Raw genomic sequence first — 72,089 nt, 5'->3', positions numbered from 1 at the left:
CATCTCTGGAGGAGAATAAACAGTCGAAGTTTTGGGCCAAGTTACTTCTTCAGGACTGGAAGGGAAGCGGGCAGAAATCTGAATATGAAGGCGGAGAGTGTACAAGCTGGCAGGTGATTGGTGAAGCCAGGCTGTGAGAAGATGTCTGGGAATGTGAGCAGGATGATGCGAGAAGCTGGGAGGTGATATGTGGAAGAGGTAAAGGAATGAAGAAGGAGAAATCCAACGAGACAGGACAGTGGACGATAGATTAAATAGATGGAGGAGGGGGACCAGATGGAGGAGATGGGCAGATGAGGAGAGGGGAAGGGCTGAGAGGAGAGCCAGAATGGGAGTGGAAAAAGAGGGAAGTGGGAGGGAGAAGAATTCACTGGATGTAAGAGAAATCGATATTCGTGCCATCAGGTTGGTGGAGACCCTGACAGACTATGAGGTGTTGCTCTTCAAGCCTGGGGGTGATCTCATCAAGTCAGAAGAGGCCGTGGACAGTCATATCAGAAGGGAATGGTAAGTAGAATTAAATTGGGTAGCCAACGGAACAAGAATTTGACAAAGAGATCTCTGATTTGAAAATAAACCAAAACCATCTAGTCACCATTCACCACCTCCCCCTCCCAAAATGTCTGTGACTGGACACGTCTCTCCGACAAAGTCCAGATGAATATCGAGGACTAAAGGAGGGAAAGATCGTTCTATTCATTGACCCTCACAAACCCCATCACGAATACCTGAGCTCAGAGACCCTGCTGGGCTGGTGGTCAACCCTGGACCAGGCTCTCCAGTCACCGATCCCTGGCGTTCCCGAGTTGTATCCGACAGAGGTTCTGCAATAAGAAAATATACAAAGGAAGGGTAAAGTAGTAAACAAGTTTTACATTCAATCAGGAAGGAACTCAATGGCAGGAACAGGAGGCTCAAGTCCAGGTCAAATCTGTCCTCTGAAATACACACACTCCCCTCTCCTTTGCTTTTTAATCCCTCTACCCTTGTCTCTCAAATCCCTCTCCTCACATCTCACTCTGGCTGCATCACTCTCTTTTCAATCTCTCCTTCCTTCCCTCCAGTTGGAGCGTCACTCTCATTGCCCGACTCTCCTGACACACTCATCACTCGCCTCATTCCTCCCACTCCAGCATCCCACGTCTCTCCATCCCTCTCTCCTGTGTGTTTTCACCCATTTCCTTCTGTCCATGTACTGAATTACTCAAATCCCTCTCTGGTCGTTTCTATGTCTCATCAGTCACCGTGTAACTCCTCACTGTCATTCCTCCCTTCCTCTCTGTGACCATCCTCCCCTCCCACCTCCATCACTCCTCCCCTCCCTCCTGTGTCACTCAGTCACTCCACTCCTCTCTGTTCATTCCTCCCACCCCACTCTCTCCAACCTCCAGTGGAGTCCACCATTAAAGGCTGTCACCATCCTTTCATTACCAACATCAGAGAGGAGGTACAAGACCCTGAAGGAACAATTTCTTCCGCTCCACCGTCAGATTTCTGAACGATCCATGAACTCATGAACATGACCTCACTATTCCACTTTCTGCACGATTCATTTATTTTATTTTTGATTGGAATGTACAGGAATATTTTTATGTCTTGTTCTGTACTTTTGCCAAAGAAGCAACAAATTTCACAAGGGACGTTAGTGATAATAAACCTGATTCTGATCCTGAATCTCTGACCACTGACCATAAATCTATGTCTTCTAGTTATATTCACCCTGATCAGTGGTAATTTTCCCAGCAGGACATCCCACAACACCAGCTTCAGGAACATTTATCACCCCACAACCATCAGACTCCTGACCGGCGTGAGGTGAGTGAAGTTATCCGCGCCTCCACCACCATCTCTGGCAAGTCATTCCAGGCACTCACAACTCTTTGTGTAAAAAAACTTACCCCTGATGTCTCCCCTAAACTTCCCTCCCTTAATTTTGTACCTATGCCCTCTAGTGTTTGCTATTGGTGCCCTGGGAAACAGGGACTGACTATCCACCCTATCTATGCCTCTCATAATCTTGTAGACCTCTATCAAGTCCCCTCTCATTCTTCTACATTCCAAAGAGAAAAGTCCCAGCTCTGCTAACCTTGCTTCATACGACTTGTTCTCCAAACCAGACAACATCCTGGTAAATCTCCTCTGTACCCTTTCCATAGCTTTCACATCCTTCCTATAATGAGGTGACCAGATTTGAACACAAAACTCTAAGTGCGGTCTCACCAGAGATTTGTAGATTTGCAACATGAGCTCTTCTACTCTTGAACTCAATCCACCTGTTAATGAAGCCTAGCATCCCATAGGCCTTCTAAACTACCCTATCAACCTGTGCAGCGACCTTGAGGGGTGTATGGATTTGAACCCCAACGTCCCTTTGTTCATCCACACTCTTAAGTAACTGACCATTAATCCTGTACTCAGTCTTCTGGTTTGTCCTTCCAAAATGCATCACCTCACACTTGTCCAGATTGAACTCCATCTGCCATTTCTCTGCCCAACTCTGCAGCCTGTCTATATCCTCTTGTAACCTTCAACAACCTACAGCTGCATCCACAACTCCTCCAATCTTCGTGTCGTCCACAAACTTACTCACCTATCCTTCCGCCTCTACGTCCAGGTCATTTATAGAAATCACAAATAGCAGGGGTCCCAGGACAGATCCCTGCCGCACTCCACTAGTCACCGACCTCCAGGCAGAATTCTTTCCTTCCACAACTACCCTCTGCTTTCTTCCTTTAAGCCAATTTTTTATCCAAATAGCCAAGGTTCCACTTATCCCATGCCTCATGACTTTCTGGATGAGCCTCTCATGAGGGACCTTGTCAAATGCTTTGCTAAAGTCCATGTAGACCACATCTACTGCCCTACCCTCATCAATTTCTTTTGCTACCTCTTCAAAAACTCAATCAGGCTCGTGAGGCACGATCTTCCCTTCACAACGCCATGTTGACTATCCATGAGTAGACTGTACTTCTCTAAATGCTCGTAGATCCTATCCTTAAGAATCCTTTCCAATAATTTGCAGACCACCGACGTAAAACTCACCGGTCTATCGTTCCCAGGTTTCTCCCTATTACCTTTTTTAAACAAGGGAACTACATTTGTCATTCTCCAGTCCTCTGACACTTTCCCTGTAGCCAAAGAGGATTCAAAGATCATAGCTAATGCTCCTGTGATCTCTTCTCTCAATTCCCACAACACCTTGGGGTGTATCATATCCGGCCCTGGGGATTTATCAATCTTAATGCTTTTAAGGAGATCCAGCACGTCTTCTTCCTTAATCTCCACATTGTCCAGCACACAGGCCTGCTCTACTTTGACCTCATCCTGATCGAGATCATTTTCATTTGTGAATACTGAAGCAAAGTATTCATTTAGGACCTCCCCAACCTCCTCCGCCTCCAGGCACATGTTGCCCTCTTTATCCTTTAGCAGTCTCACCTTCATTCTCGTCATCCTCCTATTCTTCACATACACATAGAATGCCTTGGGGTTCTCCTTAATCCTACATGCCAAGGCCTTCTCATGCCCCGTTCGAGCTCTCCTAAGTCCTTTCTTTAGCTCCTTCCTGGCTACACTATATTTCACATGAGCCCCTCCTACTTCCTGCTTCTTATATCTAACATATGCTTCCTTTTTCCTCTTGACGAGTTGCCTCACATGTTTCGTCAGCCACGGTTCCCTTTTCCTACCATTTTTTCCTTGCCTCAGTGGGACAAACCTATCCTGAACTCAGCTCAAGTGGTGCCTAAACTTCTCCCACATTACTTCTGTGCTTTCCCCTTTGAACATCTGTTTCCAATTTACTCTTGCTAGTTCCTGCCTCATCCCTTCAATGTTAGCCCTTCCCCAGTCAAGCACTTTAACATTTTGTCTGATTTTATCCCTTTCCATAGCTTTGCTGAATCTAAGGGAGTTGTGGTCACTCTCACCAACATGCTCCCCCACCAAGAGGTCTGTCACCTGACCAGGTTCATTACCCAGAACTAGATCCAGTATAGCCTCTCCTCTCGTTGGCCGGTCCACATACTGTGTCAGGAATCCTTCTTGAACACACCTGACAAATTCAGCCCCATCTATCCCCCTTGCACTCAGGAGGTGCCAGTCAATATGAGGGAAGTTGAAATCACCCATAACTACTACCCTGTATTTCCTGCACCATTATAAAATCTGCCTGCTTATCTGCTCCTCGGTGTCCCGAGGGCTATTTGGGGGCCTATAGACTACTCCCAGCACAGTAATTGATCCCTTCCTATTTCTGACTTCCACTAGACTGACTCCGTGCACGCTCCGTCTGCAGCATCCTCCCTTCCTATAGCTGTGATACTATCCCTGACCAGCAAAGCCACTCCCCCACCTTTTCTACCCCCCCCCCATCCTATTCTTTTTAAAACACCTGAACCCCGAGCCCTTCATCATCCAATCCTGCCCTTCCTCCAACCAAGTTTCAGTAATGGCCACAACATTGTAATTCCACGTACTATATCCATGCTCTAAGTTCATCCTCCTTGTTCCTAATACTCCTAGCATTGCAATAGACACATTTCAACCCCTTTAACTGGCTACAATTATGTTCTGTCCCCTGTCTATCCTTCCTCATCAACTTAGAACTCTCAGCATCATGCCCATGTCCTTCTACCTTAATCCCTGCGCTCACATTCTGATTCCCACCCCCCGCCAAACTAGTTTAAACCCTCCCCAACAGCTCTAACAAACCTGCCCACCTGGATATTGGTCCCCCTGGGATTCAAGTGCAACCCGTCCTTTTTGTACAGGTCACACCTTCCCCAAAAGAGGTCCCAATGATCCAGAAATCCGAATCCCCGCCCCCTGCTCCATTCCCTCAGCCACGCATTTATCCTCCACCTCATTCTATTCCTATTCTCACTGTCGCGTGGCACAGGCAGTAATCCGGAGATTACCACCTTTGAGGTCCTGCTTTTCAACTTCCTTCCTAACTCCCTGTAGCCTTCTTTCAGGACCTCTTCCCTTTTCCTACCTATGTCATTGGTACTATATGTACCACGACCTCTGGCTGTTCTCCCTCCCACCGCAGGATATCTTGGACACGATCAGAAACATCCCGGACCCTGGCACCTGGGAGGCAAACTACCATCCGAGTTTCTTTCCTGTGTCCACAGAATCGCCTGTCAGACCCCCTGACTATAGAGTCCCCTATCACTACTGCCTTCCTCTTCCTTTCCCTACCCTTCTGAGCCAGAGGGCCAGACTCTGTGCCAGAGGCACGGCCACTGTTGCTTCCCCCAGGTAGGCTGTCCCCCCACAACAGTACTCAAACAGGAGTACTTATTGTCAAGTGGTACAGCCACAGGGGTACTCTCTAGTACCTGACTCTTCCCCTTCCCTCTCCTGACTGTGACCCATTTCTCTGTTCCCCGTGGCCCTGGAGTGACCACCTGTCTGTAACTCCTCCCTATCACCTCCTCACTCTCCCTGACAGACGAAGGTCATCGAGCTGCAGCTCCAGTTCCCTAACACAGTCCCTTTGGAGTTGCATCTCGATGTACCAGGTGCAAATGTGGCCGTCTGGGACGCCGGGAGTCTCCAGGAACTCCCACATCTGACACCGACCACAGAAAACTGGCCTCACACATACTACCTCCTTTAGCAATTAATAACTGCCTCGTCTCGACACATTACCGCCGAAGCCCGTTGAGCCAAAGCCCTTTCACTCCGCTGCCCGCTGGATATGGCTGCCGTCTTTATAAACTGTTCGCGCTCAACTGGCTGACGTCACCTGCCTGCACAGGCTGGCCTCTCTCTTCCCCCGAGAACTCGATATGTCTTCTCACTGGAAATCCTTAGGTGCTCTCCCGCTGCCTTCTCATTCCGAATCCATGTCGATATGCTCAGTGGTGGGGAGGGCTTTATCCGTGATGGACTGGGCCATCAATTATTTACAGATTCAGCACAGTAACCGGCCCAACGAGCCCCACCACCCATGTGACCAATTAACCTACTAACCCAGACGTCTCTGTAATGTGGGAGGAAACCGACACAGTCACAGGGAGAATGTACAATCTCCTTACAGACAGCGGTGGTAACAATGATACAAATAGTGAAAATATCCTGCCTGAACGTCACTCCAAACTTCACCCAGCCCTCCATTTCCTCCACCCTGAGCAACAGGACTCAGCTCCCCTGCTCTGTTCACTGAGCCATAGAACATTACAGCACAGAAACAGGCCTTTTGGCCCTTCTTGACTTTGCCAAACCATTTTTTTGCCTCGTCCCACTGACCTGCACCCGGACCATATCCCTCCATACACCTCTCATCCATGTACCTGTCCAAGTTTTTCTTAAATGTTAAAAGTGAGCCCGCATTTACCACTTCATTTGGCAGCTCATTCCACACTCCCACCACTCTGTGTGAAGAAACACCCCCCCCCCCCATGTTCTCTTTAAACTTTTCCACCTTCACCCTTAACCCGTGTCCTCTGTTTTTTTCCTCCCCTGGCCTCAGTGGAAAAAGCCTGCTTGCATTCACTCTATCTATACCCATCATAATTTTATATACCTCTATCAAGTCTCCCCTCATCCTTCTACGCTCCAGGGAATAAAATCCTAACCTATTCAACCTTCCTCTGTAACTCAGTTTCTCAAGTCCCGGCAACATCCTTGTAAACCTTCTCTGCACTCTTTCAACCTTATTAATATCCTTCCTGTAATTTGGTGACCAGAACTGCACACAATACTCCAAATTCAGCCTCAACAATGCCTTATACAACCTCACCATGCTGCCTGGCCTGCTGTGTTTCACGAGCATTTTGTGTGCGTTGCTTGAATTTCCAGCATCTGCAGATTTCCTCGTGTTTGTCTTATACTCAATACTTTGATCTATAAAGGCCATTGTACCAAAAGCTCTTGTTACTACCTTATCTATCTGTGACACCACTTTTAGGGAATTTTGTATCTGTATTCCCAGATACCTCTGTTCTACTGCATTCCTCAGTGCCCTACCATTTACCTTGTATGTTCTACCTTGGTTTGTCCTTCCAAACAGTAGTACCTCACATTTGTTTGTATTAAACTCCATCTGTCATTTTTCAGCCCATTTTTCCCGCTGGTCTAAATCCCTCTGCAAGCTTTGAAAACCTTCCTCACTGTCCACTACACCTCCAAACTTTGTATCATCAGCAAATTTGATGATCCAATTTACCACATAATCATCCAGATCATTGATATAGATGACAAATAGCAATGGAGGAAGGCGCTGATCCCTGTGGCACACCACTAGTCACAGGCCTCCACTCATTTCCGCACAGCTGTCTCCACATTTCTTGGGGAATTTTAACTTTAGATTGGGTGAATCAGATTGGTCATGGAAATCTTGAGGAGGGTTTCATAGAATGCATTCATGATGGCTTTCTTGAGAAGCATGTTAGTGAACTACAAGCGAAAATGCTATCTTAGATCTAGTCCTGTGCAATGAGACAGGTAAGATTAACGATCTTGTAGTCAGGGATCCTCTTGGAAAAAGTGATCATAGTATGATTGAATTTCGCATGAAGGATGAAATAGATCTAAAACTGGTGTGTTATGCTTGAACAAGGGAGACTATGATGGGATGAGGGAGGAGTTGGTTAATGCGGATTGGGAGCAAAGGCTATTTGGTAGGACAGTTGAGGAACAGTGGAATACTTTCAAAGAGATTTTTCACAGTGCTCAACAAAAGTATATTCCAATCAAAATTAAGGACAGGAAGTGTGGGGACAGCCAGCCTTGGATAACTAAGGAAATAAAAAATAGTATCAAATTAAAAGCTCATTTGTACGAAGTCACAAAGTGTAGTGGGAGACTGGAGGATTGGAAAACTTTAAAAAGCAACAAAGAACAACTAATCGAGAAATAAGGAAAGGAAAGATAGAGTATCAAAGTGAATTAACATGAAATATAAAAACAGATAGCAAAAGTTTTTATAAATATATAAAATGGATGAGGGTGGCTAAAGTCAACGTAGGTCCCTTGGAAGACGAGAAGGGGAAATTGATATTGGGTGATAAGGAAATGACTGAGGTATTGAACGACAATTTTGTGTTGGTCTTCATGGTGGAGGACACATCTAATATGCCAAAGAATGATGTTATGGACGAAATGGGAGATAATATCACTGTTACTAAAGAGATAGTGATGAGAAAACTAGAGAGCCTGAAGGTTGATAAGTTCCCTGGTTCTAATAGGATGCATCCTAGGGTGCTGAGGGAATTGGCGGAGGTATTAGTAGACGTGTTGGTAATCATTTACCAAAACTGTCTAGACTCTGGGCAGGTCCCGGCGGACTGAAAGACAGCAAATTTCACGCCACTTTTTAAAAAAAGGATGTAGGCAAATGACGGGCAACTATAGGCCAGTTAGCATAACATCTGTAGTCGGGAAAATGCTTGAAGCTGTCATTAAGGAAGAAAGAGCAAAACATTTAGAAAGGAGGGGTTCCATTTGACAGACGCAGCATGAATTCAGAAAGGGCAGGTCCTGTTTGACAAACTTACTGCAATTCTTTGAGGACATAATGAGTGCAGTGGATAGAGGGGAACAGGTGGAAGTTGTGTACTTGGATTTCCAGAAGGTGTTCGATAAGGTGCTGCACAAAAGACTTATCAGATATGGATGCATGGAGTTGGAGGAAGTGTATTGGCATGGATAGTGGATTGGTTAACCAATAGAAGGCAGAGAGTTGGTATAACTGTGTGTTTCTCCAGTTGGCAGTCAGTGGTGAGTGGGGTGCCGCAGTGGTCAGTGCTGGGCCTGCAGCTGTTTACCATTTACATTGATGATTTCGAAGAAGGGACTGAGTGTAGCGTAGCAAAATTTGCTGATGACACTAAACTGAGTGGAAAAGCAAATTGTATAGAGGATGTGGAGAGTCTGCACAGGGATATAGATAGGTTAAGTGAGTGGGCCAAGGTCTGGCAGATAGAATACTACCTTGGTAAATGCGAGATCATCCACTTTGGAAGGAATAATAGAAGAGCAGATTATTATTTAAATGGTGTATGCTGTTGTGCAGAGGGACTTGGGAGTGCTTTTTCATGAACCGCAGGAGGTTGGCTTGCAGGTATAATAGGTTATTAAGAAGGTAAACGGAACGTTGGCCTTCTTTCCTAGAGGGATTGAATTCAAGAGCAGGGAAGTCATGCTGCAACTATACAGGGTACTGGTGAGGCCGCACCCGGAATGCTGTGTGCAGTTCTGGTCTCCATACTTGAGGAAGGATATACTGGCTTTGGAGGCAGTGCAGTGGAGGTTCACCAGGTTGATTCCAGGGATGAAGGGGTTAACCTATGAGGAGAGATTGAGTCACCTGGGATTTTACTCTCTGGAATTCAGAAGAATGAGAGGGGATCTGATAGAAACATACAAAATTTTGAAAGGGATAATTAAGATAGAAGTAGGAAAGTTGTTTCCATTGGTAGGTGAGAATAGAACTAGAGGATATTGCCACAAGATTCAGGGGAGAAGATTTAGGACGGAGATGAGGAGAAACTGTTTTTCCCCAAAGAGTGGTGAATCTGTGGAATTCTCTGCCCAGGGACGCAGTTGAGGCTTCTTCACTAAATATATTTAAGATACAGTTAGATAGATTTTTACATAGTGGGGGAGTTAAGGGTTATGGGAAAAACACAGGTAGATGGAGTTGAGTTTACAGACAGATCAGCCATGATCTTTTTGAATGGTGGGGCAAGCTCGATGGGCCAGATGGCCGACTCCTGCGCCTATTTCTTATGAACTTATCTTCTTCCAGACCGGCCTCCATCCAAGGCAGGTCATTCCGGATGAGTGAATGACCCTTTCCGGAGAGCTCATGTACTCCTGAGATTGTCAGTGGGGATAGAACGGACTCCGTCGTTCACATCCCACTGAGAAACACAGATAACCACTGAATCAGCTCACGAGAGCCAGTAGACCACAGAATTGTGGAATGAACCCCCCACCCACCCACCTCTTCCAGTCACATGCTTTTCGACCTGAGGATGTGTCTCCCGGTGGGACAGAGGGCGGTTCCTGGGTGGCCCCTCCATTCAATGACCCTTTGACCTGTTCCCTACGAGAAGTCTCCAAGTCTCCGATAAAGGAACAGAGATGTGGGAGAAAGAAAATCACTAAAACATTGTCCCTCTCTCCTACCACTGATTCTCCTCCAAAACCTTCATCACTACGGGTGACTCACGTCATTCGGAGTTGGGATGAAATTCTGGGACTGACCACTGGGATCAGCGTTCCCTTCGATGATCCCCCCACCAATTCCTGAGCTGTGGACAGTCCAGCATCCATTGTCTCTCCCTCCACCACTCCCACAACTGTCTACAGCCCCCTCTCAGCACCCCTCTTCCCTCCAGTCCCCATCTCGTACCCCACCTACAAACTTCCTCTATTGTCCTCATTCCTCCTCCCTCCTCCTCCCTTTCCTTTTTTCTCCCCACCACTCGCCTTCCTTGCCACTTCACACTTCACCCCAGTCATTCCCATCCTACACCTCCCTTCTCCCCCTTACAATCTTCGTATGGTCCCTATGTGTGACTGGACAGCGCGGTGGGGGGGGGTGTGGACCTCAGGTTACCTCATTGTAGGAATGATGTGGAAGCTTTAGAGGCAGTGCAGAATAGATTTACCAGGATGATGTCTGGATTACAGAGCAGGTCTTGTGGGGAGAGGTTGAGTGAGTGAGGGCTTTTGCCTTCGGAGTGAAGGAGGATGAGAGGTGATTGATGGAGGTGTACAAGATGTTAAGAGGCATAGATCAAGTGGACAGCCAGACTTTTTCCCAGGGAGGAAGTGGCTAATACCAGGGGGTGGAATTTTAAAGTGACTGGAGGAAAGTATAGGGTGGATGTCAGAGGTAGAGTTATTTACACAGAGAGCGGTGGGTGTGTGGACAGACAGATACATTAGGGGCATTTAACAAACTCATAGACACATGGATGACAGAAACATGGAGGGTTATGTAGGAGGGAAGGGTTAGATTGATCTCAGAGTAGGTCTGCACAGCACTGTGGGCCGAAGGGCCTGTGCTGTGCTGCACTGTTCTGTGTTCTATGATCTCTGTCACAGGTCAGACTGGGCAGTTTCATTCTGATCCTGGTGTGAAGGGGGATATGGGAAAGGTGATCACAGACCACGGGCAGGGCAGCCGACTGGAAAACTCAGCCCGTGGTGTGTGTTGGTGACTCAGGACGTCCCAGAATTTCCCCACAACTACCACACTGCTGTGTCCCTGGGGAACGGTGACCTACCTGTACAGTACACAGCGTAACTCGAGGGTGTTGGACACAGCCAATACACAAAGTAACCGGAGCAGTTTTTCACCCTGATCTCCCGTCTCTGGTAACAGGTGTTTTTCTCCCAGGTGAAACAGACGGTCCTGGTCACCTCCCCCTCTCCCACGTTGGGATGGGAACCTGGAATGAGATTTATAAACACTGTAAAATGTACCCGGTCTCACAGAACAGCGGGGAATGTGAATCAGGACCCACTGTAAATCAGTGGTTCACAACCCACGGTCCGGTCCAGCCTCAGTCAGCACTGAGCTGCTGCCCTCTCCCTCTCCACCCCACCCTCCCCGCAGCAGCACCTTCATCTTCTGAATGAGCCTCCAATGAGGGACTTTGTCAAACGTCTGGGGGATCTCACTGAGACCTATCGAATATTGAAAGGCCTGGATAGAGTGGACATGGAGAGGATGTTTCCTATAGTGGGGGAGTCTGGGACCAGAGGGCACAGCCTCAGAACACAAGAACCTCCACTTAGAACAGAGATGAGGATGAAATTCTTCAGCCAGAGGATGGCGTCACCTGTGCAATTCATTGCCAGAAATGGCTGTGGAGGTCACGTCTTTAATAAATGTAAAGCGGAGGTTGAGGGGTATTTTGACGTGATGGTGTCAAAGGTTAGGCATGAGAATAGAACTGGAGGGATAGTAAATCAGCCATGATGGAATGGTGTTGCAGACTCAATGGGCTGAATGGTCTAATTCTGCTAACATCTGGTCTAAAATCCATGAAGACAACATCCACAGCTCTACCTTCATCAACCACCTCCGTCAACTCCTCAACAAACTCAAAACGAGTCCAGAAGTCATGACCTGCCCTGCAGAAAGAGATGCTGACCATCCCTCATTCACCCACGGTCTTCCCAATGCTCATAAGTCCCATCCATAAGAATCCTCTCCACTGCCTTCCCTACCACTGACGTGAGACTGACTGGTCAGAGAGTCACAGAAAGCTACAGCACAGAAACAGGCCCTTCAGCCCATCTAGTCCATGCTAACCATTTAAACTGCCTTGTCCCATCAACCTGCACCCGGACCACAGCCGTCCATCTCTCCCATCCATGTACCAACCAAACTTCACCTAAACATTGAAATCAAAATGGCATTCACCACTTGCTCAGGCAGCTCGTTCCACACTGAAGTTTCCAGGATTATTCCTGTTTCCGTACATTTTCTCCACATTTGAACTGTATGGAGTTGGGGCTTCTGGCCTTTCAGGCACACCAACTCAGCAATCCTCAATAACCCCATTTAGCCCTAACCTAACTATGGGGCAATTAACAATGACCCATTTACCTACCCAGTACATTTTTGGACAGTGGGAGGAAACCGGAGAACCCGGGAAAACCCATGCATTCCATGGGGAGGACGGACAGAGACTCCTTACAGATGACACTGGAATTGAACTCTGAACTCTGATGCCCCGAGCTGTAACAGTGACGCGCTAACCACTATGTTACCATAGCAACCATTAATTTATCCCACTAATTGGAGAACGATGATGTCTGCAGACTTCTCCAACTCCCTGGAGATTGCCCCAACACTGAAATGAGTCTGGGGTTGTTGAAACTCCTCCGGGTCATATCCAGAATGGGGTCAGTGGGCAGATCAGTTCTGTAACCCAACTCCAGGAATTTGTCACTCCTCCACCGGACTCCATGACGATACAGGACCGTAGAGCGGTCTGAGTGACTGTGGGGAGACCTCTCAGTGAGATGGGGTTCAGTGTCCATCCTAGGATCCTGTGCAGAGATCCTGTGTCAATGTTCACAGACCTCTGAAGAGATCTGTGTTGTAAATTTGACTCTCATCAAAAATGACCGATGACTGATGTAAACTCTGTCCTTACCATTTAACCAGCCTGGGGTCTCCCCGGAACAGCCACCCTGTGGAACGACCGTCTCGGGAATCTTCCATCCTCCAGAACTGAAACAACAATCAGAGAGTGAGTCTCTGATCTGAGGGAGTTTATTCACTCAGAGAGACATGGGAAATTACACTCACCCTGTCCGTACCCTGTCTCTGGTCAACAGAAAACTCCGAATCCTGGGAATTCCTTCTCTGTGGTACCTCCCCCTTGTCTCTACCCTGACAATGTGGGATCTCCCCCCTCCCTGTATTTACTTCCCATCTCAGTGTAGTCACTGATGATCCCGGCGTCCCTGCATTTCCCATTCACACACCCCTTGTTCCCCTGTTTACATTCCCCTGCTGTGTCCAGTTTCTCAGTGATTATCTCCTCACTTTACCTGTTAAATCTGTACCATCCCACTGTAAGATTCCCATCACTCATCCATTGTCCACCAGTGCACTCAGTGTGGGAACAATCCGTGCTCCTCCAGGGCTGATCCAGGACGGTGTGGGTTACACACGGATCACCGAGTGCGGAGTCTGTGACTGAGGGACAGAACGATGTTCAGTGTTAATGTACAGCTCACGTTCTCCATCCTCTTCCTCTGCCAACCACAACCCCCATCTACATTTCCACCCTCAGAAAGCCCTGGGTAACAATACATTTATTATTTACTGTTTAACTGCCCCACTAGAGTTGCTCTTGAGAAAGTGGTGGTGGTGGTACTGTGATCCTTAATGTGTGGGGGCACCCACAATGATGTTCCTGAGTTCTGGGGTTTTGACCCAGTGACACTGAAGGAGCAGCAATGTATTTCCATGGCATGGGAGTGTGTGGCTTCGAGGGAAACTTCTAGAAATGTCCCTATCACCGCCACCCTCTTCATGGCTCTGTCTCAGCATCCCTCCCCCCACCTCCAGTCATCTCGCTTCACCACACACCCCAGACCTTGATCCCATCCCCACCTCCAGTCTCCCTGCAATTTCCCTTCCCCTGATGCCTTCTCCCCACCCTCCTTCCTCGCCCCATGATCTTCACTCCACCTCAGTCTTTCCCCTCCTACTCCTCCATTCTCCTTCACTCTTCCCCGTTCCCTTCCTCCCCACCATGGCCTTTACAATGTTTCCCTGCTCCCCATGTGTGTCAGGGCAGACTGGGTTGGGTGGTTCTGCTCACCTCATTATAAGAAGGATGTGGAAGCTTTCGAGAATGTGCTCAGGCTTTTATCACTGGAGTGAAGGAGGATGAGAGGGGACTTGATAAAGGTGTAAAGGATGGGAAGAGGAATGGATCGAATGGACAGCCAGCTATTTATTTCCCAGGATGGATGTGGCTAATATCAGGGGCCATAATTTTCGAAGCTAACGTTTTTCTCCTTTTTTTCTTACACACAGAGAGTGGTGGGTGCATGGAACAACGAGTTTTTTTTCCTTGGATGGAAGTGGCTAATATTTCCAGGATGAAAGGGACCACCTATTGTATAACACTCCCCAGACACCATCTTGACCATCTATTGTACAACACTCTCCAGACTCCATCTTGACCATCTATTGTACAACACTCCCCAGGCGTCATCTTGACCGTTGATTATACAACACTCCACAGACACCATCTTGACCATCAACTGTACAACACTCCCCAGACACAATCTTGACCATCTATTGTACAACACTCCCCAGGCGCCATCTTGACCATCTTTTGTACAACACTCCCCAGACACCATCTTGACCATCTATTGTACAACAATCCCCAGGCACCATCTTGATCATCGATTGTACAACACTCCCCAGACACCATCTTGACCATCTATTGTACAACACTCCCCAGGCACCATCTTGACCATCTATTGTACAACACTCCAGAGACACCATCTTGATCATCGATTGTACAACACTCCCCAGACACCATCTTGACCATCTATTGTACAACACTCCCCAGGCACCATCTTGACCATCGATTGTACAACACTCCCCAGGCACCATCTTGACCATCTATTGTACAACACTCCTGAGACATCATTTTGACCATCTATTGTACAATGCTCCGGAAAATAAGGAATCTGATACAAGATGGACGATGCAGAATATTAGTTCAGCATGGACTAGATGGGCCAAAGAACCTGTTTCTATGCTGTAGTGTTCTATGACTCCAAAAGGAGAGTGAACCATGGGCGAAACTGTAGGAGGTGAGGCAGCAGGGGTGGTGAGAGGCAGATGAGGCAATGTGGTAAGAGACCAGATTGGGGAATAGTAGAAGAGTGAAGTGGAAGGGAAATAAAATTACTGGAAGGAGAAATCGATGCCCAACTGTGATGCTCACCTCTGTACTGTCACCCAGCTCCACCCCGTCACAGTCCATATCTCTTTTAATCTTTTTATTAGTATTAAAAATATTATGAACAAAATACAATTAAAATATTAATAATGGATTACAAACATATAAACTCCCATTACACATGAAGGAATACATAAACAATGAATACAGTATAAGTAAGCTTTCCCAAAACATAAACCATATAGTATATATATGAACAAGGTAAGTCTAGATATTCCATAATATATAATATAAAAAAGAGAGAAAAAAAATAAATCTATATATGAAAGTTAACTAATCTACTAATCTAATATCTAAGAAAAAAAACAAAAAAGGAAGAAAAAACTTTGAAAAAAAACTAAAAAAAAAGAAGAAAAAAAAAGGGCTGTTCATAGTATCTCACAAGCATACATAAACATCAATGTCGTCAACTCCGATCCTCTCAACATACATACGATTAAGGCTGAAAAAACCAATAAGCCTGGCACAGGGCCATTACATCATATGAAAATATTGAATAAATGGTCTCCATATCTTTTCAAATTTAATAGGTATCAAATACAGCACTTCTAATTTTTTCTAAATTTAGACATAACATAGTTTGAGAAAGCCAATGAAATACCGTGGGAGGATTAATTTCCTTCCAATTCAACAAAATAGATCTTCTAGCCATCAAAGTGAGAAAAGCAATCATTCGACAGGCGGAAGGAGATAAGTGAAGTGAGCCCATCATCGGTAAACCAAAAATTGCGGTAATAGGATGGGGTTGTAAATCAATGTTCAGTACCGCCGAAATAATATCAAAAATATCTTTCCAATATTTTTCCAAAATCGGACATGACCAAAACATATGAGTTAAAGACGCGATTTCTGATTGACATCTGTCACAAATAGGGTTTATATGAGAATAAAAATGAGCTAATTTATTCTTGGACATATGGGCCCTATGCACAACCTTAAATTGTATTAATGAATGTTTGGCACATATAGATGATGTATTAACTAATTGAAGAATTCTATCCCAATTCTCAATAGAAATAATAAGATTAAGCTCTCTTTCCCAATCATTTTTGGTCTTATCTAAGGGCACTGAACGTATCTTCATAATTATATTATAAAGTTTTGATATAAGCCCTTTTTGAAAAGGGTTTAATTCAAACAAACTCTCCAAAATATCTGAAGACACAAAATTTGGGAATGAAGGAAGTACCGTACTTAAAAAATGCCTAACCTGTAAGTATCTAAAAAAATGAAATCTAGGTAAATTATATTTATTTGCTAATTGCTCAAAAGACATAAAACAGTTGTCCAAAAATAAGTCAGAAAATCTTAATAATCCCTTAGTTTTCCAAGCCAAAAAAGCTTGATCTATAATTGAGGGGTGGAAAAAACAATTAGATACAATAGGACTATTTAACACGAATTGAGTCAACCCGAAAAATTTCCGAAATTGAAACCTTATACGTAAGGTATATTTAACTATCGGGTTGTCGATTCGTTTCGGCAATTTAGAAAGAGCAAAAGGGAGAGATGTCCCTAAAATAGAACCCAGAGCATAAGCAGATACCGATTTAGTTTCCAAACTCACCCAATGAGGGCCAAAAGGACCATCCCATTCTTTCAACCAACATATCAAATATCTAATATTAACTGCCCAATAGTAAAATCTGAAATTGGGTAATGCCAACCCACCATCCTTCCTTGTCTTCTGTAAGTATATTTTACCTAACCTGGGATTTTTATTCTGCCATATATATGAGGAAATTTTTGAATCAACATTAGTAAAAAAGGATTTCGGAATAAAAATTGGTACCGCTTGAAAAATATATAAAAATTTAGGTAAAATAACCATCTTAATAGCATTAATCCTACCTATCAGAGACAAAGATAATGGTGACCACTTAGTAAACAAGCCTTTAATCTGATCAATTAAGGGTAGAAAATTAAACCTAAATAATTCTTTATGGTTTTTTGTAATTTTAATCCCTAAGTAAGTAAAAGAGTCTTTAACTAATTTAAACGGTAAAACACCATAGTTTGGGACCTGTCTATTCAAAGGAAACAATTCACTCTTATTAAGATTTAACTTACACCCAGAAAACTCACTAAATTGAGCCAACAATGATAAGACTGCTGGAATAGATTTCTCAGGGTTAGAGATGAATAATAATAAATCATCTGCGTATAAAGATACCTTATGAATATCTGTTCCACGATTAATACCCAAAATATCCTGTGATTCTCTGATGGCAATTGCCAAAGGTTCTAAAGCGATGTTAAATAGTAATGGACTAAGAGGACAACCTTGTCTAGTGCCCCGAAATAAACGAAAAAATGGAGATCTTTGATTATTAGTAAACACCGAGGCTACTGGAGTTTGATATATCAGTTTAATCCAAGAAATAAAGGTCGGACTGAAATTGAACTTCTCCAGCACATAAAATAAGTAAGGCCATTCACCTCTATCAAATGCTTTCTCCGCATCTAATGAAATAACACATTCTGAAGTATTGTGTGAAGGAGTATAAACAATATTCAATAATCTCCTAACATTGAAAAAAGAATAGCGATTTTTAATAAAACCGGTTTGGTCTTCCGAAATAATTTGGGGTAGTACCTTCTCCAGCCTGGAAGCCAGTAACTTGGAAAAAATCTTAGAATCCACATTCAATAAAGATATTGGTCTATAAGATGCACAATCAGTAGGGTCCTTATCTTTCTTCAGTATTAAGGAAATGGAAGCTCTATAAAAAGATTGAGGCAAATTCCCCAATCTAATTGCTTCTTCAAAAACCTTGCATAGCCAAGGAGATAGAGTAGCAGAAAAACATTTAAAAAATTCTACTGTGTACCCATCTGGACCTGGTGATTTCCCAGAATTCATTGAGGAAATGACCCCTTTAATTTCCGCATCCGTAAACGGAGTATCTATTACTGAAAGATCATCAGATGATAGTTTTGGAAAATTCAATTTCCCGAGAAAATCACACATGGTATTATGATCCTGAGGGAATTCAGATTGATACAGGGAGGTATAAAAGTCTTGAAAAGACTTATTTATCTCATCATGGTTAACTGTCAAATCCCCATTCTGCTGACGAACCATAGTGATTTGACGTTTAACTGAAACATTCTTCAGCTGACTAGCTAACAGTTTTCCCGATTTATCACTATGTATATAAAAATCAGATCTGGTTTTCATTAATTGATTTTCAATCGGAGATGTGAGTAATAAACTATGTTCCATTTGAAGTTCAACCCTTTGTTTGTAAAGCTCCTTGCTAGGAGTAGTCGAATATTTCTTGTCAATCTCTTTAATTTTATCAACCAATAAAAGAGTTTCCTTCTTAATGCATTTTCTCAGACCAGCAGAATAAGAGATAATCTGTCCACGTATATACGCTTTAAAAGTGTCCCAAAGTATTCCGAAAGAGATATCCTCCGTGGAATTAGTTGAAAAGAAGAAATCGATCTGTTTCTTCATAAATTTAATAAAGTCCGGCTCTTGCAATAAGGTAGAGTCAAATCGCCATTGTCTAGCACTTAAAGCTGTGTCCGTAAAATTAATAGAAAGTTTTAATGGAGCATGGTCGGAAATAGCTATAATATCATAATTACAACCAATTACCGATGGAATAAAACAAGAGTCAATAAAAAAAATATTCAATTCTCGAATAGGAGTGATAAACGTGTGAGAAAAAAGAAAACTCTTTGTCATTAGGATGACGAAATCTCCAAATATCAAAAACTCCATTATCAGTCAAAAAGGAATTAATACAAGTGGCCGACTTATTGGGTAGAGTCTGAATAGGTGTAGATTTGTCCATCAAAGGAATTAGACAACAATTAAAGTCACCACCCATTATTAACTTATATTCATTTAAATTAGGTAAAGAAGTAATAAGAACTTAAAGAAATCAGGACAATCCACATTTGGGGCATAAACATTAACCATAGCAACCTTTTTATTACCGAGTAAACCCGTAATTAACAAAAATCTACCATTCGGATCCGAAAGGATATCATGTTGAACAAATGTAATAGAGGAGTCAATAAAAATTGAAACTCCCTTAACTTTGGCATTCGAATTTGAATGATACTGTTGACCCCGCCAAGACCTAAAAAAGCGATCTTTATCCTCCTTCCTCACATGAGTTTCTTGTACAAAAATGATATGAGCATTAAGTCTTTGGAATACTTTGAAAATCTTCTTTCGTTTAATCGGATGGTTTAATCCATTAGTATTCCAAGACACAAAGTTAATGGTTTGAGCCATGTTTCTAAAGTCATCCCTTTGGTATATAAAGGGTTAACCATGTTATAAACTCATGCACCCGGAAGAGGAACAAAGATAAAGAGCGAACCCGGAAGTGACGACATCGTAGACATATTTGTAGTTCAAGAACAGCCCAAGTAAAAAAACTAAAACAAATTGATAAGAGAAAAATTAAAAAGGAAAACAGACCAACCCCCACCCCCACATGAAAAAGAAAAAAAGCCAAAATATGGCTAGAAAAAAGAAAAAAATGAGACTAACTCTACCCCCATATCAGCGGCAGACCACTCCGTGTTTAACGGATATATATATAAAAAAACCACCCGAACTTTAAGAATTATGATCGCAGTACTAAAAACTACGCTTCTTAATATGCTGAGTTGTAAAGAAAAAGGGAGTATAATCACTAAAAGTTTATAAATCGGGTTATAACCCAAACAAATCAAGAAGTATTTAAACTATGATAAGCGATGCATTATAGGAAGAAGACGAAAAAAAAGAAACAATAACGCCATCTTAAACAAAACCAATACTTTGCAAAAAACCATTATCTTGATATTAAACAAAAAATTCACTTCGAAAGGTTAAAAATATACCTTCAAGGCAACAAAAATAATAGACAAGAATATAGTATAGTAGTTAAAGTGTATAAGACAAAGCGATTAATATAACGAAAACACACTTTAACTTAAATATGAAGTATAGGATAAACCTACACCAATAACCTGAGACGAACCCTGGTTTAAGGAATCGAAAACCATCTTTCACGATCAGAATCACTCATTTAATGGAGAGTAGTAACTGTATCAGTAGGGAAGTTCTCCTCCAAATACTTTTTCGCTTCAAAGGTAGACAAAAATACTTTACGCGGAGCATTCGGGGGGGAGATCCTGAGCTTCGCCGGGTATAAGAGCGCAGGTTTTAGATTTTTCTCATAACATTCAGACATCAGAGGTTTAAAAAGCAGCCTTTTCTTCATAACTTCTGGGCTAAAATCTTGCACCAAACGAAAACAATACTCATGAAATTTAATCATCCCGGCCCTTCGAGCTTCACGAATGAGTTGTTCTTTGTCGTGTACGTAATGAAATCGGACGATTACCACCGGGGGCTTATCTGAAACCGTCGGTGAACGACTCCAAATTCTATGTGCTCGGTCAAGTACCGGGGGGTTTTCTGGAAAAACCGACGGAAACGCATCTTTTAGAAATTGAGAAAAGTATTTCGAAGGATCGCCTTTTTCTATGCCGTCTGGGAGACCAAGTATGCGTAGGTTCTGTCTTCTGGACCGATTCTCCAAATCGACATTCTTGGCTTTAAGTGTCTCCACCAGTTTAATGGTCGAAATTAAATCCTGTTGCAATTTTTCAATTGTCAAATCTCGTTTCCGCGCTTCATCTTGCAGAGACGCGATAAGCGCTTGCTGCTGGTTAATTACTGAATCCGTCTTAACCATATAATCTTGAAAAGCCTTTATATCTCGTTGAAAAGCCTGATGTGTTTCCTCAAATTTTCTATCCAAAAGCTCCATAAGCAGTTCATAAGTTAACTCAGTGCGTTGCAGTTGAGCTTGCTTCTTTCCATTACCGTTCGGGTTACGCCCCGGTTCTCGTCCTTTGGATCTAAGAGCCATTTCTGTTTGCATATCTTCCAAAATTCACAATAAAATCTTAACGATAAGCCCGAGAAAGTAGCAAAAATCTTTTGGTGTAGGTAACAATAAGTTGAATAAGGGTGATCAAAGGTTAAAAAAAGTAAAGGTTATGGAGCGGATCTGAAACAGTACTCACTCCATGAGCGTCCCCATCTTGACCATCTATTGTACAACACTCCCCAGACTCCATCTTGACCATCTATTGTACAACACTCCCCAGACACCATCTTGACCATCTATTGTACAACACTCCCCAGACTCCATCTTGACCATCTATTGTACAACACTCCCCAGACACCATCTTGACCATCTATTGTACAACACTCCCCAGACTCCATCTTGACCATCTATTGTACAACACTCCCCAGACACCATCCTGACCATCTATTGTACAACACTCCCCAGGCGTCATCTTGACCATTGATTATACAACACTCCACAGACACCATCTTGACCATCTACTGTACAACACTCCCCAGACACAATCTTGACCATCTATTGTACAACACTTCCCAGGCCCCGCAATCTTCTCTGAGAGCCGTGTCCACACAACTTGAGCCATCTCTCCTCGACACCCACAATCCCATTCAGAGATGCAAGTTGGAGGTATTTGTATGGGCTGCTGCTCCACACCCTGCACTTCCTTGCCCTTGTCCACCATCCCGACACGCCATGGCGGTTGGTCTTTCCACGTGGAGGTGAGTAGGGTCCCCACTGGAAGTCCCTTTACAATGGGGTTCTTCCCGTGCACCAGCGGGATCTGGGGTGCAGGGTGCTTAGAGCGGTGCCCTGCAATAAGTTCTTTAGATTATAGACAGATCTCCCACCCGCAGGTCACTTCTGTGGGCTGGAGGAGACCGTGTACTACATGTACCTGGAGTGTGCAAAGCTGCAGCCCATTTTTGCGTATTTGCGTGGGCTGTTTCTTGCCTTCTTTTTGCATTTTAGCCCCACCCTATTTATACATGGTCATCCAGTAAGGAGGGGGGGGGGGCATGGAGCGATGAGGATGTCCTTGTTAACTTGCTCCTGGGGCTGGTGAAATCAGCCATCTGAGGGTGTCTGAAACGGGTGGTGGGAGGATCTCCCCGGGCAGATTGCCTGGCAATGTTTAGTGTTTGGGTGAATAATGAAATGGAACACGCGCAGGCCACAGAGTCCTTACAGGCGTTCCGGGACCGTTGCTCTCCACAGGGTGCAAATGCCATCATTGATAGATATAGCAACATTTTAGTGTAATGTATATTGTCTATTTGTTGTGAAGTAATTGTGTTAGTCACTGTTTTGTAGATATTGTATAGCACTGATATTTGTAATAAAGGAATTTTGTAAAAAAAATAGGAACGATCTTGACCATCTATTGTACAACACTCACCAGACACCATCTTGACCATCGATTGTACAACACTCCCCAGGCACCATCTTGACCATCTATTGTCCAACACTCCCCAGACACCATCTTGACCATCTATTGTACAACACTCCCCAGACACCATCTTGACCATCGATTGTACAACACTCCCCAGGCACCATCTTGACCATCTATTGTCCAACACTCCCCAGACACCATCTTGACCATCTATTGTACAACACTCCCCAGACACCATCTTGACCATCGATTGTACAACACTCCCCAGACACCATCTTGACCATCTATTGCACAACTCTCCCCAGACACCATCTTGACCATCTATTGTACAACACTCCCGAGACATCATTTTGACCATCTATTGTACAATGCTCCGGAAAATAAGGAATCTGATACAAGATGGACGATGCAGAATATTAGTTCAGCATGGACTAGATGGGACAAAGAGCCTGTTTCTATGCTGTAGTGTTCTATGACTCCAAAAGGAGAGTGAACCATGGGCGAAACTGTAAGAGGTGAGGCAGCAGGGGTGGTGATAGGCAGATGAGGCAATGTGGTAAGAGACCAGATTGGGGAATAGTAGAAGAGTGAAGTGGAAGAATAATAAAATTACTGGAAGGAGAAATCGATGCCCAACTGTGATGCTCACCTCTGTACTGTCACCCAGCTCCACCCCGTCGCAGTCCATATCTCATTCACACCTTCAGCCACCTCCCACTCCTGCCCTCTGCTCTCCATAAACTTTGCCAGTTATGCCTGAAATTGTCCTGAGGCCCCTTCACCCACCATCCCTGTGATCACTAATCTCGTTAAGTAACATACAACGCAACTTTGCTTTCACATCCCAACATAGCCTCAACACTTCCTCCCAGTGTAATCTCCTCCAGCCTCTGAACACTCCCTCCAGTCCCAGCCTCTCGGAGTGTAATCACTGCATTTCCAGCCGTGCCTTCTCCTCAGTCTTCAAGCCTGAAATTCTCTGCTGACACCTCTCTGCCTCCCCATCCCCCTCCGCTCCCTACTGTTGGTTTACCAAACCAGGTATCTGGACGTTTCTGATCACCAGCTCTAATGCCGTGTGTCCCGGTGTCAAATTGGATTCATAATGTTCCCGAGGTCCCTTCAGTACTTTTCCCCATTAAATACAGGCTGTCTCTGCTCGTCTACAGAAACAATAAATAACATCTACTTCCTCTTACTGTACACAGCACGCAGTTTGTCCCTACAAGACATTACTCACCCAGAAAACCCAGGATCAGCAGCACAACCCTCAGTTCAGCCGGTGACATTCTGGAAATGAAAGACTGGAATGAACTCAGTGAGAAATGACACACTGGGGCTGAGGACAAGGTGTAAATGGGGATGGGAACTGAGGATCAAAAGGGATATCCATCTATAGTGGGATAGATTCATCACTCCCTCACTGAGACCCCACGGACAGAGGTGGGATCTCTCTCAGTGAGACCTCACTCACTCCCTTACTGAGACAGCAAAGACAGAGATGAAACCTCCCTCAGTGAGAACCCACAGAGACGAGATACCCCAGAGTTCCCATGGAAGGTGAGATCTCTCTTTCTCTCCCTCACTGGGATCACACATACAGTGAGATCTCCCTTTCCCCCTCACTGTCCCCACATGAGATCTCCACGATGAACTCCTAGACAGAGATGGGAAATCCCTTTCTGAAACCACACAGATGGATGAGACAGAGGAGCTCCATCTACCTTCATTTATTTATACACTCCCTCTCTCTCTCTCTCTCTCTCTCTGCAGCAGAGACATAAAAACACAGAGCACAAGACAAATTTCCAGATTCAATCAGTTTTGGTGATGTCTACTCACGTGTGACTCCCGATGAGGTGTTGCTGTGTGATCTGGAGGGAGATGGGACCACCTACAACCTCCTCACTCTCTGCTGTGAGTGGTGTCAGACACAGCAACAGGTCAACGACTACCTTCCGCACCGGCTTCTCGAAGCAATGAAGCCAGAACCGGGCAGTGGATCAGTTGATGTATGTTTTGAAAAAGTATGCAAAGCAAACAAACATCATCTATCCTGAGCCTCTGCAATGAAGAGCCTATTGTTCCCAGTCAGTGAGCTTCCTCTAACAACCACAGTGATGGGTTAGTATTGAGCAGAGGGACAGGAATGGACACAGGTGCTAGAGAGGAAATAGTCACAGGATTACTGTTGCCAGGTTTATAATGGGTCAGTATTGTGGAGTGGAAGGTGTAGATCATCTGTAATGGACAGCAGACATTAGAGGGGGAGTGGACACAGGATAAACCCCGGTCAGGTTGGTTACAGGGAAAGGTTGAACAGGTTATGACTTTATCAAATCTCTGCTCATTCTCCTACGCTCTGGGGAATAAAGGTAAACACAATGATGAGGGGTACAGATAGCATAAGTGTAAACTGGGGGAGACTAGAACAAGAGAGAATTTACAAGGATGTTACCAGGACTTGAGGACCTGAGTTACAGGGAAAGGTTGAACAGGTTATGATTTTATTCGCCAGAGTGTAGGAGAATGAGGGGAGATGTGACAGAGGTTTATTTACCCTATCCATTCCCCTCACAATACAATATTATGGAGAGGGTAAATGTAAACAGAGCCTGAACTGTTTCAGGGGAACACGTGAGGGATCTTCTTCACTGAGAGAGAGGCGAGAGCGTGGAACAAGCTGCCAGCAGAAGAGGTGGATGCACGTTCGATTTCAACATTCAAGAGAAATGTGGATTGTACGAGGGTGGGAGGGGTACAGAGGGTTCTGGTCTGGGTGGAGGTCGATTGGACGAGGCAGGTTAATAGTTCAGCATGGACTAGATGGACAGAAAGTCCTGTTTCTGTGTTGTGGTGTTCTGAGACTCTTCTCTGATTTCTGGGTTTTCTCCCCATTTAGAAATTACTCTACATTTTTATTCTTTCTAACAAAGTCTATGACCATACACTTCCCTACACTATATTCCATCTGACACTTCTTTACCCATTCTCCTAATCTGTCTGAGTCTTTCTGCAGACCCTGCTTCCTCAACACTACCTGCCCCTCTACTTAACTTCGTATCATCCTCAAACTTTGCACAAAGCTATCAATTCTGTCATCAAAATCACTGATGTTTCATGTGAAAAGAAGCAGTCCCAACACCAAACATCACGACTCACCAGGAGCCAATCAGAAAAGGCCCCGTTTATTCCCACTCATTGCCTCCTCCAGTCAGCCAATCCTCCATCATGCTCGTATCTTCCCTGGGCTCTTATCTTGTTCAACAGCCTCATGTGCAGTACTTTGTCAAAGGCCGACTGAAAATCCAAGTAAACAACATCCACTGACTCTCTTTTCTCTCCCCTGCCTGTTATTTTCTCAAAGAATTTCAGAGATTTCTCATGCAAGATTTCCCCTAAGGAAACCATGCAGACTACGGCCTATATTTTCATGTGCCTTCAAGTTCCCCAAAACCTCATCGTTAGTAATGGACTCCAACATCTTACCAACCACTGAAGTCAGATGAACTGGCCTATGAATTACTGTCCGAGTTTGCAACTTTCTGTAGCTTTTTCTGATCCTGTACAGTATCCCCTCCATTCCAGACAGTGATGAACCAGTTTGAATGCTCTCTGCGGTACCTCTGTAGAAATTTGTGAGTCTTTGGTGACAAATCAAGTCTCCTCAAACTCTTAAATACAGCCAGTGTCGTGCCTTCTTTGTAATTCCATTAATGTTGGGCCCAGGAGAGATCTTCAGAGATGTTGACACCCAGGTACTTGAAACTGCTCACCCTTTCCACTGCTGATCCCTCATTGAAGACTGGTGTGTGTTCCCTTGACTTCCCCTTGCTGAAGTCCACAGTCAATTCCCTGGTCTTACTGACATTAAGTGCAAGGTTGTTGTTTTGACAGCACACAACCAGCTGATCTATCCCACTCCTGTACACCTCCTCATCACCATCTGAACCGCTGCCAACAATAGTTGTGGAATCGGCAAATTTATGAATGGCGTCTGAGGCACCCACACTCACTTCTGCACACTGACACTCTTGAATTTCTGGCATCCTGTCTTCCACAGTGAAGACTGACACAAATACTTGTAAATTCATCCACTATTTTTGTCCCCCATTATAACCTCTCCAGCGGTTTTCCACTGGTCCAATATCCACTCTCCCGTCTCTTTATATATCTGATAAAACTTTTGTATCCACTTTTATTGGATAGCTTACCTTCATATTTCACATTTCTCTCCTTATTGCTTTTTAAGTTGCCTTCTGTTGGTTTTCATCGGCTTCCCAATCTTTCAGCCTCACACTAATTTTGTGATCCATGCCCTCTCTTTTGCTTTTATGCTATCTTCGACTTCCCTTGTCAGCCTCAGCCTCCAGTTTGAACACTTCTTCTTTGGGATGGATTTATGCTGGGCCTGCCGATCCAACTTTTCTCCACTCTGCACGCCCCAAAACTGCCTCGACCTCACTCCAAATCCCTCGAGTCAGCCTGATCTCTTCTGCACAGAACAAAGGGGGGGGGGGGGGGGGGATGAATACTCTGGAACTGCTGATATTTCAGTTTTTGAATTCTTAGTTTTCCATGCTTTACAATTTTCCCTGTGTTTTTTTCTGGCTCCACTGCAAAAACAAGGAGCATGTGATTCACAAATAAAAATTCCCAGTTAAATTGATCAAAATCCCTGGCTGCAATACTCATTTTTATGAACAAGGTGTCAGGGCCTGAATACTTTTTCAAGGCACTGTAAAAAGACAGATAGATAAATAAATAATACTGAGAACATGAGATGTAGGGTCTTTGAAAGTGAGTCCATAGGTTGTGGAATCAGGTTAGTTTGAGGTGAGTGAAGTTATCCTCACTGGACCAGCAGCCTGATGATTGAAGGGTAATAACTGTGCTTGACCTGGTGGTGTGAGACCCAAGGCTCCTGTACCTCCTGCCCAATGGAAGCAGTGAGAAGCGAGCACGGTCTGGATGGGGGTCACTGATGATGGATGCCGACGCTCCTTGTCGATGTGCTCAATGGTGGGGGAGCTTTTCCTGGGCACTGGGCTGTATCCACCACTTTTAATAGGCTTCTCCATTCTTGTGTACTGGAGTGGGACTGGGACATATCAACCAGTGAGTGGTGGCCTGGGCTTGAGGGGCTGGTGACATCTTCTGCTCCTAGTGTGTTGTCTTCTTGCATAATGAGATGGAGGGGCCTCAGGAGGTAACTCTAGAGCAGTGTCCTGGTTTCATTCCACACACTGATCAGTAGATAAAATGGCCACAGTCCCTGGGAATGTGGAGACAATAACATGTGATTAGGGTAGGATCAGTGTCAATGGTGTTTGATGGTCAGCATGTACCCAGTGGGCCAAAGAGCCTGTTTCTGTGTTCTATGACTGTGACTATCTCTCCGTCCTCTCTCACCTCTGCTGTCTTTCACATTCTCACTCTCCAAATCCCCCTCCCCTCGAACACCTTAATGCATTGTTTCTGACCTGTGACCTTTCACCAAATGTAACCTGTGTCTATGATGTGAAAACCCCTCTGTTCTCAGACTGTTTGCATCCGGTGGTAAACAGGAGAACAGAACAGGGCAGAATTAGCCAGAGGGATGTTCCTATTGGAACTGTAATGGCCAAGAAGCAAGAGTGAAGAATTTGGAATGTTTTGCAGAGAAACTGAATATTCTGCCCCACAAACTACATGGGCATCTCTCTGACCAACTCTCACCACCGACCCACTCCCCCCCACCTTTCTGTCTCACTCTCCGTATCAGCTCAGCACCCTATTCCAGGAACTCCTCTCAGTTCGGTTAGTGGGTGAATTTGCATCTGTGGCTTTCAACATGTGATACCTGCGTGAGTGAAATGAACAGTCCATTGTTCTCAATCTGTGTGTTTTTTGTTGCCAATGATTTCCTGTTGTTTGCCTCCCACCCTCCAGAAAGAGTGGAGTGACATTAACAATTTTCCATTCCTCCCAAACCGTCCCAGAATCTAGTGATTGTTGAAAGATCACTACTAATGCCTCCACAATCATTTCAGCCACCTCTTTCAGAACCCTGGGGTGTAGTCCATCTGGTCCAGGTGACTTATCGACTTTCAGACCTTTCACCTACCCAAACACCTTCTCCTTAGTAATAGCAACTACAATGACTTCTGCACCCTGACACTCGAATTTCTGGCAGACTGATGGTGTCTTTCACAGTGAAGGCAAATACAAAATATTTATTAAGTTTGTCCGCCTTTCTTAATACTGCATTATGACCTCTCCAGTGTCATTTTCCACTTGTCTCTATTTTACTTTTTGCATACCTGAAAAACCTTTTGTTTTCTTCTTTTAAATTACTGGCTAATAAACCTTCACATTTCATCTTTTCTCATTATTGCTTTTTTATAGCCTTCATTTAGTTTTTAAAACCCTCCAGGTTCCCACTAATTATTGATTTACTGAATGCCCTTGCTTTCAATCTTATGCTCTCATTGACTTCCCTTTGCAGCCACAGTTGCCTCATCTTCCCTTTGCAATATTTCTCCATCTTTGGTATTTATCTATCCTGCATTTCCAAATTACTCCCAGAAACTCCAGCCATTGCTGCTCTGCCATCATCCCTACTAATGTCCGCTTCCAATCAACTTTGGCCAGCTCCTCTCTCATGCCTCTGTAGTTCCCTTTACCCCACTGTAATACTGATACATCTGATTTTAGCTTCTCCCTCTCAAACTGCAGGGTGAATTCTATCATATCATGATCTCTGCGTCATTACACAACACCAAATCCAGGTGTCTTTTCCCTGGTGGACTCAACCACGAGCTGCTTTAAAAAGCCATCTCGAAGGCATTCTACAAATTCCTTCTTTTGGGATCCAGCACCAACATGATTTTCCCAATCTACCTGCAAATTGAAATTCCCATGGTTATCATTACATTGTCCCTTTTTACATGCCCTTCCTATCTCCTGTTGCAATTTGTAGTCTACATCCTAGTTACTGTTCTGAGGCCTGTGTAAACTGAATTGGAATTGACCTTACAACTTACAACCTTCAAATACAGGAGTAAAAATCTTATGTAGGGCTCTCAGTACCAGTAACTGTGGTGTTAACTGTTCAGGCTAACAAAATGGCTTCTTTGTATTGTTATAATGAAATGGCTTCCCTGTAATGTTACTTAATGCTGTAATGGGTTTCTGTATCTGGAATGTTTGGGTTATAACTGTAGCTAAGGGGGGAACTAGCCAATGGAGAATTGTTATGCTATCTTGTATCTGTGAGCTGAGCAGGAGTTCACGGTCTTTTTTCGGGAGGTGAGCGAGGAGGATGACGTGTGAGGAGCGGACAGCGGTTCCAGGGCAGCGGATACTGGACGTCAGCGGTTCGGACGGTGGCCGAAGGCTCGGAAGGTCATTGTGGATGGAACCGGAGGTGTGAGCTCCAAAGTATTAAAATATTATGTGCACAAACTGATAAACTTATTGATTTGGCATTTTTAGGTTATCTGTTTCTACTCACCCGTCACTAGGAAATAACTATAAAGTTGTAATTATTTACTTGCCTTTGGTGTATTGTCTGATATTTGTGTTGCGGGCATGTACTGGGGGGGCTTTACACTTAAGTACTGCACTATTGGCAGGGCGATGACGGTTCATCCTAGGCGAACGGGGGTAAATTGTGGGCACAGATGTTACACTTATGTTACGTCTCTATCTAAATGTGCAATTTATACTAATTTATAATAAATTTTATGTACACCAGGATAGTCAATATAACATAGAAATACAGTTGCATCAGCATGAATTAATCAGTCTGATGGCCTGGTGGAAGAAGCTGTCCCGGAGCCTGTTGGTTCTGGCTTTTATGCTGCAGTACCGTTTCCCGGATGGTAGCAGCTGGAACAGTTTCTAGCTGGGGTGACTCGGGTCCCCAGTAATCCTTCAGGCCTTTTTACACACCTGTCTTTGTAAATGTCCTGAATAGTGGGAAGTTCACATCTACAGATGCACTGGGCTGTCCACACCACTCTCTGCAGAGTCCTGCGATTGAGGGAAGTACAGTTCCCATACCAGGCAGTGATGCAGCCAGTCAGGATGCTCTCAATTGTGCCCCTGTAGAAAGTTCTTAGGATTTGGGGGCCCATACCAAACTTCTTCAACCGTCTGAGGTGAAAGAGGTGCTGTTGTGCTTTTCCCACCACACAGCTGGTATGTACAGACCACGTGAGATCCTCGGTGATGTTTATGCTGAGGAACTTAAGGCTGTTCACCCTCTCAACCCCAGATCCATTGATGTCAATAGGGGCTAGCCTGTCTCCATTCCTCCTGTAGTCCACAACCAGCTCCTTTATTTTTTAATGACATTGAGGGAGAGGTTGTTTTCTTGACACCACGGTGTGAGGGTGATACAACTCTCATCTGGTTTTTTAGCCTTGCTGATTCTGAATTTTACTCACAAGGATTCTACATATTCTCAATCCTATGCCAACTCCCTCTCAGAATTCAATTTCCACCCCAACGTTCTGCTTACCCTCCTATCCATTCGATACAATGTGTATGTTAAACTCCCAACCATGACTCAGTGATGCCCACAATGTCATACCTGAGCATTAAAAGATAACACTTTCAGTGCTGTGTTTATCACCCTTTTCAATTTTACCCCCATGTTACCAGAAGTTAAATTTATATCCCTTTCTGGAGACTTTTGTAACCTCTCCTGCACTCTCCTTCCCTTTTACTTCATCCTCACTTTCCAAACTGTTGAAATGTTGAACCTATTATTTAGTTTAAAGACAAACTTCACCCTATCCCAGTGATTGCAATTTTGACCTGTCATCTTCCTAAATTCCACCACCATGTTGGTTTTGGTACCAGAGGTGAAAATACACTGGACCTGGTTTATACTAACATACCAGGAGCATATAAAGCCGTTCCCCAGCCCCACGTTCAATTGACTGCTTCTCTTGCTGCTTCTCCCTACGTATTCTACGCTCCACCCTTTCCACCATGAGGAGATACCTGGTGACCCTGACAGAGTCTCTGCCACAGCTCCAGGATTCTCTCTCCTCTGCATGCAATGGGCCTCTCCAATACTTGATCCTCAGCTGGATCCTCACTTTCAATCTCTGGTTCTTCGCCTTCCTCACACCCAGTAAGGATCGGACGATGGCCTATCTGCAGAACACAGACCCACTGTCTCTAACATTGGTGGCCCTGGACACCCCGAGACCACAGTTCCTGCTGCTGGGGCAGGGATGGGACAAGCAGTGATATCTCAGTGGGGAGTGAGACCAGAGGAAATGTTCACCCTCCCAGTCTCAGCTCCATCTCTCACCTCAGCCTGGTTTCCATCTGTTGTTCAATGTTCCCCTGTGACTCCTCACCAGACGTTGCCTCTGCCTCTGACACGGAGAGTCCATCGCTCTCAGTCTGACACCTTCCTGTAACAGACCCATCATCAGTGAACTCTGACCATTGGGACTCTGCCCACCTCAGACTCGTCCCTCACCCTCGGGAGCTCCCTCTCAACACACCGTCCCTCACCCCCAGGAGCTCCCTCTCAACACACTATCCCTCACCCAAGGGAGCCTCCTTTCACCAGACCATTCAGCTACCTCGGGACTGTTCCTCACCCTGAGGAGGTCCCACTCAACTCACTGTCCCTTAGCCCCAAGAGCCCCCTCACACTGACTACCCCACTTCCTCAGTAGCTCCCTCAGGTCCGTCCCTCACCGCAGGGAGCTCCCTCACACCAGACCGTACCAGTACCTCAGAAGCTCCCTCAAGTGTGTCCCTCAAACCCAACCATCTCTCACCCTAGGGATATCCCTCGTCGAATGGTCCCTCGACCTCAGGAACCCTCTGATCCATCCCTCACCCTAGGGAGTCCCCTCACCTCAATCCATCCCACTATCTGAGGAGATCCTTCAGCCCATCTCTGGAGCTGATTCCGCTGACACTGTCTGCTTACCTCACAAGTTCCCTCAGTCCATCCCTCACCCTAGAGTGTTCCCTCACCTCAGACCCATCTCTACCTCAGGAGCTACTCAGACCATCACTCAGCGTAAGAGGTCCCATGGTCCGAGACCCACCTCAGCTTCAGCTCCTCCCTCAGCCTCAAACACTCCCTCACCAAAGCCCTACTCACCCTCAGACACCCCTCACCAACACCTTCCTCATCAATATTCTGCTCAACCTCTGACCCCCTCTCACTGAGACCCTCGCTCACCCTCAGACCCTGCTCATCTTCATTCCCTTCCTCACTGAAACCCTTATCATCAGACCCTCCCTCACTGAGATCCCCCTCACCCTTAGACCCTCATCATCCTCATTCTCTCCCTCACAGACACTCTCAGACCCTCCCTTACCATCAGACATTCCCTCAGCAACATCCTTTTCACCCTCATTCCCTCCCTCAATGAAACACTTATCACCGGCAGACCCTCCATCACTGAGACTCTCCTCATACTCATTTCCTCCCTCACTGACACTCTCAAACACTCCCTCACCCACAGGCCCTCCCTCACTGAGAACTTCCTCACCGAGACGCTACCTCACTCTCAGACCCTCCCTCATCAACACACTCCTCATCAAGACACTGCTCAACCTCAGACCACCTCTCACTGAGTCCCTCCCTCACCCTCAGACTCTATCTTCATTCCCTTCCTCACTGAAACCTTTATCACCACCACACCCTCCCTCACTGAGATCCTCCTCACCCTCCTCATCCCCCCTCACTGACACTCTCAGACCCTCGCTTATCCTCAGACATTCTCTCAGCGAGAAGTTCCTCACTCTCATTCCACCCTAACTGAAACCCATATCGCCGTTGGACCCTCCCTCACTGAGGCCCACCTCAGCCAGTGAGTCCCTGCTCAACGTCAGACCATCCCTCAACGAGACCCTCCACACACTCACAGACTCAGGCGGAGCTCGAGCCTCGGGTAGATAAATCGACCAATGACTGAGGGATGGAGGTGGGGCTAGAAGGATTGGCGGAATGACCGACCAATAAAGAAGTGACAAAGGTGGGGCTCGCGCTGCAGGCAAATGAATCGACCAGGGACGGAGGGAGGAGCTCGCGAGACTACGGTTTACCTGAACAAAGACGGAGCTCGGGGGTGGGAGGAGTTACCTGAGCAGTGACGTAAGGCGAAGTGCGCAAGCGGGTGAATTGACCAATGACAGGGCGGAAGGTGCGGCTCGCGCGACAGGTAGATTAACTGACCTGTGAACTCAGCCCAGTGTCCGACACTGACACATTGCTGGTGTGGGGGATTTATCCTGTGAACTGTCCCTCTCTCACCCTCTCTGTCCATTATATTCCTGTGAACTCAGCCCAGTGTCCAACACTGACACATTGCTGGTGTGAGGGGATTTATCCTGTGAACTGTCCCTCTCTCACCCTCTCTGTCCATTATATTCCTGTGAACTCAGCCCAGTGTCCGACACTAACACATTGCTGGTGTGGGGGATTTATCCTGTGAACTGTCCCTCATTCACACTCTCTGTCCATTATATTCCTGTGAACTCAGCCCAGTGTCCAACACTGACACATTGCTGGTGTGGGGGGATTTATCCTGTGAACTGTCCCTCTCTCACCCTCTCTGTCTATTATATTCCTGTGAACTCAGCCCAGTGTCCAACACTGACACATTGCTGGTGTGGGGGGATTTATCCTGTGAACTGTCCCTCTCTCACCCTCTCTGTCCATTATATCTCTGTGAATTCAGCCCAGTGTCCAACGTAGACACAATTGTGTTGCAGTCAGAAATGACAATGAGAGTGAACTACATTGCAATAAATGTATTTACATTGCAGTAAAACAAAATTGTATTACTGGTGTGGCAAGGACTCACATACACCAGAGCAATGGAGGTTTAAAGATGAAACTTGCAGAAATACAAAGAAGTGCATCGATCATAGGACTGGACAGCAGGGTAATATGCCCTTCTGACCTCAATGTTCTGTCGAACCAGTTGAAAACTAAATCAGAAACACCTGAAAGCTAATCCATCCTACTTACACAATGTCTATATCCCTCCATCTTACCCCTCACATTTCCTCTGAACCTACCCCCCTGTCACCTTCAATGTCTGCCCTCTGGTATTAGAGATTTCAACCCTGGGAAACAGATACTCCCTGTCTCCTCTATCTCTGCCTCTCATAGTCATATAAACCTCTATCTGATCTCCCCTCAGTCTCCGACACTCTGAAGAAAACAACTCAGCTTTATCCAGCCTCTCATGTTAGCACACTCTCTCTAAACCAGACAGCATCCTGGTAAACCTCTGTGCAACCTCTCCAAAACCTCAACATCCTTCCTTTGTTGGGTTGACTAGAACTCCACACAGTACTCCAGGTGAGGCTGAACCAGACTTTACACACATGGCATTGATCTCCAGGTCCTCCATGTCCTTTTCCTTGGTAATCACTTGAACAATGTACTGTACTCATTAATACCTCATTCACATTGTCCACACCCAAACAAATGTTCCCCCTTTATCCGGTAGTGTTCCTACCCTCTCCTTAGTTATCCTCTTGCTCGATGTATGTATACTGTAGGATCCCTTGGAATGCTCTTTTCCAATGACTTTTCTTGGCCTCTCCTGGCTTTCCTAAATCCCTTTGTTAGTTCATTTCTGCCTTCTTTATACTCCTCATGTGCTTCACTTGATCCTGTCTTCCGAAGGTTTACATACTTTTCCTTTTTCACCTTGACTGAATACATCACCTCTCTGCATATCCAAGGCTCTCTTCTCCTTCCATTCCTGTCCTTCTTTCGAACAGGAACACACCTTTCCTGTACTCTGTGTAATTGACCTTTAAACACCCTCTACTAGTCTGATGTGGACTTGCCAGAAAAAAGGTGTTCCCAATTAACGATTCTGAGTTCCTGCCTCATCCCCTCGTAATTTGCCCTACTTCAATTTAAAACTCTCCCACAAGATCCATACCGATCCTTATCTATCGCTATCCTGACAGTTAAGGAGTTGTGGTCACTGTTCCCTAACAGCTCACCCACTGAAAGGTCAGACACCTGGTTGGGCTCATTACCCAACACCACGTCCAGTACAGTCCCTCCTCTCGATGGATTGTCCACATATTGATTAAAGAATCCCTCCAAATATACCTAACAAATTCTACCCATACATAGATCAGTTCAGTTTATTGTCATTTAGAAACCACAAATGCAATGCAGTTAAAAAATGAGACTACGTTCCTCCAGAATGATATCACAAAAGCACATGACAAAACAGACTACAACAGAAAATCCACATAACATTTGGTAATCCCCAAATCCAGAGTCTGGAGAGGCTTCTGCATATTAATATCATGCTACCATCTTAGCGTGTTCCCAGGAAAGGAGCTCCAAACCCACCAGATAAAACAATACTATCCAGACACACCAAGTCAGGAGACCAACTCTACCACCCAACAAAACAAAAACTAAAGCTACAAGACCTACACAAAAACATATAGTTAACATATAGTTACAACAGTGCAGACAATACCATAATTGAAAAAAAAACAGACCATGAGCACAGTAAAAATAGTCCAAAGATGTTAAAAGACTATAAGTTCAAAAGAAACCACCACACAGTTTCCACAAGTCCTCAGGGACTCATCGTCCCACGCAGGCGACAGAAGGGAATACCCCCGCTATGGACTTCCAAGGTGCCGTCAGACCCAGCCTCGCAGACGCAGCACACAGTGAAAGTGCCCTGACCTCTCTGAGCACCATCCTCTGCCTAGCACACTATGACGCCCCCGCCAACGGCCACCGGTAACGCGACCCCGAGGACTGGGGGCCTGTTCTTCCCAGCAGAGACCTGGACCTCACAACAGCAGCAGCAATGAAGAAAGCCTTCCTGGAGATTTCCAAATGTTCCTCTGTGCTCCCACATGCGTTTTGCATCAGATTAGGATTGTGTACAGCACCCAACTTAACAAATAACAACTGTCAACACTGATCATGCCAGACAGACAAAAATAAATGGACTGCACAGGGAAGAGCAAAATATAAATATCCCGTTGTAGTTACAAAAAGAGAAAATCTGATCATCTTGAGAGTGACACAGGAACACACACAAAATGCTGGAGAAACTCAGCAGGTCAGGCAGCATCTGTGGAAAAGCATCATCAATCGAGGATTCAGTCCTGATGCAGGGTCTTGGCCTGAAACGTGGACTGTTAACTCTTTTCCATAGATACTGTTCTTCCAGCATTTTGTGTGTGTTGCTCTGGATTTCCAGCATTAGAAGATGTTTTCGGGAAGACTGACACAAGACCGGGAACTCTTAAGAGTTACAATTTGAAAACCAATAATAGACAAGCAATGTGGCTTACATCAGAAGTGAACGGCAAATTAATTAAAATAGAATTGGACACTGGCTCAGCTGTTTCAGTCATTCCACAAAAGCAGATTGAACGCCATTTCAAAGATATTAAACTGAAGCCTGTAGATATCCAGCTGAGAACTTATACTGGAGAAGAGATCACTCCGGTGGGAATAACATTCGTAACAGTGAAATGCAACAGCCACCAAGCCACTTTGGACGTGTATGTGGTAAAAGCAAGAGGGCCAGTGTTGTGGGGATGGGTTCGCTGAGACAACTGCAGTCTGACTGGAGATCCAGCCACCATTTGTGTGCCACATCCCCTGTAACAGTCAACTGAAAGTGAATTAAGCAAGGTCATGGATGATGCCACAGCAGTGTTCAAGGATCCCATTGGAAAACTCAAACGTATCACGGGTAAAATAGTGTTAAATGAACATCCCACACCCAAGTTTAGCAAAGCCCGACCAGTTCCTTAGACTATCCATGATAAAGTAGCCAGTGAGCTGGATCACATGGAGGCTGAGGAAATTCTGTCCAAGCTCGAGTGGAACCCATGAGCAATGCCAGTGGTCCCAGTAGCCAAGAAGAATGGGTCTGTCCAGATCTGTGGTGATTTTTAGATCACCATCAACCCAGTACCAAAAGTAGATCGATACCTTCTGCCTGGGATGGAGGGGACCTCTGCAAACTTTTCTGGAGGAAAACACTTGAGCAAAGTGGACTTAGCTGAGGCTCACCTACAGAGGGAGATGAAAGAAGAGTCCATAGTGTTTCTCACCATAAACACTCACAAAGAGTTTTTCTGCTTATTTTTGGAGGAGCATCTGCACCTGAGGTCCAGCAGAAAGCGATGGACCAGGTGCTGCAAGGCTGTCCAGTCACTCAGTGTTACCCAGATGACCGGTAAGGATGATCTCTAAAACCTCAAGACAGAGTTAAAAAGATTGAAAGATTATGGCCCAGAACATGACACGACAACTGTAACTTCTTTAAACCAAACATCACATCATTGACGCACAAGAATTACACAAGTGTGCTGAGAAAATTCAAGCAGTGGTGGATGCCCCGAGCCCACAGGACATGTCAGAGTTGTGGTCCATTTTAGGATTTGTTAATTCCTGCCAAACCTGGCTACTGTCCTCCACTCCTTTCACCCGTTATCACAGATGGGGAAGAGATGGAAATGGACAAAAGGTAAAGGAAATGGTGACAACACACACTGCACTCACACATCGTGATCCACACTGTCTAGTGAAGCTTGCCCGTGACACCTCACCTTATGGTGCAGGTGCAGTCATGTCACAAGTTCCGGGTGATGGACGTGAACACCCCACAGCCTCTGCATCACGTTGCCTTCAAGCTGCAGTGACAAACAACACACACAGATCGACAGAAAGGCCTCACGTCTGCTTTGGGGTGGAAAATGTTTTAACCAGTACTAATGTGGGTGAGGTTCAATGTTTCAAAAGTCACACTTGCCAAATGCAGTGATCCCTCAGTCAGGAAAGACATTAAAGAGTAAGAAAACCTCCATCCATAGTGAATCAATCTTTCGCCTGAATGGGACAATTTGAAATTGACTCTGCATGATGTCTGTCTATAGTAGTTGTATTGTATAGTATACTGTGTATAGAGAGTTGAGATGCATTCTCCATTGAATTGTTTACAGCTAAGCAGGTAGGAACGGTGTGTATTTAATATTTCAGTAACATTGTAAATATACTGTTGATTAAACATTCTTGTTTAAATAATTTGTTAAGGATTATCTAAAAAATTAAAGTATTGCATACGTCATGAAGCTACCACGTGATACGTGTGTGCCTCGCTTAAAGTAAAAAAACAAAGTTAGACTCACATTCCCACTCCCGTGTTATTCTTTTCATTAGTTTAATGTTTTGTAGTTACAAAACACAGCAGTACCCATCCTCACTCATCCCTCTTACCCGCTGCTGATCCACAACCTCCTGTGCTGTAGCAGTTCAGGCCTCTTCCAGTTATTTGATAGGTTCTGTTCGGAATTATTCAGGATTTGTGGAATTATGTGAGTGTAGCAGATATTAATTCAATCCAGAACCAGTCTTCAGTACTTAATGGAAATTGCAGGCAAGATAATCAGCTTGAAGATATTCTTGCTCTCTTTTTACACGACTTATTTTTATATTCTGTACATTTCTTATTGTAATTTATAGTATTTTCTGTCTTATACTGTACTGCTGACACAAAACAACAAATTTCATGACATATGTCAGTGTTATTAAACTTGATTCAGATATTGAAAAGAACAGCTTTGCAATCAAAGTTCAAAGTAAATTTATTAACAAAGTACGTATACATCACCATATACTACCCTGAGACTCATTTTCTTACAAGCATTCACGTGAAAATAAAGCATGATACAATTTACGAAAATCTACATGTAAATAAAGACCGACAAACAGCCGACGTGCAAAGGAAGACCGATTGTGCAGAAACGGTCTCCCTTCTCCGCAAGCTGTTTGGGAATGTTCATTTATTTTGTGTCTTTATGATATTACTTTTAATAACAGTCATAAATGAATATAACATCACAACTGAAGGAAAACAGAAATACATTCTAAATTAAAGTAACCGTGAATCATTGGAAATACAGAAACAATTACAGAGCCACTTCCCAGGAATCTGAATGTGTCTTTTATTGCTTGGATTAAACCCATTATTACATTCAATTGATGAGAAATAATGAAAGATGAAAGAGTAATATGTTACTGATAATAAACCTGATTCTCAATGACAGATACACAGTCCAATTGATGCTAATAATATTTCACTGATATTGGATTCCCCACCACCATCACACAACCCACTGAAACCTCACACTCCCCACCACAACCCATGAACACTTCACACATCGTCCATCACCCTGTGATACGTTGGGCGAACATGATCTGAGATCTTCCCTCTCAGTTATTTCCCTTGTCGCGTTTGCTCTTGGACAGGATGTGCTTGCAGGGGAGCTGTTCCCTCAGTATCTCACGTATCTGTGGACCAGGGATGTTGATGGTGAGTGACGGGTGAAGAAACACGGTTAGACCGCACTGTGTGGGGGATCAGGACAGCAGAGAGACCCTCCTCTCATCACCCACAAAATCCATCACTTACCACCAGGAGATTCCCTTCTTCACACCAAGAACTACATTCCCTATACACCAGGAAAATTCAATTCCTCAGAAATCACCATCAACCCCTCCCCAAACCCCATCCTTTCACCAGGAGAATCTGCTCCTCCAAACATCCCACAACAAGGATCCACCTTCTCTCGGGATCAGAGAAATTCCCGTGCTCCAAACTGGGAATAGAGCTTCCCAGAAAATGGAATCAGCTTTTCCTTCAGACCTGAGAAAAACCCTCCCCTCACACAGAATGCCCCTTACCCCCTCCAACAGGGAATTCTCCTCACCCTGAGGCCAGAGAATACCTCTCACCCCTCTCGGATCAGGGGATCGTCCTCACCTACTGAGGCCGGAGAATGGCATTCACCTCCCCCTCACCCTCGTACCAGGGAATTCTCCTCATAAGTGAGACCAGGGATTCCCATCTCTACCCCCACCCTGTCCAGGAAATTTCCACTCTCCTTGGACTAGGGGATCTCCTTACCCCAAGGGCAGAGAATGCCTCTCATTCCCCTTGGATCAGAGAACACCTCTCATCCCCCTGAGACCAGGGGATTTCTACCACACCCCCACCAAGACCAAGGGATTCTCGTCAACCACTAAGACCAGGAGATTTTCCTCACCCTGTAGATAAGGGGATGCCCCCCCCCCCCCCTTAGACCAGGGGATTTCTCCACTCAAATTCTGGGATTTCCCCTCTCCAGACCAGGATACTCCCCTCAACCCCTCAGTCTGCGAGGTTCACTCACCAGCTCCCAAAATCAGGCAAGATCCTTTCCCTACCACACGGAAACCCACCTCCTCACAGACCTGTGAAACCGATTCCCTGGTGCAGTGTATTGCTGTCTCCCAAACTGAGACCAGACGTATCTCCCCCTCTCCCAGACAGTTCTGACCAAGGGTCTCTGAGCTGAAACATTAACTCCATAACAAATGGAATAATGTCCCCTAAACCTGTAAATCATCATATCCCATAAACAACAGACGGTCCACAGAATGGGAGATAAATGTTCCTAGAAAACGGGCACCAGAGGAAAACATTTCCCCAAACCAGAGGAACCTCTACTCTGCTAACGACGGGGAACCCCGAGCAGGAAAGTCACAAAGTGATCGTTGAGACCATGAGGGAGATGCAAAGTGATTGCTGGCTCCGAATGGTCGCTGAGACCATGGGGGATCGCAGGAAAGTCACAATGTGATCGCTGAGACCATGGGGGAGATGCAAAGTGATCGCTGAGACCATGGGGGATCACAGGAAAGTCACAAAGTGATCGCTGAGACCACGGGGGAGATGCAAAGTGATCGCTGGCTCCGAATGGTCGCTGAGACCATGGGGGATCGCAGGAAAGTCACAATGTGATCGTTGAGACCATGAGGGAGATGCAAAGTGATCGCTGGCTCCGAATGGTCGCTGAGACCATGGGGGATCGCAGGAAAGTCACAAAGTGATCGCTGAGACCACAGGGGAGATGCAAAGTGATCGCTGGCTCCGAATGGTCGCTGAGACCATGGGGGATCGCAGGAAAGTCACAATGTGATCGTTGAGACCATGAGGGAGATGCAAAGTGATCGCTGGCTCCGAATGGTTGCTGAGACCACGGGGGATCGCAGGAAAGTCACAGAGTGATCGCTGAGACCACAGGGGAGATGCAAAGTGATCGCTGAGACCATGGGGGATCGCAGGAAAGTCACAAAGTGATCGCTGAGACCATGGGGGAGATGCAAAGTGATCGCTGAGACCATGGGGGATCGCAGGAAAGTCACAAAGTGATCGCTGAGACCACGGGAGAGATGCAAAGTGATCGCTGGCTCCGAATGGTCGCTGAGACCACGGGGGATCGCAGGAAAGTCACAAAGTGATCGCTGAGACCACGGGGGAGATGCAAAGTGATCGCTGGCTCCGAATGGTCGCTGAGACCATGGGGGATCGCAGGAAAGTCACAAAGTGATCGCGGAGACCACGGGGGAGATGCAAAGTGATCGCGGAGACCATGGGGGAGATGCAAAGTGATCGCTGAGAACATGGGGGAGATGCAAAGTGATCGCTGGCTCCGAATGGTCGTTGAGACCATGGGGGATCACAGGAAAGTCACAAAGTGATCGCTGAGACCATGGAGACCATGGGAGAGATGCAAAGTGATCGCTGGCTCCGAATGGTTGCTGAGACCATGGGGGATCGCAGGAAAGTCACAAAGTGATCGCTGAGACTACGGGGGAGATGCAAAGTGATCGCTGAGACTACGGGGGAGATGCAAAGTGATCACTGGCTCCGAATGGTCGCTGAGACCACGGGGGAGATGCAAAGTGATCACTGGTTACGAATGGTCGCTGAGACCATGGGGGAGATGCAAAGCTGAAGGGATATGAGTGGAGATGGTCGGTCGGTGGGAACTCGTTGCCAATGGAGGAGGAAGGCAGGTTGGGAACCGACTGCCCAAGGCTATGTACGTGCCCGTACGTGCACACAATGTACACAGGAATAAGGGATTTAGAGGAATGGTGGGACAACGAGGGGACAATGATCACTGTAAATAGTTTGTCTTTGGAAGTCGTGTATAATGGGGTGGAGGTGGGGGAGACGGGGAGATGGTGTTTATTAGGTGGTGGGGCAGTCCCCATTCACACTGGGTGAATTTAGGGCAGAGATTGATCGGTAAGAGGGTTTGGCTTACAGGGAGAAAGTGCCATGGTAAAACACATTCATGGAGCAGACTTCATGGGCCCAATGGCCTAATTCTGTTCTTATATCCTGCGTTGGGTGGTGACTGAGGACGGGGAGTCTCTGGTGACTCAGATGTAATCATTTCAGGGTTGGGTGTTTCACCGTTCATCGGGAAGGGACAGTCACTGATTATTGACCTGGACTGACCAAAGGCACATGAATCAGAATCTCCACCTCTGGGAATGAATGTGGACAACATCTCTCACCTGATTGAGGTAGGCCTCTAACTCCTGGGGGTCTCCCAGGTTGTTCTGCCCAAGGTACAGCACTTGGACACTGCTGATCATCTCCTCACACTCATCTGACAGGAGCCCGTTCACTGGAAGATTGAGAGAAGTGTTCAGTCAGAGCAGATCCAGAGACAGCAGACTCACACGGTGTGATGGGTGGTTGGGCTGGAGTGTTGGTGATGGTAAGCACGGGGACCCAGGCTGACCCCAGGTTCCCCTCCTGCCCATCGTTCCAGTAACCAGTCCCTCCCCCCATCCACCACCAGCCTCTCTGTGTAAGCACGGGGACCCAGGCTAACCCCAGGTTCCCCTCCTGCCCATCATTCCAGTAACCAGTCGCTCCCCCATCCACCACCAGCCTCTCTGTGTAAGCACGGGGACCCAGGCTGACCCCAGGTTCCCCTCCTGCCCATCGTTCCAGTAACCAGTCCCTCCCCCATCCACCACCAGCCTCTCTGTGTAAGCACGGGGACCCAGGCTGACCCCAGGTTCCCCTCCTGCCCATCGTTCCAGTAACCAGTCCCTCCCCCATCCACCACCAGCCTCTCTGTGTAAGCACGGGGACCCAGGCTGACCCCAGGTTCCCCTCCTGCCCATCGTTCCAGTAACCAGTCCCTCCCCCATCCACCACCAGCCTCTCTGTGTAAGCACGGGGACCCAGGCTGACCCCAGGTTCCCCTCCTGCCCATCGTTCCAGTAACCAGTCCCTCCCCCACCCACCACCAGCCTCTCTGTGCAACGTGTAAATTCACCTCGCTTCCCCTGGCTAGATTTTATTTCAATAAGAAGGGAAGCGTGTATGTTAGCTGAAGCCAGTAAAGATTGACATGGTCAATAACACAAAGAAGAACACGTTTTTCAAAGCATCGCATGACGTATCGAACTGAAGGGGAAAAACTAACCCCATCCGGTGGAATGGATTGAAGAGAAATTTGATCCCAAGTCCTCATTGAAAGTTGGATATTGTGGGGGGGCTTCGGCTCTCAGAGGGAGCGTAATGACATCTAGAGAGGGATCTAGATCTTTGGGTGATAGAGCACTACAGCACAGAAACAGGCCCTTCAGGCCATCTAGTCCTTGCCAAACTATTATTCTGCTTCGTCCCATCTACCCACACCGGGACTGTGTCCCTCCAAATCCCTCCCATCCATGTACTTATCCAAACTTGTGTTACATGTTGAAATCAAACCCAGATCCACCACTTCTGCTGGCAGCTCGTTGTACACTCTCACTACCCTCCAAGTGAAGAAGTTCCCACTCAGGCTTCCCTCAAATATTTCACCTTTCACCCTTAACCCATGAACTCCAGTTCCAGACCCACCCAACCTCAGTGGAAAAAGATTGTTTGCATTTACCCTGTCTGTACCCCTCACAATTTTGTATACCTCTATCAAATCTCCCCTCTGTCTCCTACATCCCCGGAATAAACTCCTAACCTATCCAACCTTTCCCTAAAACTCAAGTCCTCAAGTCTTGGCCACATGCTTGTACATTTTCTCTGCTCTCTTTCAATCTCATTGATATCTTTCCTGTAGGTAGGTGACCAGAACTGCATACAATCTCCAAATTAATCCTCAACAACGTCTTATACAATTTCAGCATAGCATCTCAACACATGCAGTCAGTACTTTTATTTATGAAGGCCAATGTGCCAAAAGCTCGCTTTACAACCCTATCTACCTGTGGCACCACTTTCAAAGTGTTCTGGATCTGTATTCCCAGATTCCTCTGTTCTACCACACCGTTCCCTGTGTGAGTCTGAACCTGCTTTACATTCCCAAAGTGCGATCATGCTTGTCTGCATTAAATTCCATCTGCCATTTCCCCAGCTCATCCAGATCCTGCTGCAGATATTGATAGCCTTCCTCACGCCCACTATGCCCCAGTGTTGGTGTCTTCCACACACTGGCCGATTCAGTTTACCTTGGTCTCATACAGAACATCGAACAGTACAGCACAGGAACAGGCCATTCGGCTCACAATGTTGTACTGGACCAGCTAAAAAGTAAATCAAAAGGACACAGAATCTAATACCTCCTTCCCACATAATGTCCAAATCCCTCCATCTTCCTCACATCCATCTGTCAATCTAAATGTCCCTTAAAAGCCTCTAATGTATTTGCCTCTACCACTATACCAGACAGTGCATTCCAGGTACCCACCACTGAGTAAAAACCTTACCCCTCACAGCCCCCTTGAACCTAACCCCCTCTCATCTTCAATAACTGCCCTCTGGAGTTGGGCGTTTCAACCCTGGGAAACAGACCCTCCTTATCTGCTCCATCTCAGCCTCTCATAATCACAAAAACCTCGATCAGATCTCCCGTCAGCCTCCACTGCTCCAAAGAAAATAACCCGTTTTCTGCCCCAGAGAAACTGCTTGCACGAAGAAGGCCCCAGTTTACATGAGGGAAGTTGAACCCCCCATGACAACGACCCTATTATTTTAACACATTTCCTTAACCTGATTACATATCTATTCCTCAATGTCCTGATGGCTATTCGGGGTTCTGTTGTACAATCCATCAGTGTGATTTCACCCTTCCTATTCCTGTGTTCTACCCAAATGAACAGTCTCTGACCCTCCATTGTGTCTCTCCCGAGTGCAACTGTGATATCGTCAGAACTTCTCAGCACCAGCTCAAATGTGAGCAACGTCCCCTTCATGAGCACAAACTTTTGTAACGTCAAACCCCCTTTTTGAGTATCCATGCCTTGCTTGTGGAAGAATTCCACCCCTCCTGCATCTCTTCGTAAACATCTGCATACCATTTCCACAGGGCAGACAGAGCAAGGCCCCCCCCCCCCCCCCCGGCTGAAAGTGGTGGGGTTTGGGGGAGAGGAATGTCCGTCGCTGTTTGGGGAGATGCTCCATGCAGACCCCAATCACACGAAGGCCAGATGCATCAGAAAGGGTCCCTGTGATCAGGAGTACCTGACGGTCATCTATCAGAACTCAGTGGTTACCTGGGATCATCTCAGAGGCTTTGCATATGGCATCCGTCGGCTTCTCCTGCCCGGCGTCGGGGCTTGTCCTCCTATCCGAATCTGGGACGAGAGAAGGTCCAGGTGAGAAATGGAGTTTGGAGGATAGGTCCAGGGCTGAGACTGATTCTTCCTGCTACGTCCACACACCAGCCAGTTCTGTTCTTCCACAACACTCCCCCAGTCTCTCCACCAGGCTCAGTTTCATCACTCTGACACACTCCACACACAGACTCCTTCCCAATTCCCCCATTTGCTCATCCCCAACCTCTTCCGTCATTCAGAAGGACAGGCAGAGGAAGTGGGGTGGCTCTCTTGGTAAAAAATAAAATCAAGTCCTTAGAAACAGGTGAATAATATTGGAAGATGTTGAATCCTTGTGGATTGAGTTAAGAAAATGCAAGGATAGCAAGACCCTCTTGGGGGTTATATACAGGATTCTCAACAGTTGCCAGGATGTGGGGCAGAAATTACAACGGGAGATAAAAAAAGGCAGGACAAAAGGGCAATGTTACGATGGTCATGGGCGATTTCAATGTGCAGCAGGTTAGGAAACTCAGATTGGTGCTGGATTCCAAGAGAAGGCATGAGAGTGGAGCTGGCCAAAGTTGATTGAAAGGGAATACTTGCAGTGATGACAGTAGAACAGCAATGGCTGGAATTTCTGGAGCAATTCAGAAGGTGCAGGATAGATAAATCCAAAGAAAATGAAGTCTTTTAAATGGAGGATGATGCAACCATGATGACAAGGGAAGTGAAAGTCAGCATAAAAGCAAAAGAGAGGGCAGAGAATAGAGCAAGAATTAGTGGGAGGTTAGACGATTCAGAAGCTCTTAAAAACCAATAGAAGGTAATTGGAAAAAACAATAAGGAGAAAAAAGATGAAATATGAAAGTAAGTTAGCCAACAGTATAAAAGAGGATGCAAAAAGATTTTTCAGATATATCAAGAATAAAAGAGAGGTGACAGTGGATATTGGACGGATGGAAAATGATGTTGCAGAGGTAGGACAAAGAAATGGTGGATGAACTTAATAAATGTTTTCAAACTCAAGTTCCAGTTCAGTTTACTTTCATTCAACAGTACACATTTTTTATCACCAAACGAAACAACGTTCCTCCAGACATACGTAAAACACACACACAAATTAATATCAACACTTGTAAATTCATAAATAATAAGTTGCATTTGAGACACAAGTTGAAAAGTAGACCACATCATGCTTCAAGTGTGATGTGACCTGGCAGGAAGCTGGGAGTTCAGTGTCTGACAGCCTGGGGAAAGAAGTTGTTTCCCATCCTAATCGTTCTTGCGTCAGTCTTTATGATGGAAGAAACCAGCTGTACATCTGAAACTGGAGAGTGTCGTGGGGTAAGAGTGAGTGAACTTGCTAATACTAAGGAGAAGGTGCTTGGGAAGCCAAAAGGGCTGAAGGTAGGTAAATCACCTGGACCAGATGGACTACACCCCAGGGGTTTGCAAGAGATGACGGCATTAGTAGGGATATTTCAACAACACTGGATTCTGGAATGGCCCTGGAGGACTGGAAAATTGCAAATGTCACTCTACTCTTAAAGAAGGGAGGGAGGCAAAGGACATGAAATTATAGGCTAGTTAGGCCTGACTTCACTGGCTGGGAAGGAGTCCATTATAAAGATGAAGTTTTGGGGTACTTGGAGGCACATGAGAAAAGAGGCCTATGTTAGCATCGTTTCCTTAAGGGGAAATCTTGCCTGAGAAATCCGTTGGAATTCTTTGAGAAAATAACAGGCAGAATAGACAAAGGAGGATTGGTGGATGTTGTGCATTTGGATCTTCAGAAGGCCTCTGACAAGCTGTCACACACGATACTAATAAACAAGAGCCCATGATATTACAGGAAAGATACGAGCATACTGTAGTTAGTAGACTGACTGACTGACTGACAGAGGGAAAGATTGGGATTAAAGGTCTATTCTGGTTGGTTGTCGGTGACTGCTGGTGTTCCATAGGGTTCGATATTGGGACGGCTTCTGTATGACCCACGTATCTGTTCTCCATCTGCATTGTATTCTGAGTTTCGCATTTATTATGGTAACTAGTCACATGAATGTGGACGGGGTAAAAGTGAAGGGAATAAGTTCCATCTTCAAGCTTTGTTCATTGCAGTTTGTAGTAGATGGGGACGGGCAGATGTCGTACCTTTTGCTGATCACTCAATAACACTCAATAACACTTAGCTTACACTTGGGCATGCTTAAGTTTCATTGCTTCAAGAGTGTACGTTTGCTAATTGCTAATAAAGGATCAAATACATATCGAGCTTTTTGGAAAATTGATTATTGGAGTGAGGATGCATCATGTCAAATCCGTAGGGTTGCCAGCAGTGGCAATTGTTTTGGTTTGTTTGACCGTGACAGCTTCTTTTCACATTATATGTCAGTGATATGGATGACGGAATTGGTGGCTCTGTGGTCGGGAGCATTTCTGGTTTGTTTGACCGTGACAGCTTCTTTTCACATTATATGTCAATGATATGGATGACGGAATTGGTGGCTCTGTGGTCGGGAGCATTTCTGGTTTGTTTGGCCGTGACAGCTTCTTTTCACATTATATGTCAATGATATGGATGACGGAATTGGTGGCTCTGTGGTCGGGAGCATTTCTGGTTTGTTTGACCGTGACAGCTTCTTTTCACATTATATGTCAATGATATGGATGACAGAATTGGTGGCTTTGTGGTCGGGAGCATTTCTGGGCCCCTGATCTCAGAAAGGATGTGCTGGCATTGGAGATGGTCTAGAGGAGGTTCACTAGAATGATCCCCCTGGGAATGAAAATGTTCGAGAATGAGGAGCGTTTCATTGCTCTGGGTCTGTGCTCACTGGAGTTCAGAGAAAGAGGGTGCATCTCATTGAAACCTATCGAATATTGAAAGGTCAGTATAGAGCGGATGTGAAGACAATGTTTCCTATAGTGGGGGAGTCTAGGATAGAGAGGGCACTTCCTCAGAACAGAAGGACGTTCCTTTAAAACAGAAATGAGGAGGATTTTCATTGGCCAGAGGATGGTGAACCTATGGAATTTATTACCACAGAAGACTGTGGAGGCCAAGTGATTGGTTATATTTAAAGCAGAGGTTAATAGGTTATTGATTAGTAATGGTGTCAAAGGTTACAGGACAAGGCAGGAAAATGAGGTTGAGAGAGACAATGTCCCTACTTGGCAGCCATAACTCTAATATAGATGAAAGATAAAGTAACTTTATTATCAGAGTACATACATCCAACATATACAACCCAAAGAATCATTTTCTTGCAAGCATTCACAGGAAAATAATAAAATATACAACAGGAAGTGTGAAAACCTCGACATAAAAACAAACAACCAGTGTGCAACAGAAGACAAATAGTGGAAATAAATCAAAGATAGATGATGATAAATGCTGAGAACATGAGTTGTGGAGTCCATAAAAATGAGTGTGTAGGCTGTGCAATCAGTTCAGAGATGAGGTGAGTAAAGTTATCCACACTGGTTTAGGAGCCAGATGGTTACTGTTCCTGAACCTGGGGGTGTGGGACCTCAGGCTCCTGGACCCATTTCCAACTTCAGGCCCCATTCCTTCGTGATGAACCCTCTGACTAATGACCAGTCAGTCACTTAACTCTCCTCCTTCACAAAGCCCAGCTCTCAACCCTTGTTCCTGACTGTCAGACCACCCACAAGCTGCCCACACAAACAGCCACAGTGGCTTGTTGTTGAAAGCTACAGCATCTTCCTTTTAACGCCCACACACAACACCAGCACCTCAGTGTAGAATTCTCACCCCACCTCCAACAGAGGGACCTCAATACAGGACTGAGAATTGTCCAGACAGGGGATGAGTCAGTGACATCAGTGCTCCCCACCCCATGGGAAACCACATCCAACAGGGGAGACGATGTACATGAGCTACAAGGACATCCAGTGAGAGAGATTGTCCATTCCCCACAAGGTCTTGGTACCTGAGGATGTATCTCCTGCTGGGACAGGGGGCAGTTCCCAGCAGAGTTCACCAGTAGACGATCCTTTGACTTGTTTGTCTGTGGAAGTCCAGTGGACTGGAACAAAGGACCACAGACGTGGGAGAGTGACGGAGAGGAGACACCAAACCTGGTGATCAGACCGGGACAGGGTGGAGAAACCAAAACCATTTGGTGTGCCTTCACCGATTCGCTCTCTCAAACCTCTGTCACTCCACGTGACTCCCCTCAGTGGGAGTGAGGAGGGAATTCCAGGACTGAAACCGAGGAGAAACATTCCCTTTGGTGACGCGAACCATGGATACCTGAGCTTGCAGACCCTGCTGGGGTGGTGGACAAACTGGGACCAGGTCCTCCAGTCGCAGACCCCTGGGGTTCCTGAGTTGTGTCCAACTGGGAATCTGCAAAGAGCGAAACAGGGTGGGTGGGGACAGGCGAGCAGCGGATCAGGGTGGAGAGAGTAAATGAGATGGGGAGTGGTTATCACGAACAGAAACATCTATAATCTACCAGTGTGAAACTGGTCAAACCTCTGGATCTGCACACAACATAATCCTCTCAGGCAATCCGCACCTCCCTCTTCACTCAATCCTCTCCTCTCAGTGCCCATTCCTCACTCATCTGACCCCCCTACCATCCTTCACTCCTCCACCTCACACCCATCTCTCACCCGATGATCATTATGAAACAACCACTTAAATCACAAATAAGAGAAAATCTGCAGATGCTGGAAATCCTGATGAGGGTCTTGGCCTGAAATGTCGACTTTTTACTCTTTTCCATAGATGCTGCCTGACCTGCTGAGTTCCTCCAGCATTCTGTGTGTAAAACCACTTAAATCCCCTCACCCTCCAAGCCGCATCTCTCAGTCCTTGTTCTCCGACATCGTTATCATTACGTCTCATGTCGTATCACGTGGATGATCAAGGTCTGTCCATCACCATGATTGTTCTGGGCAGTGTCTTTACAGGATGGGTGACTCCAGCCATTATCAATACTCTTCAGAGATTGTCAGCCTGGCGTCAGTGGTTGCTGAACCCGTATATGTGATATGTACCAGCTGCTCACACGACAATAGACAATAGGTGCAGAAGTAGACCATTCGGCCCTTCGAGCCTGCACCGCCAATTTGAGATCATGGCTCATCAATTCCTATCAATACCCGGTTCCTGCCTTGTCCCCATATCCCTTGATTCCCCTATCCATAAAATACCTATCTAGCTTCTTCTTGAAAGCATCCAGAGAATTGGCCTCCACTACCGTCCGAGGCAGTGTATTCCAGACCCCCACAACTCTCTGGGAGAAGAAGTTTTTCCTTAACTCTGTCCTAAATGACCTACCCATTATTCTCAAACCATGCCCTCTGGTACTGGACTCTCCCAGCATCTGGAACATATTTCCTGCCTCTATCTTGTCCAATCCCTTAATAATCTTATATGTTTCAATCAGATCCCCTCTCAATCTCCTTAATTCCAGCGTGTACAAGCCCAGTCTCTCTAACCTCTATGCGTAAGACAGTCCAGACATCCCAGGAATAAACCTCGTGAATCTACGCTGCACTTCCTCTACAGCCAGGATGTCCTTCCTTAACCCTGGAGACCCAAACTGTACACAATACTCCAGGTGTGGTCTCACCAGGGCTCTGTACAAATGCAAGAGGATTTCCTTGCTCTTGTACTCAATTCCCTTTGTAATAAAGGCCAACATTCCATTAGCCTTCTTCACTGCCTGCTGCACTTGCTCATTCACCTTCAGTGACTGATGAACAAGGACTCCGAGATCTCTTTGTATTACTCCCTTACCCAACTCTATACCGTTCAGATAATAATCTGTCTTCCTGTTCTTACTCCCAAAGTGGATAACCTCACACTTATTCACATTAAACGCCATCTGCCAAGTATCTGCCCACCCACCCAGCCTATCCAAGTCACCCTGAACTCTCCTAACATCCTCATCACATGTCACACTGCCACCCAGCTCAGTATCATCAGCAAATTTGCTGATGTTATTTTCTATGCCTTCATCCAAATCGTTAACGTAAATGGTAAACAGCTGTGGTCCCAATACCGAGCCCTGTGGCACCCCACTAGTCACCACCTGCCATTCCGAGAAACACCCATTCACCACTACCCTTTGCTTTCTATCTGCCAACCAGTTTTCTATCCATGTCAATGCCTTCCCCCCAATGCCCTGAGCTTTGATTTTACCCACCAATCTTCTATGTGGGACCTTATCAAATGCCTTCTGAAAATCAAGGTACACTACATCCACTGGATCTCCCCCATCTAACTTCCTGGTTACATCCTCGAAAAACTCCAACAGATTAGTCAAGCATGATTTACCCTTGGTAAATCCATGCTGGCTCGGCCCAATCCTATCACTGCTATCTAGATATGCCACTATTTCATCCTTTATAATGGACTCTAGCATCTTTCCCACCACCGATGTCAGGCTGACAAGTCGATAGTTCTGTTTTCTCCCTCCCTCCTTTCTTAAAAAGTGGGATAACATTAGCCATTCTCCAATCCTCAGGAACTGATCCTGAATCAAAGGAACATTGGAAAATGATTACCAATGCATCCGCAATTTCCAGGGCCACCTCCTTTAGTACCCTAGGGTGCAGACCATCTGGACCTGGGGATTTGTCAGCCTTCAGTCCCATCAGTCTTCTCATCACCGTTTCCTTCCGAATGTCAATCTGTTTCATTTCCTCTGTTACCCTATGTCCTTGGCCCATCCATACATCTGGGAGATTGTTTGTGTCTTCCTTAGTGAAAACAGATCTAAAGTACTCATTAAATTCTTCTGCCATTTCTCTGTTTCCCATAACAATTTCACCCAATTCATTCTTCAAGGGCCCAACATTGTTCTTAACTATCTTCTTTCTCTTCACATACCCAAAAAAGCTTTTGCTATCTTCCTTTATATTCCTGGCTAGCTTGCGTTCGTACCTCATTTTTTCTCCCCGTATTGTATTTTTAGTTAAGTTCTGTTGTTCCTTAAAAACTTCCCAATCACCTGTCCTCCCACTCACCTTCGCTCTCTCATATTTCCTTTTTTTAATGCTATGCAGTCTCTGACTTCTTTTGTCAACCACTGAGGCCCCTTTCCCCCCTTTGAATCCTTCCTTCTCTGGGGAATGAACTGATTTTGCACCTTGTGCATTATTCCCAAGAATACCTGCCATTGCTGTTCCACTGTCTTTTCTGCTAGGCTATCCGTCCAATCAACTTTGGCCAGCTCCTCCCTCATGGCTCCATAGTTTCCCCTGTTCATCTGCAACACTGACACCTCCGAGCTGCCCTTATCCTTCTCAAATTGCAGATAAAAGCTTATCATATTATGATCACTACCTCCTAATGGCTCCTTTACTGCGAGATCGCTTATCAAATCCTGTTCATTACATAACACTAAATCCAGAATAATCTTGTCCCTGGTCGGCTCTCGTACAAGTTGTTCCAAGAATGCAACCCGTAGGCACTCTACAAACTCCCTATCCTGTGGTCCAGCACCAACCTGATTCTCCCAGTTCACCTGCATGTTGAAATCCCCCATAACTACTGCGACATTACCTTTGCCACATGCCAATGTTAACTCCCTATTCAACTTGCACCCAATATCCATGCTACTGTTTGGTGGCCTGTAGACAACACCCATTTGGGTCCTTTTGCCCTTACTGTTCCTCAGTTCTACCCACACAGACTCTACTTCTCCTGACCCTATGTCCCCCCTTGCAAAGGACTGAATCTCATTCCTCACCAACAGGGCCTCCCCACCCCCTCTGCCCACATTTCTGTCCCTATGATAGCACGTATACCCTTGTACATTCATTTCCCAGGTCTGATCTCCCTGCAGCCATGTCTTCGTTATCCCAACAACATCACAGTTACCCATTCGCACCTGGGCTTCAAGCTCATCCGCCTTATTCCTGACACTTCGTGCATTCAGATATAGAATTTTTAACCCATTTCTCCTCTCTCTGTTTGAATCGCTGCCTATTGTGCTTAACCCAGCTCCCCGAACTCCCATCGGGCTATACACCCCTAGAATTTTGTTGTCCTTCCCACATTTACTTATTCTTGCAACACATTTAACTCCATGTTCCGTCAGACCATCCCTCTGTACATGTGTCCTCCTTATCACTTGTTCCGCCTCACCTTCCTCTACTACACACTTAATATTCCGGAACCGTGTAGTCCCCACCTGTCCTTTATTCTTCCTCTCACTATCCTCTCTCACATTCTGGATCCCCGCCCCCTGCAAATTTAGTTTAAACCCCCCCAAGAAGCACTAGCAAACTTCCCTGCAAGAATGTTAGTACCGCTCCAGTTCAGGTGTAAACCGTCCCTTCGGAACAGATCCCACCTTCCCTGGAACATCCAGTACCTGCTCCCATACCTCTTCATGACCCTGATTGTGAGGGTGTGGGTGGTGCTAAGCAAATGCCACACCTTGCCCAAGGGTGACCTGCAGGCTAGAGGAGGGCAGGAGCTCCTTACACCTTCTTTGGTAGAGACGTATCTTCACCCTGACAGATCTCTGACTATCATCTGATAGCAACCAACCCCATGGACTGTTCTCCACAAGAACGCTCACTGCCTTTGGAGAGACGACGGATGTTGGTGGAATGTGATGCAAGATGGGGAGAAGGATCAGCTGAACAATCACTATCACCTCACCAGGACGCACATCCAGCAGGTGAATCAGTCTATAAGAGGTTCAATGTCACAGAGCGAGAAACTGAAAAACCCCAATGGACACGAGAGCTGATACCTGAGGATCTCTCTCCCACTGAGACAGAGGATGGTGATGGGGTGGGTTGTCCTGTAGATGATCCATCGGGCTGATCCATTGTGGAAGCCTCCAGGTCTGGAACAAAGTAACAGAGACATGGGAGAGTGGCAGAGATTAAACAGGGACAATAATTCATAAAGATGAGAGATTCTGCAGATGCTGAAAATCCAGAGCAACACACACAAAATGCTGGAAGATCTCAGCAGGTCAGGCTGCATCTCTGGAGGGGAATAAACAGTGAGTGTTTTGGGCTGAGACCCTTCATCAGCACTGGAGAGGAAGGGGGAAGAAGCCAGAATAAAGAGGTGGGGAGGAGTTCAGCTGGCAGGTGATAGGTGAAGCCAGGTGAGTGGGAAGGTGGGTGGGTAAGGGAGAGGTTGATTTGAGAAGCTGGGAGGTGATATGTGGAAGAGGTAAAGGGCTGAAGGAGGAGTAATCCAATCACAGAGAACAAAATAAAGTCATGGAGGAAGGGGACCAGAAGGAGGTCATGGGTTGGTGAGAAGAAGAAAGGGGTTAAGAGGGGAGTCAGAATGGGAATTGAAAAAGAGAGAATTGGTAGAAAGGGGAAATTACTGGAAGCTAGAAAAACCAATGTTCATACTGTTAGTTTGGAAGCTACCTAGATACAATATAAGGTGTTGCCCCTCCTAATTTTGGCCTCATCAGGTGAGTGGAGGAATCAAAGACGTGTGGGAATGGGATTGGGAAGTTGAATTGAAATGGGTAGACAATGGGACAACAATTTGAAAAGGAGGTCTCAGATCTGAAGAGATACCAAATCCATCCAGTTCAGTAATTCTCCCTCGTGAATGTCTGTGACCAGTCACTACTCTCAGTCAAAGCCCAGATGAATATTTAGGTCTGAAGAAGGGGAACATGACCCCACCACAGATACCTGAGTTCACAGACCCTGGGTTTCCTGAATTGTGAAGGATCTGCTGTCACTGATCCCTGGGGTTCACAAGTTGAGACTGACAGGGAATCTGTCCCTGAACTAGCAGACACAGCTGGTGTGGTGGTCAGACCCGGACCAGGTTTACCTGTCACTGATCCATCGGGTTCACAAGTTGTGTCTGACTGGAGATCTGTATGCGAGCTTGAAGACCCTGCTGTGGTTGTGTTAAAACCTGGACCAGGTTCTCTGGTCGATGTCCCCAGGGATTCCCAAGTTATGTCAGAATGGAAATCTGTAATAATAAGATATACGAAGGATGGGTAATGCAGTAAACAAGGTTCACATTAGATCAGGAAGGAACTCAATGGCAGGGAACATAAGGCTCTAGTCCAGGTCAAATCTGTCCTCTAAAATACACACACACCCCTCTCCTTTGTTCTTTAATACCTCTGTCTTTCACTCTTAAATCCCTCTCCTCACATCTCCATCTCACGGCATTAACTCTGTCTGTATGACTCTCTTTTCAGTCTCTCCTTTCCTCCCTCCAGTTGGAGCGTCACTCTCACTGATCGCTCTGTCCAACTCTCCTCACACAGTCATCACTCTCTCTTCACTCACATCATTCTTCCCACTCCAGCATCCCTACCTCTCTCACTATCCCTCTGTCCTGTGTATTTTCACCCATTTCTTTCTGTCCACATACTGAATTACTCAAATCCCTCTCCGGTCATTTCTATGTCTCATCAGTCACCGTGTAACTCCTCACAGTCATTTCTCCCTTCCTCTCTGTGACCATCCTCCCCTCACACAAACATTATCCCTCTTCCCTCCTGTATCATTCTTATTCATTCCACCCTTCACTGTTCATTCCCACCACCCCACTCACTCCCACCCCAACAGAGCCTCATCACTCACGACTCACCAAACCCAACCCAACAGACAGGAGAGAGGAACCACTGACTTCATCATTCACACCCCTAACCACAATGCACTGTACATCCAGTAGGTGAACTGGTCCATGGGAGGTTCAACCTCACAAAGTGACAGAGATTGAATGAACACAGACAGACATGAGACTTGGTACCTGAGGATGTGTCTCCCGCTGGGACAGAGGACAGTTCCTGTGTGTGCTCTCCAGTAGACAATCCTGTAGACTGATCCAGTGTTGAAGTCTCCAGGTCTGGAACAAAGTAACAGAGACATGGGAAAGTGGCATATATTAAACAACAGAACATGGACAATAATATGTGCAGACCAGGAATTCTGCAGATGCTGTAAATCTAGAGCAATGCACACAAAATGCTGAAGGGACTGAGAAGGTCAGGCAGCACCTCTGGAGAAGAATAAATAGTCAATGATTTGGGCCAGGACACTTCGTCAGGACTGGAAAGGAAGGGGGCAGAAGCCATGATAAGGTGGTGAGGAGAGAACAAGCTGGTAGGTGATAGCTGAAGTCAGGCGAGTGAGAAGATATCTGGGTGATGAGCAGGCTGATATGAGAAGCTGGGAGGTGATATGTGGAAGAGATAAAGGGATGAAGAAGGAGAAATCCAAGGAGAGAGGACAGTGGCCCAGAGAATAAAGGGATGGATGGGGGGACAAGATGGAAGAGATGGGCAGGAGAGGACAAGAGAAGGACTAAGAGGGGAGCCAGAATAGGAATGGAAAAAGAGAGAAATGGGAGAGAGGGGAAACTACCAGAAGTTAGCAAAATTGGTATTTATGCAATCAGGTTGGAAGTTACCCAGAACAGAATATGAGGTGATGCTCTTCAAACCTGAGGGTGCTCTCATCACGTCAGTCATGGACAGTCATGCCAGAGTGGGAGTGGGACATAGAATTAAAGTGGGAATCAACCAGAACAACTTGTCAAAGAGGTCTCTGATTTGAAAAGAAACCAAAACCATCCAGTCCCTGCTCACAAACTCTCCCATCCAAAACTTCTGTCACTAGTCAGTTCTCTCAGTCAAAGCCCAGATGAATATCAAGGACTGAAGGAGGGAAAGATCACTCCTTTCATTGACCCCTCCCTCCACCCTCACAGTTACCTGAGCTCACAGACCCTGCTGGGGTGGTGATCAAACCCGGACCTGGTTCTCCCATTGCTGCTATCTGGGGACCCTGAGTTCTATCGGACTAGGAATCTGTACCTGAGCTCACAGACCCTGCTGGGGTGGTGATCAAACCCGGACCTGGTTCTCCCATTGCTGCTACCTGGGGACCCTGAGTTCTATCCGACTGGGAATCTGTACCTGAGCTCACAGACCCTGCAGGGTTGGTGGTCAGACCCGGTCCATGTTTTCTGGTTGGTGATACCTGGGGTTCCTGAGTTGTGTCCAACAGAGAATCTGTATTCAGAAGATATGCAAAAGCAAGTTAAAGTAGTAAACAAGCTTTATGTTTGATCAGGAACAAACTCAAAGGCAGGAACAGGAGGCTCAAGTCAAGGTCAAATCTGTCCTCTGAAATACACACATACCCCTCTCCTTTCCTCTTTAATACCTCTACCCTTGTCTCTCAAATCCCACTCCTCACATCTCCCTCTCTTGGCATTCACTCTGTCTGCATCACTCTCTTTTCAGTCTCTCCTTCCCTCCCTCCAGTTGGAGTGTCACTCTCACTGATCTCTCTGCCCAACTCTCCTCACACAGTCATCACTCTCTCTTCACTCGTCACATTCCTCCCACTCCAGCATCCCACCTGTCTCTCCATCCCTCTGTCCTGTGTGTTTTCACCCATTTCCTTCTGTCCACGTACTGAATTACTCAAATCCCACTCCGGTCGTTTCTATGTCTCATCAGTCACCATACAACTCCTCACAGTCATTCCTCCCTTCCTCTATCTGACCAATGGATGGAGTTAAGTTTGATTTCTTGATGCTTGTTACTGCTTGTGTGTGTGAGGGGGATGGGGGCTTTAGGGTTTTTCTGTAATTCATGAACACAATCTCACTATTCCTCTTTTTGCATTATTTATTTATTTCTTTTTGATTGGAACGTACAGCAATGTTTTTTATGTCTTACTCTGTACTGCTGCCAAAAACAACAAATTTCACAAGAGACATTAGTGATAAGAAACCTGATTCTGATCCTGAATCTCTGACCACTGACCATAAATCGATGTCCTCTAGTTATATTCACCCTGATCACTGGTAATATTTCCAGCAGGACGTCCCACACCACCAGCTTCAGGAACATTCATTTTTCATTCATTTTTAATCTTTTTTTATTGAATTAAAAAATATATATAAAGACAAATACAAATCAGAGGTTATATCAAATACCTATTCCAATAAAAGTACAAACAACAAAAGGAGTGTAGACTATTAAAATCACATATAGTATAATATTGAGCTAATATATAAAAGGAACCACAACTCCTCTTAACAATTCCAAAAAAGACTAAAACATTTCTATTATTAAGAAGAATTAAACTCACTAAACTAACCTAAAACAAAAAAAGGAGACTGGGCAGTCCATTTCAGGATATAATTACAAAAAAAGGGGAAAAATCTTTCCGGTCAAATCTGAAACATCACACAGAAGAACAAAAAAGATTACCTAAAAAAGTGAAAAAAGTCAAAAAGAAGAAAATTAAAATCATATGAAAATATTGAATGAAAGGTCACCAGGTGTACTCAAATTCAAAAGATGTATCAAACGTCCGACTCCTAATTTTCTCCAAGCTTAAACACGACGTAATGGAGGAGAGCCAAAAAATAGTAGGTGGATTAGGATCTTTCCAATACAACCAAAGAGCTCTCCTAGCCAATAAAGTTGAAAAAGCTATAATACATCGAGCGGAAGCAGAAACATTTCCTGCTTCCTTTGGAGTGATCCCAAAGATTGCCGTAAGTGAATTAGGTTGCTGGTCCAAACCTATGACTTTGGATAACGTTCTAAAAACATCTCTCCAAAAATTATTTAACTTTATACAAGACCAAAACATATGAGTTACGGTACCCACCTCAGCATTACATCTATCACAGGTGGGATTTATATTAGAAAAAATATGCGCTAGTTTATCTTTTGACATATGCGCCCTGTGCACTACCTTGAACTGAATCAAGGAGTGACGGGCACAGATGGATAAATTGTTAACTAATTGATAAATTTTGTTCCATTGATCATCTGAAAGTAACTCCTGAAGTTCCAGTTCCCAAGCACATTTAACCTTATCATTAGACATCATTCGTAAATTCATAAGCCATTTATATATAATGGCTATCAATCCTTTTTGAGATGGTTTAAGCTGAAAAATAACATCTATCATATTTGGTAAATGAGCAAATAGATAATTCTGTAATAAATCTCGTAGAAAATTCCTAACTTGTAAATATCTAAAAAATTTTGCGTTAGATATATTATATTTATCCACTAGCTGTGAAAAAAAATTGAACAATTCTCTAAAAACAAATCTAAATGTTTTTATTCCCTTAGTTTTCCATATTAAAAAGGCCTCATCCAGAATTGATGATTTAAAAAAATAGTTAAGATGGATATTACTAGAGAGAACAAAGTTATTCAAATCAAAAAATCTGCGAAACTGATACCAAATATTTCATGCATGTCTAACAATAGGACTACGAGCTTGTCTACCAATCCTAGAAAACAAAAAAAGGAAGAGGAGCTCCCAGTAAGGAAGCCAAAGAAAACCCCCTTACCGAGCTCTCCTCCAAGTCCAACCATGAAGGACAATCGTGATTATCTATACCGTAAATCCAAAAAGTAATATAACAAATATTAATTGCCCAATAGTAAAATCTGATGTTTAGTAACACCAATACTCCATCTTTTTATGATTTTTGCAAGAAAGGTTCACTTAATCTAGAACGCTTATTATTCCAGATATATGACAGGACCTACAAGTATCTGGGAGTACAGTTAGACGAGAAGCTAGACTGGACTGCCAACACAGATGCCTTGTGCAGGAAGGCACAGAGTCGACTGTACTTCCTAAGAAGGTTGGCGTCATTCAATGTCTGTAGTGAGATGCTGAAGATGTTCTATAGGTCAGTTGTGGAGAGCGCCCTCTTCTTTGTGGTGGCGTGTTGGGGAGGAAGCATTAAGAAGAGGGACGCCTCACGTCTTAATAAGCTGGTAAGGAAGGCGGGCTCTGTCGTGGGCAAAGTACTGGAGAGTTTAACATCGGTAGCTGAGCGAAGGGCGCTGAGTAGGCTACGGTCAATTATGGATAACTCTGAACATCCTCTACATAGCACCATCCAAAGACAGAGAAGCAGTTTCAGCGACAGGTTACTATCGATGCAATGCTCCTCAGACAGGATGAAGAGGTCAATACTCCCCAATGCCATTAGGCTTTACAATTCTACCGCCAGGACTTAAGAACTTTTTAAAAGCTATTATTAATGCTTTTTGAGATAGTGATTTAGATGCATATCATATTTTTACTGAGTTAAGTATTGTATGTAATTAGTTTTGCTACAACAAGTGTATGGGACATTGGAAAAAAGTTGAATTTCCCCATGGGGATGAATAAAGTATCTATCTATCTATCTATCTATCAAAGAATGTTTTCGGGACAAAGGATGGAACAGCTTGAAACGTATATAGAAATTTTGGTAAAATTACCATTTTTTAGCATTTATTCAACCAATTAATGACATCGTCATAGGCGACCATTTAGAAAGCATTAGTTTTGTACATTCAATTAGAAGAGAATTATACTTAAATCATTAAATTTTTTTAGTAATTTTAATACCAAGATAGGTAAAGTAATTTTTAGCAATATTAAAAGGTATTTGATCACAATAATCGGAATAATTATTAATAGGAAATAATTCACTTTTATGTAAATTTATTTTATATCCAGAGAAAATACTGAATTCAGTAAATATGGATATCATAGAGGGAATAGATTTCCTAGGGTCTGAAACATAAACTAATAAATCATCTGCGTATAACAAAACATGTGATTTATCCCCTCTCTTAATACCCTGAACAGAGTTAGAATCCCTAAGAGCAATAGCAAGTGGTTCTAAAACCAAATTAAATAATAAAGGACTAAGAGGGAAACCCTGACGATTTCCTCTATATAATCTAAAATAAGGAGATTTTTGATTGTTAGTTATAACCGCAGCCATTGGGGCTTGATAAATCAGTTTTAATCCAGGAAATAAATCCCAGACCAAAGTTAAAGCTCTCCAAAACCTGAAACAAATAAGGCCATTTCACCCTGTCAAAAGCTTTCTCTGCACCGAGAAACAACATTCAGATTATTTGACTAAGGGAGAATGAATAATATTAAACAATCATCGAATATTAAAATGTGAATACCTAGTTTTAATAAGTCCAGTTTGATCATTTGAGATAACAGTGGGCAAATAATTCTCAAGTCTATTAGCTAAAATAGAGAGAATTTTAAAATCCACATTCAATAGGGAAATTGGTCTATAAGAGGCACATTCAGAAAAATCTTTTCCTTTTTTAGGAATCAATGAAATTGATGCCTCATAAAAAGTTTTCAGAAGATTCCCATAAGATATACAATCAGTGAAAGTTTGACAAAGATGTGATGTAAGCATTTCATTAAAGGTCTTATAAAATTCCACTGCATATCCATCTGGTCCCGGTGCTTTCCCTAATTACATAGTGGATATAGCCTTGGCTATTTCCTCTTGTTTAATAGGTGCATCTAATACATTAATATCTTGAGTATAAATTTTAGGTATATTTATTTTTTTGCAAAAATCTATTCATAATAATAGTATTATCAGGGAATTCAGATTTATAAAGATTAGAATAGAAATCCATAAATATCTTATTAATTTCATACGGGTCTAATATTTCAGTTTTATCTGATCTACGTATTTTCAAAATCTGTCTTCTGACCATATTTGCCTTCAACTGACCAAACAACAGTTTACATGATTTATCACCATGTATATAAAATTGACTTTTAGATTTTAAAATTTGCTATTCAATGGGGAAGGTCAAAAGCAGATCATATTGTGTTTGGAGTTCAACTCTTTCCTTATATAGGTCTTCACTGGGTCTTACTGAGTACGCTTTATCTATCTCTCTAATTTTATTAGTAATCACTGAAAGTTCCACTTTGGTTTTCCTTCTTAAACCTGCTGAATATGAAATTATTTGTCCCCAATAAAGGATTTCATCGTATCCTACATAACCAAATTTGACATACCGTCAATTGTATTAAGTTCAAAAAATATAGAAATTTGCTCCTTGATAAAACTAACAAAACCTGGATTCTTTAACAATATGGGATTCAATCTCCATAGTGACATTTTCAAAAAATTATCAGAGAGTTTCAGGGTTAATTTCACAGGCGCGTGATCTGACAGCGCAATGACATCATACACACACTCGTCAACAGAATATAACAACCGTGTATCGAGAAAAAAAAATCAATTCTTGAATGTTTATGATGAACGTGTGAGAAAAAAAAATCTTTGTCATTAGGGTGTTTATATCTCCAGATATCGACCAGGCCATATTCTAAAAGAAAAAAGTTAATACAGGTTGCCGCTTTATTAGGAAGCGACGGATTGGTTGATGACCTGTCAATCGCCAGATTAAGTCAACAGTTAAAGTCACCGCCCGTGATCAATTTATATTCATTTAGATTCGGTAGCTCAGAAAAAAAGCTTCTTAAAAAATTCAGGACTGTCTGAATTAGGTGCATAAACACACACCAGAGCTATCTTTTGAACGCATAATAAACGAGTGACAATTAAATATCTTCCAGTTGAATCAGTAACAGTGTTAAAGTGTACAAAAGGGATTTTAGAATTAACAAAAATAGATACCCCTCTAAATTTATTGTTGATATGGAATGATATAAAGGTCCCTTCCAAAATTTAAAAAAAGCGATCTTCATCCTGTCTCTGTACGAGTCTCATGCGCAAAAATACTATCCGCATGAAGTGTTTTTAATCTCTTAGCTTCAGGAACATTGATCACCCACAACCATCAGACTCCAGACCAGCATGGATAACTTCACTCACATCAACTCTGAACTGATTCCTCAACCTACAGACTCATGTTCAAGGAATCTACAACACATCATCTCAGTATTATTTCATATTTTATATCCATAATTTGCCTTATTTCACACATTGGCTGTTTGTTAGTCATTGTTTTTGTATAGTTTTTCATAAATTCTGTTGGATTTCTTTATTTTTCTGTAAATGACTGCAATAAAATGAATCTCTGGGTATTATATAGAGACAAAGAAGTACTTTGATAATAAATCTTACTTTGACTCTAAGTCGACACTATCTGTACCCCTTGTAATCTTCTACACATTTTTATATATCCACAGAATCAGAATAATTATCACCACTGGGCATCACTGGAAATTTGTCATTTTGCAGCAACAGTGCAGTGGAAAACTAAAATTTCTTTTAATTAGTTAAAAATATTTACTCATTTATTGGAAGGTACAGCAGGGTAACGGGTCCTTTCGGCCCAACAAGTCCGTGCTGTCCTGTTACACCCATGTGGGCAAACATTGAGTAAAAGACAACAAACTGTGCAAATACAAAAGAAAAAGAAAAATAATGTATAAATAAACAATAAATATCAAGAACATGAGATGAAAAGTCCTTGAAAGTGAGTCCATAGGTTGTGGGAACAGTTCAGTAATGCGGTGAGTGTTGAGTGGAGATTACCCCTCTGGTTCGAGAGCCTGATGTCTGAGGAGTAATAACTGTTCCTGACCCTGGTGGTGTGGGTCCTGACGCTCCTGTACCTTCTTCCTGATGGCAACAACATGAAGAGAGCATGTCCTGGGTGGTGGAGGTTCCTGATGATGAATGCTGACAACGCTTCATGTCGATATGCTCAATGGTGGGGAGGGCATTATCCGTGATGGACTGGGCCATCAATTATTTACAGATTCAGCACAGTAACCGGCCCAACGAGCCCCACCACCCATGTGACCAATTAACCTACTAACCCAGACGTCTCTGTAATGTGGGAGGAAACCGACACAGTCACAGGGAGAGTGTACAATCTCCTTACAGACAGCGACGGTAACAATTAAACAAATAGTGAAAATATCCTGCCTGAACATCACTCCAAACCTCACCCACCGGACACTTTCATTTCCCCCACCCCTGAGCACCAGGTCTCAGCCCCCCAGCTCTGTCACTGAGCCGTCTCCACATGTCTTCCAGACCGGCCTCCATCCAAGGCAGGTCATTCCGGATGAGTGAATCACCCTTTCCGGAGACCTCATGTACTCCTGAGATTGTCAGTGGGGATAGAACGGACTCCATCGTTCACATCCCACTGAGAAACACAGATAACCACTGAATCAGCTCACGAGAGCCTGTAGACCACTGAGTTGTGGAATGAACCCCCCCCCCCTTCCATAGTCAAGTTTTTCTACCTGAGGACGTGTCTCCCAATGGGACAGAGGATGGTTCCTGGGTGGCACCTCCAGTCGATGACCCTTTGGCCTGTTCACTTGGAGAAATCCCCAGGTCTAGGGTAAAGGAATGGAGACATGGGAGAAAGAAAATCACCGGAACATCGTACCTCTCTCCCACCACTGAATCTCACCTAAAATCTTCATCACTACGGGTGACTCCCGTCATTCGGAGTTGGGATGAAATTCTGGGACTGACCATGGGGATCAGCGTTCCCTTTGATGATCCCACCACCAAATCCTGAGCTGTGGACCATCCTGCATCCATTGTCTCTCCCCCCCCACCACCCCCACAACTGTCTACAGTTCCCTCTCAGCACTCAACCACACATCTATAGAAGTTGGTCAAAGCTTTAGGTGACAGACTGAATCTGTGCAAACTTCTCAGAAAGTAGAGGAGCTGCCATGCCTTCTTTGTAATGACACTTACATACTGGTCCCAGGACAGATCCTCTTATCGTACAAGATGTCTGTTCAAGAGTCTGATGACAGTGGGGGTAGAAGCTGTCCTTGAGCCTGGTGGTACGTGCTTTCAGACTTTTGTATCTACTGTCCGATGGGAGGGGGAGATGAGAGAATGTCCGGGGTGGGGTCTTTGATTACGCTGGCTGCTTTACTGAGGCAGCAAGAAGGGTAAACAATGTCTGTCTGTACTTCTTGCCATAGTAATTCTAATATTCTAATAATGTGTTTTAATGCTCTAATAATAATCAGTTTATAATAATAAATTATAACTGAAGACACAGCAGATTTCTATAGGTGTACTGTGGAGAGCATTGTAACTGGTTGTATCACCGTCTGATATGGAGATACCAAAGCACAAGATGGAAAAAAGCTGCTGAGGGTTGTAAACTCAACCAGCTCCCTCATGGTCACTGGCCTCCCCACCATTGAGGAGATCTTCCAAAGGCTTCATCTCCTCATGTCCCTTCTCACCTGCAAGATCTTTGGCCTTCGAACATAGAGTAGTGGCCTGACGTCTAATTCCTCCAAATACCTCTCCCTAAACTCTAACCTGATGACTAACTTCCCACTCTGTCCCCAATACAATCTCTACAAACTTATAAAAACAACTAAATCTGAAACGTTATCTTGATGGAGAGCACACTTTGACCATCTATTGTACAATACTCCCCAGATACTACCTTGACCATCTATTGTACAACACTCCCCAGACACTATCTTGACCATCTATTGTACAACACTCCCCAGACACCATCTTGACCATCTATTGTACAACACTCCCCAGACACTATCTTGACCATCTATTGTACAACACTCCCCAGACACCATCTTGGCCATCGATTGTACAACACTCCCCAGACACCATCTTGACCATCTATTGTACAACACTCCCCAGACACCATCTTGACCATCTATTGTACAACACTCCCCAGACACCATCTTGACTATCGATTGTACAACACTCTCCAGACATCATCTTGACCATCTATTGTACAACACTCCCCAGACACCATCTTGTCCATCTATTGTACAACACTTCCCAGACACCATCTTGACCATCGATTGTACAACACTCCCCAGACACCATCTTGACAATCGATTGTACAACACTCCCCAGACACCATCTTGACCATCTATTGTACAACACTCCCCAGACACCATCAATCACTGTCATGGGGCTGCTGGACTGACTTACACGTTCCTACACTATATCGTCTGAATAATTGTATATTGGTGTTCCAACCATTACAATTCTGATAGAAACATATCACAGGTAAATTGTTCGTGAGGGAACAAAGGATGTTTCATTATGACAGATACAAAGTAACATTTCATAAATGTAAATTGGTCAATGGATGTAAATAATCTGGAATGGGTTGGGAGTTGGTGGGTGGAGAGATTCCATCAACATTACTGAAGATTTATTCTGGGCAACACACAGTGACACAATCATGAAGAAGGCACACCAGAAGCTATATCTCATTAGGAGATTGAGGAGATTTGCCTTGTTACCAAAGACTCCAGCAAATTTCTACAGATGTACCGTGTAGAGGATTCTGATGGGTTGTATCACTGTCTGGTGTGGAGGGGCCACTGCACAGGATCGGAAAAAGCTGCTGAGGGTTGTAAACTCAGCCAGCTCCATCATGGGCTCTATCTTCCCCATCATCGAGGACAATTTCAAAAGGAGATGCATCAAAGATTAAAGTTCAGATTAAATTTATTATTGATGAACTTGTTTATTACTGTAACAAACACGAGGCAATCAGCAGATGCCAGACATCCAAAGCAACACACACAAAATGCTGGAGAAACTCAGCAGGTCAGGCAACATCTGTGGAGAAGAGTAAACACTCAATGATTCAGACCAAGATATTTCTTCAGGACTGAAAGGGAAGGGGGAAGATGCCTGAATTAAAAGGTGGGGGTAGGGGAGAGAGGTTGGCTGGAAGGTGATAGATGAAGCCAGGTGGGTGGCAAAGGTCAAGGGCTGGAGAAGAAAGAATCTGATAGGAGACCAGAGTGGGCAGTCCGAGAAAGGAGAAGAGGATGTGACCCAGGGGTAAGTAACAGTTAGGTGAGAAGAAGTAAGAGTGGAGAATAGAGGATGTAGGAGGAGGAGGGAATTTTGTTCAGCAGAAGGATAAATCAATATTCATACCAGCAGGTTGGAGGGTACAGAAGGAATATAATGTGTTGCTCCTCCACCTTGAGGGTGGCCTCATCTTGGCACAAGAGGAGACCATGGATCAACATGTCGGAACTGGAATGGGAATAGTCATTAAAATATTTGGCCATCAGGAAATCCCGCTTATGGTGGATAGTGTGGAGGTGCTCGAGAAGCTGTTCCTCCAGCTTACGACAGGTCTCACCATTGTAGAGGAGGCCACACCGGGAACACTGGACACAACAGACAGCAGATTCACGGTTGATGTGTTGCCTCACCTGTTTGGGGCCCTGAATGGAGGAAAGGGAGGAGGTGTCGGGGCAGTGGTAGCACTTAGGCCACTTGCAGGGGTAAATGCTGGGAGGGAGATTAGTGGGGAGGGATGAATGGACAAGGCAATTGTTGAAGAAGCGACCACTGTGAAAAGCAGAGGGGTGGTGGTGGGGGGGGAAGGTAAAGATATGTTTCGTGGTCTGATCTCTTTGGATATGGCTGAAGTTTCAGAGCATAATTTGTTGGAGAGGGAGGCTGATGGGTGGTAGATGAGGACAAGAAGGACTCGATCACTATTATGACGGTGGGAAGATAGAGTGAGTGCAGATGTACGTGAAATGGAGGAGTTGTGGGTGAGGGAGGGGAAACTCTGTTCTTTAAATGAGGACATCTCTGATGTCTTGGAATGGAAAACCACAACCTGTGAACAGATGTTGCAGAGGTGTGGAGGTGCATCTTGGGTCAAGATGAGGCCACCCTCAATGTGGAGGAGCAACACTTTACATGGGTAGTCTCCGACCGATTGTTATGAATATCGATGTCTCCTTCCAGTAAGTAAAATTTACTCTTCCACCCCCACCAGAGTCCAAATCTGTCCTCTGAAATACACACACTCCCCTCCTTTGCTCTTTAATACAGTCTTTCACTCTTAAATCCCTCTCCTCAATTCTCCCTCTCAGTATTCACTCTGACTACATCACTCTCGTCAGTCTATCCTTCCTTCCCTCCAGTTAGAGTGTCACTCTCACTGATCTCTCTGCCCAACTCTCCTTATACAGTCATCACTCTTCACTTGCCTCATTCCTCCCACTCCAGCATCCCACCTCTCTCTCCATCCCTCTCTCCAGTGTGTTTTCACCCATTTCCTTCTGTCCACGTACTGAATTACTCAAATCCCACTCCGGTCGTTTCTATGTCTCATCAGTCACCGTGTAACTCCTCACAGTCAATCCTCACTTCCTCCCTGTGACCATCCTCCCCTCTCACCTCCATCACTCCTCCCCTCCCTCCTGTGCCATTCTCAGTCACTCCACCCCTCTCTGTTCATTCTTCCCATCCTACTCGCTCCAACTTCCAACAGAGTCTCATCCCTCACGACTCACCAAACCCAACCCGACAGACAGTAGAGAGGAACCACTGACTCCATCATTCACACCCCTACCCACAATGCACTGTACATCCAGTAGGTGAACTGGTCCATGGGAGGTTCAACCTCACAGAGTGACAGAGACTGAATGAACACAGACAGACATGAGACTTGGTACCTGAGGATGTGTCTCCCACTGGGACAGAGGACAGTTCCTGGGTGTGTTCTCCAGTAGACAATCCTGTAGACTGTTCCAGTGTTGAAGTCTCCAGGTCTGGAACAAAGTAACACAGACATGGGAGATTGACAGACCTTAAACATCACAACAGGGACAAGCAGTTGTACAGACGAGCATTTCTCCGGATGCTGGGAATCCAGAACAATGCACAGAAAATGCTGAAGGTCCATCAGCATCTCTGGAGGAGAATAAACAGTCCAAGTTTTGGGCCAAGTTACTTCTTCAGGACTGGAAAGGAAGGGGGCAGAAGCCCGAATAAGAAGGTGGAGAGTGTACAAGCTGGCAGGTGATAGGTGAAGCCAGGCAGTGAGAAGATGTCTGGGAACGTGAGCAGGATGATGAGAGAAGCTGGGAGGTGATATGTGGAAGAGGTAAAGGGATGAAGGAGGAGAAATCCAAAGAGACAGGACAGTGGACGATGGATTAAATAGATGGAGGAGGGGGACCAGAGGGAGGAGATGGGCAGATGAGGAGAGGGGAAGGGCTAAGAGGAGAGCTAGAATGGGAGTGGAAAAAGAGGGAAGTGGGAGGGAGAAGAATTTACAGGATGTAAGAGAAATCGATATTCATGCCATCAGGTTGGTGGTGACCCTGACAGACTATGAGGTGTTGCTCTTCAAACCTGGGGGTGGTCTCATCAAGTCAGAGGAGGCTATGGACAGTCATATCAGAAGGGAATGGTAAGTAGAATTAAATTGGGTAGCCACCGGAACAAGAATTCGACAAAGAAGTCTCTGATTTGAAAAGAAACCAAAACCATCTTGTCACCATTCACCACCTCTCCCTCCCAAAATTTCTGTGACTGGACACGTCTCTCAGACAAAGTCCAGATGAATATCGAGGACTAAAGGAGGGAAAGATCGTTCTATCCATTGACCCTCACAAAGCCCATCATGAATACCTGAGCTCAGAGACCCTGCTGGGCTGGTGGTCAAACCCAGACCAGGCTCTCCTGTCATTGTTTCCTGGGCTTCCCAAGTTGTGTCTGACTGGGAATCTGTACCTGAGCTCACAGACCCTGCTGGGGTGGTGGTCAACCCTGGACCAGGCTCTCTGGTCACCGATCCCTGGCGTTCCTGAGTTGTGTCCGACAGAGTTTCTGCAATAAGAAAAAATACAAAGGAAGGGTAAAGTAGTAAACAAGTTTTACATGTAATGCTTACGCAATGGGCTGGTATATGTCTAGGGGTAAAATTCCAGCCACTCGTCAACCCTGCCTTCCGTATACGCAGATGCTGTGCAAAACAAGTTAACGCAGCGTCACACACACAATATCAAGCTCACACCAGATACAGTTATAGAATATACTTTAAGGATTTTGCTAGAACTAAGTGATTACTAACGATACAGTATATATGAAGGAAAAGAAAATAAAGAAAAAGGCGCCAAAATTTATCAGAGTTCAGTCAATTTAGTGCACATCGTTGGAGCTCAACCATCGAACCGTTTGACCCTTCTTCGCTCTCCTCCAACCTCCACGACCTCGCACCTGGGACCACCCGAAGTGGTCAACCGAGCAGTGCGGCACACGTCCACCTTCTTCGCCATCTTCTTCCTGACTCTCGAAAAGTCCGCAAAATCCCAACGCCCATACCCACAAGAAAAAATGGCATCCAACCCCACTGGTTAACAAATGAATACAATCCCCGTTATCAGCAATTCTAAACCTAAACAGGCTGCGAGAAGCTTCAAGACAACACCCTCTCACTAGTTAGCATAACAAAGAAGCAGTTTTACTTTTAACAAACACGCCATTTTAAATTAACATATGCAGTACATAGAGAAGGAACTCAATGTCAGGAACAGGAGGCTCAAGTCCAGGTCAAATCTGTCCTCTGAAATACACACACACCCCTCTCCTTTGGTCTGAAAAACTCCACCCTTGTCTCTCAAATCCCTCTCCTCACATCCCCCTCTCTCAGCATTCACTCTGTCTGCATCACCTTCGTCAGTCCCCCCTACCCTCCCTCCAGTTGGAGCATCGCTCTCACTGGTCTCTCTGCCCAACTCTCCTCACACGGTCATCACTCTCTCTTCACTCGCCTCATTCCTCCCACTCCAAAATCCCACCTCTCTCCCCATCCCTCTCTCATGTGTGTTTTCACCCATTTCCTTCTGTCCATGTACTGAATTACTCAAATCCCACTCCGGTCGTTTCTATGTCTCATCAGTCACCGTGTAACTCCTCACAGTCATTCCTCCCTTCCTCTCTGTGACCACCCTCCCCTCTCATAAAATCATTCTCTCCTCCCTCCTGTGTCACTCTCAGTCACTCCACCCCTCTGTTCACTCCCCACTCCCACATTGCACCTCTTTCTCCACCCCTCTCACCCATTTTCTGCTGTCCACGTACTGAATTACTCATGACTAGAATCAACTCGTGCCAGAGCGAGGACCTGGACCCACTGTGATTTGCCTATCACAATAGCTCTACAAATCAAATCAAATTAAGCTTAATTATCATTCAAACCATACATGGATACAGCCGAACGAGACCACATTCCTCTGGGGACAAGGTACAAAACATTCAAAATAGCAAGCAAACATTCAAAAACACGGAGTAACAGAGTTCAGAATATCGAGCAAAGAAGCATCTTCAC

General features: G+C 45.0%; 1 long non-coding RNA gene across 2 annotated transcripts; it reads right to left on the bottom strand.

The window, feature by feature from the left end:
* Positions 1–39,405: 39,405 nt before the first annotated feature.
* LOC140724421 (uncharacterized) lies at positions 39,406–57,020 on the bottom strand. Of its 2 annotated transcripts, none has more exons than XR_012098127.1 (4): positions 56,930–57,020; positions 46,135–46,215; positions 43,144–43,256; positions 39,406–40,083 (listed from the first exon to the last, which is right to left on the bottom strand). It is a non-coding gene; the product is annotated as an uncharacterized lncRNA (long non-coding RNA). The 2 variants fall into 2 exon arrangements; XR_012098128.1 differs by lacking the exon at positions 56,930–57,020 and adding an exon at positions 50,459–50,557.
* Between the last annotated feature and the right edge of the window lie 15,069 nt (positions 57,021–72,089).

This window comes from Hemitrygon akajei, unplaced genomic scaffold (genome assembly GCF_048418815.1).
Source record: "Hemitrygon akajei unplaced genomic scaffold, sHemAka1.3 Scf000212, whole genome shotgun sequence".
Lineage (NCBI taxonomy): Eukaryota > Metazoa > Chordata > Chondrichthyes > Myliobatiformes > Dasyatidae > Hemitrygon > Hemitrygon akajei.
Note: the sequence above shows the minus strand (reverse complement) of the source record. Positions and strands in the feature narration are given on the sequence as shown.